Source organism: Durio zibethinus, chromosome 4, assembly GCF_047325235.1.
Source record: "Durio zibethinus cultivar Kanyao isolate XHJ-2024 chromosome 4, ASM4732523v1, whole genome shotgun sequence".
NCBI lineage: Eukaryota > Viridiplantae > Streptophyta > Magnoliopsida > Malvales > Malvaceae > Durio > Durio zibethinus.
Window position 1 is genome coordinate 4,085,400 of NC_143165.1, and position 72,089 is coordinate 4,157,488.

Below are 72,089 nucleotides of genomic sequence, written 5' to 3' on the forward strand. Positions count from 1 at the left end.
TGAATATGGTGCAAAGTATGTAATGAATTATTGAGTTTGTTTTCTTTTCAATTGTGATATTTCCAATTCTTGGACACCTTGTCTTAATCATTGAATTATATGTATATTTAGTGAAGGCTTATGTGATTATGGAATTACATTGATCTTTGAAGTTGTGATTCATATTTTAGAATTATTTTGATCATCTCTTGAGGTGAAATTTGAGACTATATTTGACTAGGGAAATGAATTAGACTATTTTTGGATCATTTAAGTCTTTCAAGCTAACCTTTTACATACTTATCCTTAAACATCCCTTTTGAGCTTTTTTTTGAAAAAAAAATACCTTTCTATTTTTGAACCTACATAATTAATCTAGCCTACAAATAAAATTTCCTTAGCTTACCCAAAGCATGTGAAATATTCTAGGAAAAATATTTTGAGCTTATATATATATATATATATATATATATATATATAGGGGAAGAAATCAATTTAAAAAAAAAAAGAAAAACAAGAGAATAAAAATAGAATAAAAAGTGACTAAACTAAGTTTGGGGGTGTTAGTTGAAAGATCTCAACAAAAGATCCTAGAATGTAATGCTTAGGGTTTGTGCAACAATTTATCCTTTATCCTACTCTAACCTTAGTTCTACATTACAAGCTTAATTAAGTTTTAATGATCTTTGGTTGTGTGATACATTAGTGGAGACAGATGTGAAAAGTAAACTTATGAAATGTGATCACACTTTGACATTCTTTGTTTAATTTCATGTTTGCATAATCTTAACTGGATTGCATGCAAGAATATGAGAAAAGACTTATCACACACACAAGGGAAATCCAATTAGAAATTAAAGGACTTACTTTTGAATGAATCTCATTGCTTAGCCATATTAGCGATTTTCTTTGAGTTATATTCCTTAGCAATTTTTTTGAGGAAAATTTGGGAGAAAACCAATTAAAGTATGCTTTATTGCAAGCATATTTATTTGTTTTGCCTAAGGATAAAAAAAAAAAAAATCTCAAGTTTGGGAGTGCGATAACTATAATTTCATATAGTTATCATGGTATTATAAGAATTAATTTTGCTTAGTTCTTAATCATTTATATCAATTGTCCTCCTAAATTGCTTAATGTTCTCATGTTGTAGGAAGATGGAAAGAAAATTGAACAAGGAAAATTTTGGAAGCAATTGTGGTAGCTTGATGGTCGAGAGAAGGTGAAATTGACAAGCAAAGAACAAGAAAAAAATAAAATTTTGCATGTGTACGTGTTTGCAAGAATTTACTCCTTTGGACTTGGGAAAAAACAAAGGTAGCGAAGAAGGATCAAATGATACCTTGTCCAGCAATTAAAGGCTGAAAAATGGCAACAAATATAGGTCATGTGGGCTGCTCTAAAGAAGATGGAAGTTGGACAAAATGCTTCCCACGTTTGAAGCTACCAGCCCACTTGTACAGTTTCAAACATTGGCTGAATGGAGAAGGAATTTAACCAGCCCATGCCTTGCATGTTTCATGCAATTTTTATACTTCAAAATAGTCCAAATGTGGACAAGTCTCTATCCTAAAATCATTGATGGAGTCAAGAAAGAATTGAAGAATTTTTGAAAAGCATACAAGTGCATGTTGTCACATTGCATGCTGCCACCTCAATTGCCAAAAGAGAAAACCAGTTGCTTCTTCATTCAAAACCAAGCCAACTACCTTCTGCATCACCCAATATTGTCGACTTTTCACATTCAAACACATGCTCTCCATGACTCTAAGCCATCTGGAATAAATGACAAATAATTGTGAGCTGGTTATGCATTAAGTTCAAAGATGCCGTCTCCATTTTCTACGAAGGATAGGACGCTGTCTTTGACTAAATGAGTGAGATCATTTTCAATTACAAAATGTGCATTAAAAGGGGAGACAGAAGAGGGTCGGATACAACTCATCCTTGAAGAAAAATTTGTGTTTTAGATAGTTTTTAGGAGAGAAACCAGAATCGCTTATGGTTTAGGCAGAAAACTGGTTTCAATTCTCTTAGTTCTTGTTTAATTTCCTCTTCATTGCATTGGTTGTTTTGAAAACTGAATTTCATATGTTTTTAAAGATTGTTTATCTTTAAGTGTCCAGCTTTGGTCTCCCTTCAAATTCTTCATCAAATTTCGGTTTTAAGAAGAGTTTAGAAATATATAGTCAGATTTGGTTTTACATGCTGCCAGGTTCGGTTTGGGGCTGTTTGCCTCTAAATTGTTAATCATTTTTGGTTATTTTTAGTTCGTGAACTATGCCTTATGGAGGGGATTTAAGATAAGGATAGTTTGATAGAGCTTTGAGAAATCACCTTTGTACGTGGCTCTTAATAACTTGAATCTTGTAGTTGTGTTAATTTTCTGATTTAGACATTTAAATTTCAAGCACTTTATATTTCATGTTAGCTAATTCCCATGTATTTTTTTTATTTAACTTAGTTATTTTCATTTTATTGCTATTTAATTTTCTGTCATTTAGTTTTAATATTGTACATTTTATTTATTCAAGTTAATTTGTTAAAAGACAAGAATCAATTTGAAAGAGCTTAGTTTGAAAAATTATCTTTCATAGTTCATGTTTGCCTACATTTTTAATTAAGTTTCTTTCATTTCATAAACCATTATGTTGTATGTATACATATTATTATCATCTCTTAGTATAATTATGAACTAAAATTTTCCTCCAGAATCATTACAGACATATAGGATTCTAAGTAGCAAAGATATTTTTACATGATCTAGACATAGACTTGTAAATAAATTAACACTCTCAGTTACTAATTTAATTAGGAAATTTGAATCAAAGAGAGGGGAATAAATCAAGTGAATTAGTTAAGTGAAATTAGAATCCTAGAGCGTTTTTATTGTGATAACTTGCCTTGTTATTTCTTCTACTTCCATTTTTTTTTCTTACAATTTTAATTAGTTGTTTGTTGTGCAGATTTATTTCTATGCGATTTAAATCCGGGCACTTAATTTTAATTGCAATTTAATTATTTGCAAAATTTATTTTATTTGCAAAATTTATTTTATTATTTTAACTTTATTATTTCCTTTGCTTGTTCTTTAAATTTCTAGTATTTAATTTATCTTGCAATTCTAACAAATTTGAATAAGATATAATTTTAGTACTTAACGAAAGATTAAAACTAATCCTCGAGGGAACCTAAGTTACTAACAAATTATGAAAATACTAAATTAACTCTAAAACTTACTAAAAATGAAAAATTGTCTAAAATAGAAAGTTATTAAAAATGGTAAATTCTAAACCCTAAATTAAAAGGCTCTAAATTAAAGCATAAAAATTATAAAAGTAAAATAAAATTAATCATGCACAATATGAGATTAAAATAAACAAAAAATAAATAAATAATGCAAATTACCTTAAATGGTAACCTAAACCCTAAATGGCAATTAAATGCATGAACAAAAATGTAAAAGGCATGAAAATAGAACCATAAAATGAACTAGATGATATTTGGACTAATCTAAATGACATGAACAAAAATGCATCAAAATGTAAACCTAAATTAACATGCCAATTAAAATTAATAATAATTAAAACTACTTAACTAAGTGCCAATCCACCCTAAATGTAGCCTAAGCCTAATTTATGCAATTCATGCAAACTAAACTGTCATTAACCTAAATGGTACTAAACAAAATGACATAAAATGCAAAACAAAAAATCATCACACAACCAGGTACATATATTATAGACTTTGACAACTAAACATGTAAATCGAACTTAAACTAACAAACAAACAAGCATACATGCAAGCATATTTGTAAGGTAAGTTGAAGGCAAAAATTAAATATCAAAATTAAAAAGTTTAGGTGCTAGAACAGAACCTGGAATAGCAAAAAAAAAAAAAAAAAAAAGGAAGAAAACAAAGAAAACTACAGCCTATAAAAATAAACAAAGAAACTTTATTAAGCAGTTAGTGAGATAACTTAAATGGATACTTATATTAGCTTAAACATTCAAGACCTTAATTACAAATGATTTAAGCATGAAAATGACCTAAAATGTAACATTTAACTACTGCAAACAGAACTGAAAATTTAACCAAACAGAAAAGGAAAACCGAAAATGACAAATGTGAATATAATGTAAGTATTTCATCAAACACCTAAGGTACTAACATGTAAACAACAAGACATGCCACGTAAGCTATATGGAACAAAAGACATCATCTAAACTTAAATATGAACCTACAAATGAAATTTTTAAGGGTTGAAAAGAACATAAACCAAACCAAGACAGTAGCTAAAAAAATTAAAATAAAATGAGCTATTCACATGAACCTATATGCTAAGATGCAAGTAAACTTAAAAGAACTTTAATGAAACTTTAAATTAAACTTCATAACCCTAAATTATACTTAAAATGCAACAGAAAACCCAGGAAATGTATCTAGAAAACTGGTCAGAAATTCATCAAAACAGTGTGCAAAGACAAACAATGAAAGTGGACTCTAACAAGGACCTTTTGGCCTAAATACTAGCATAACTTAGGGAACATGCAAGATACATTAAATCTAAAGGCATTTCTTTAAAACAGACTTAAGAAAAAACAAAAAGTGCATAAGCAAAGACTCTGAAAATTCGAACGCATCATGAAAAAAAACTGATATGGAAATAGTACATGAAAACGGAAACTTTAAATGAGCTAAAATAAAGTCAATCCATTTAGAGATGATTTCTAAAGCTCAAGGTCACCATAGACTTTCATTCTCAACTCAAATCCAAGCTCAAAAAACACAAAAATGGTGGAAAATCAAAGCAAAACCTAAGTGAACATGATAGAAAAAATAACAAGAAAATAGTGTTGGAAACAAAGTAAATAAAATCTGAATTTTCATTCACCACAAGTGCTTGAAATTTAAAGTGAGGCTTAATACAAAAAAGCTAAGTGAATAACAAGTAAAATAGCTGAAGAAAATAACGAGAAAACAAAGCTAAAATGAAATCTAAGAATAGCAGAACATGGCCAGCAATGATGCTGCCAGCAAAGAGTTCTAAGGGCTAGAAAGAAAATAAAAATTCAAGTGTACTCTTTCAGCCCTATCATGATCTATTGAAAGGTAAAAACTAGATCTTTGTTCAACCAATAATTGGCCTTTAATAATGCATCTCAGCCTCAAAATCCCAGCTCAAATTATGGACTATTCTGAAGGAGGGAAAAACTGAAACTGCTTATGTCTTTTTGTTCATGTCATTCCTCCTACATATGAGCTTCATTATGAGGTCCAATGAAAGGTTGCTAAGTGGCCATGTGTGAGATGTGTTGGCAGTTACCTAAGCTCATCAAAGATCAAAATTTTTAACAGCCCTTAAAGCTCTCAACCCATGATTACCCCAATTCTGGTAGCATTGAGAATCCAATGCAGTTCTCATTATTACAGGCTCATCAAAGATCAAATTTTTTTACAGCCCTTAAAGCTCTCAACCCGTGACTACCCCAATTCTGGAAGCATTGAGAATCCAATGCAGTTCCACACTAACTCCTCTCAAGCTTGTTCCCCACTTGTTTGCCCATGTCCCTCTCTGATTTTTTGCACCAAAAAGTCTTTTCAAGATCAAAAAGATCAGAGGATACAGCTATAGTAGAAATCTGGCAGCATGGGAAAATAATTGCCATTGACAAGTTGGCTCTCTTTTTACATGAGGTCAATGGTCTTAAATGTAGTGGTACTTGTTTCCTACTACCATCCAATGAGAGAGAAGTAAAATTCCAAGTTAGCTCTGAAGATATGGCCCCAAAATTTCCTCCAAAACCATGATAGATTTTGCATTTCCATGCATCTCAGTTGAGCTTATATTCGGCTTGGACACTTTTAGGAACAATGCTTGCATTATGGTCTTGGTGGCTTCTCAACCTCTTCAAGAATTATTTAGGGTCTGGAATTCATCTCTTGCATCCCCATGCAGCTTATTCATGCCTATCTAACTAAAAAATAATTAAAATAAGCAGCCTTGAAGTCATACAAAATGCACATTGCCCAGCCGTATAAAATCGTGACTGCCTTGGTTCTTGCTTCAGTTTCTTTGCTTCCAATTTCAGCCTGTAAAATGAGCATTCAAATACCATCCAATGTGGTTTAAGTTTAGCTTCAATTCCGCCTATTTAAAAGCTTCAAATTTTGCAAGAATCAATATGAAAAACAGCCCATAAGTGACTCCACTACTGCTTTATTTTCTTCAAGTCTCTAGCTAGCTTTTTGCATCCAATTTGGCTTCCACATTTAGCTTTTTAATTCAGCCACTTGACCTTGAATTTACCCTTCAAATGCATTTTCGATTTAATTCACTTAGGACAATTAACACATTTGGGAAGAAAGTGGATTTAATCAAGTAAAAATCAATTATAGAAATGTTATAATTTAGTAGAAAAATCTTATGATAATTTTATAAAAAAATAGAATTAACACACCTCCAAACTTTGAATTTTTGCTTGTCCTCAAGCAAAATAGAATTGTGTTAAGAGTCAAATTTAACTTCTTATGATCAATCAACAATGATTTCCTCAAAGATTGCATGATGACTATAACTTAAGGCAAATCATAAACATAGGTTAATCATAAGAATCATCTTAGAATATGCTTCTATCTAATTGAAGTCCCATTATGTGTGTAATTTTCATCACATTTCCTCACATGCATTTTAGTTATGAACATGTAATCATGAAATTAGCATATCTTAATCAAAGAGTGCATATATTGCATATGTTTGTCTTTCACACCTCTTTCCACTAATGTAGACTTTTACTAAATCAAAGATCATGAGGTCTTAATTAGCTTGTAATGTTAGGCAAGGGTAAAGGTAGGATAAAAGGAAATTTAGGTTCAATTACCCTAATCATTCATCACTAGCTTAGGATCATTTCAATTTGCAATGAAAGAAAGCTTTTCAAGAAATCACCCCCAAACTTGACTTTCCTTCTTTTTCTCTCTTTTTTTTTTTTTAATTTTTATTCATTTTTTTAATCTTTTTGTTCCATATGTAACATTGCTCCCAAATTTGATTTCAATTGATCCTTATGCGTATAAAGTTGGATAAAAGATAGGCCAATTAAGATTACAAATGCTAGGCTTATTAATGTAAGTATAAACAAAGAAAGGGTCACTTAAGGCTCAACCGAGTTGACTAAGGATGAATATATTAGGATAAGTTTGAAAAGTTCAATCAATCCAAGGATGGTCTAAGTCATTTCCCTAATTTAGTGTAGTCTTGTGACCTTGGGAAGTGATCATACAAATTCTAGAATATAAGCAAAACCTAAAAAATGAATGCAATTCCTATGATCACATAAATATTCACTAAATGACATACAAATCAATGATTAAAGCATATACCCACAAATAAATGCTCGCAATCAAATATCACAAATTCTAAAATTCATCTTTTGCTTCACACTATGTTTATTCTTTTTCTAAAGCTATAGCCAAAGTCAATCATGGTTTTTATTATAGGGTCATGAAAAATCAACCAAGAGAAGCATACAATTGACTCATAGAAAAATCATTTAAGCACATAAATTTTTTAAAATTTTTCAAAATTTTCAAAAATTTTTCAAAATTTTCAAAAAATTTGGCATAAATTTTTCCTATCCCCAAACTTGAAAATCACATTGTCCTCAATGTGCAGGTAAGGAAGGAATTAAATATAGAAAGGTATAGAATACTCCGTCAATATGGGCTGAAGATTTCCTTGAAGTTCCTATGATTGGCTTGATTATTACCTATAAACAAAGGAAATAAACTAACATGAGAAAAATAAAGAACAAAACTTAAAGAAAACATCATAATCAAGCAAATCCAAGAAAAACTTGAGTTGCCTTCCAAAAAGTGTTGAATTAAAGTCTATAGCTTGACATGCAGTTGTAGCTCATAGATGATCAAAAAGTTGAATGACTGATTTTAGTTTATCAACAACTCTTTCAAAATAGTGTTTCAGTCTCTGACCATTTACCTTAAAAAGTTCACTCACATTCTCATCCATTACACTATAAGGGAATACCTAAGTCAAGACATATGGATCAAACCACTTGGATTTCAACTTTTTTAGAAATACCTTTAAACGAGAATTGAAAAACAACACAAGTTAATAAAGTTATTAATTGGGAAAAATGCCATTTCATGGTGTAAAACCATTGACCTCATGCAAAAAGGGAGCCAACTTGTCAATGCTAGTTATTTTCCAATGTTACCAGATTTCTACCACAGCTATATCATCTAACTTTTTAAATCTTAAAAAGACTTTTTACTATGAAAAATAAAAAAGGGACATAAGCAAACAAGTTGGAAAAAAGCTTGAGTGAAGTTGGTATGGAAAAAAATAGGATAACATGTTTGTAATAATGAGTAAGTGGTATTGGATTCTCAATGCTTCTAGAATTATGGTCTGATTAAAGGCTTTAAGGGCTATAAAAATTTGTCTTTAATAAGCTTAGGTGGCTACCACCACACTTCATACATGGTCACTTAGGACCTTCTATTGGACTACACATTGAAGCTCACATGAAGGAAGAATGGCATGGACAATAAGACAAGCAATTTTGGCTTTTCCCTCTTTTGAAACAATCTATATTTGAGCTAGAATTATAAAGTTTGAGATGCATTATTGAAGGCCAATTATTGGTTGAACAAAAAACTAGTTTTTACCTTTAAATATATCATGATAAGGCTGAAATAAGAAAACCTCTCTTGCACTTGAATTTTTATTTTCTTTCTAACCCTCAAAAAGCTTTTTTGGCAGTAACATTGTTGACCATGTTTTACTCATTCTAGATTGCATTTTTGCTTTGTTTCATTTTTATTTTGTTCTGCCATTATACTTGTTATTCACTTATGTTTCTTTTGTTAAGCCTCACTTTAAATTTCAAGCACTTGTGTTACTTTTTGGTGAATGAAAATTTAGATTTTATTTACTTAGCTTTCTGTAGTGTTTCTTGGTTTTTTTTTTATCACGTTTGGTTAGGTTTTACTTTGATTTTTTTTTTTTCATTTATGTGTTGTTTAAACTTGGATTTGAGTTAAGAATAAAACCCCAAGGTAACTTTGAGCTTGAAAAATCATTTAAAAAGTCCTAAATGCTTGAATCTATTTAAGCTCATTTAAAGTTTTAGTTTTCATGTATTGTTTTCATTATGAAATTGGTAGGAAATACGATTTTTTTTTACCTTGACAAGAACATCTTCAACGATCCCTTTTAAGTTGTTTAAGATATCTATTAGCCAAATAGAGACTCACGATGGTGGGTTTGGTTTCTCCTAATCCTAACCTTTGATAGATGGATAATGGCATCAGGTTGATGCTAGCCCCTAAGTCACACAAGGCCTTTTCAAAGAATTGGTTCCCTATAGTGTAAAGAATGGTAAAATTACTAGGATCCTTAAGTTTTAGAGGTGACTTTCTTTTAATGATAGCACTACACTCATTTGAGAGTGCAACTGTCTCATAGTCCTCCAATCTTTTTTTCTTAGGTAGGAAATCTTTAATGAATTTTGAAATAACTAGGCATTTGCTCCAACGCATTAGTAAAAGGGATGTTGATATGGAGTTGTTTACACATATCCAAGAATTTAGAGAACTGTTTATCCAATTTTTGATTCAAAAATCTTTAGGGAAATGGAGTGGGTGGCCTATAGGAATGGGCTTATTTTATTTTGGCTTTGATGAACTAGCATCTTAAGCATCTACATGGTCTTCCCATTCATTCTTACTTTGCTTATTGTCCTTAACTTCTTCTTTATCAAAAGGTTTTATAGGCTTAAAATTGATAGGTTTATTGCCTAACTTTTTACCACTCCTAAAGGTGATGGCTATATAGTGTTCTTCACTGTCATTCATTGGGTTAAATTCAGTGTTACTAGGCAAGGTTCCTTAAGGGTGGTTGTTGATGGCATTGGCAAATTTCCCCTTTTGACTTTTAAGATTTTTTATCGAAGCAACTTGGTTTTTTAAAATGGTTATGAACATTTCCTCTAGAAAATGATTCTTTTCTTTTGGATGATTGAGTTGTGGTGGGGGTGGTGGTTAAGCATGGAAACCAAATAGGTGCATTGATTTTGCATTTGAGGGTTGTCCTTGATTATTGCTCCATGAGAAATTAGGATGGTATCTCTTTTAGACTTGAGAAAAATCAATGGTAGCCAAAAAGGATTAAATGACACCTTGTCTAGCAATTAAAAGCTGAAAAATGGCAACAAATAAAGGTCATGTGAGATGCTCCAAAAAAGATGGAAGTTGAACAAAATGCTTCTCATGTTTGAAATTACCAACTCATTTGCACACTTTCAAATATTGGTTGAATAGGGAGGGAATTTAACCAGCCCATGCCTTGTATGTTTTGTTATAACATATAGATTCATAAACTTATAGCTAGACACAACTTAAGGAGTCATTACCAATATTATATTAAGATTTGATTGGTCATCTAGGTGAACCTATCATCTTAAGGATATCCTAAGCTTGACTAAAGATTCTTAAGTTCTGGTCTGTGTTTCAGAACTAAGTTTGGGAGTTCAGTTATGTGTGAGAAATGTTACAGCACCCTCACATGCTCATTTAAAAGATAACATATTTTATTTTAAATTATCCCAAGGATTTTTTGTTATAATGGTTTTTTATTAAATATTAGTGTTTAAAATATTAAAAATAATTTCTAAGATTTCTCCATCAATCTGGTAGAAATTTTAAAAATACTTAATCACCTCAAGAGTATTCAAAAATTTCATTTGTTTTCATGAAGAGGTTTCATTGTCGAAAAAACTTAATCATTTACTTTTTTGTTAAATTTTTGTTTTATTGAAAATTTATCTAATTCTTTCACAATTTTGACCAAAATTAGAAATATTTTTTCACCTAGAAATTTTTTAGATAATCATTTATTTGTGATTACTAAGAATTTCATCATCAGAATTTATTTTTATCTTACAAGTTTCATTTTTAAATTTAACCCAAAATTTTAACCATTTGGGATAAATATAGAAATATCTTTCTTAGAATTTAAACTCTTGTTATTCGTTATTTGTTTCTTAGTCTTTAGAAAAAAATATGACAATTATTTTTAATGTATTCTAAATTCAACCTATATATTCATCCACAATTTGGGTTAAATTTAGAAAAAAAAAAAACTTTTACCTAGAAATCTAATAGAAGTTTAATAATTTGTAATTTTTCTTAAGATTTCATCATTGGATAATTGTCAAACATTTTCACATAAATTTTAAGTTACATTTTTAATTTTTATTCGGAAAAGAATACAATTACTTTTATTGAAATTACATCTAAATCATTCTACTATTCAGGTTAAATTCAGATAAATTTTTCACCTAGAAATTTCTTAGAAAATTTACCAATTGAAATTTTTAAGAATTTCTCATTAGATAATTGTTAATTCAATCCCAAAATTTTATTAAATTTGTTTATGTATTTGTTTATGTTTTTAAAATTGAAAATAAATATTAATTGCTGTTATTAAAACTTTATCAAAATTCTTCCTTCATTTGGGTCAAATTTAAAAAAAAAAATTCTCATATAAAAATTTCCTAAAAATTAACCATTTGTAATTTATAAAAATTCTACCATTGGATAATTATTATTTATTCTTAAAATTTTATTAAAGTTTTATTTTATATTTTTATAATTATTTTTTTCTAAAATAACTTCCTCTAATTCCTCTAAAAATTTAATCATATAAGACATTTCAGAAATAAATAAATAATAAAAATAAATAAATAAAAATGAAAAGAAAATACCAAAAAAAAAAAAGGTTGGCTCAACTCGATTGCAAACACGAGAACTGACTAGAGTAGCTTAGGAGGTGGCTTGGTTGGCTCAACTATGACTCAGAGGGGATGGGTCATGAGTGAATATGCTATTGGTTGGTTTACCCACTTCAAAACACACAGATGCTACGTATTTTAAAATGCTCTAAATGGTGTCATATGAATTAAGTATAAAATCTCATAATTTTTTTTTCTTCAAATTTTTTCTCCACCTCTTTCTTTCCTCTTTACTTTTTCCTATTTTTCTCGATATAATTTATGAAAGTTAATTTTTGGAAAATCCTTGCCAAATTTTGGGTTAAGTTATTGGGTTTTAGAAACTTGGTTTGAATCCCATCAGAATTTGGAAAAATCCAACAAAATCTTCAACGAATTCTAGGATGTGCAGAAATTTTTCAAAAAAAAAAAAAGCCAAAAAATAGCAATCAACCTCTTTTAATCTTTTAATTCTAGAATCAAACTAAACCAAACCTTTCAAATCCCAAACTAAAAACCCTTCTTCAAACTTTTTTGCCATAAACTTTATTGCCTTTTTCTCTCGAATCTTTTTTCAAAGTTGCTCTAATCACCCTGGTAATTGTTGTATACAATTTATTTATACATGAGAATTTAAGTACGACTAGTATTTCAATTTAAGATGGATTCTTAAAAAAAAATAATCTGGATTGAAACTTAATAAATGCAAACCCTTCCCAAATTCAAACAATGATTATCCTTGAAGGATAAACTCAAATCTCAATTTCCTAACTAATCACCCTTTTCTGCCAAATTATTCCCAGTCTTTATCCTTTTTTTTTTATTGTCTATTTTCTCTTTTTTTAAAATAGATAATAAGATAAATTGACATTAAGGAAAATTAAACCTGAGGATAAAAAGTGATAAACCTATAAAACAAATAATTAGAAAAGTACATTAAAGTAGATAAAGTATAAATAAATAAATAAATAAATAACAAGATAACTACATACATACAAAGTAAAAAGATAATAAAAATATAAATATAAAAGTAAAATAATAATAATAAAAAAAAACTCTAATGACTAGGCTGAGACTAATGTGGGCTTAACCGATTTGGGTTGGTGTAGGCCCAATTGGTTTGAGCCCAAACCAAATAAGATGTCTATACATTTCATGCAATTTTTATACTTCAAAACGGCCTAAATGTGGATAAATCTTTGCCCTAAAATCATAGCTAGAGTCAAGAAAGAATTGAAGAATTTTTTAAGATCATGTAAGTGCATGTTGTCATGTTACATGTTGCCACCTTAATTGCCAAAAGAGAAAACCAGTTGCTCATTCAAAACCAATCTAACTATCCTTCATATCAACCAATATTGCTTATTTTACATATTCAAACACATGTTCTTTATGACTTTAAGCCAGCTAGAATAAATGACAAATATTTGTGAGTTGGTTGTGCGTTAAGTTCAAAGATACTGCCTCTATTTTCTACAAAAGATAGTTAGTTGTCTTTGACTAATTGAATGTGATAATGTTGTCTCCTTATGTCTAGCTGTATTAGCAACCCCGAAATCACTTAGTCAAAAATAGCCAACTATCCTTTATAAAAAAATAGAAACAACATCTTCAAACTTAATGCACAACCAACTCACAAATATTTGTCGTTTATCAAGATTTGGCTTAAAGTCATAAAGAACAAGTGTTTGAGTGTGTAAAGTGGACAATATTAGCTCATATGGAGGGTGGTTGTCCTAGTAATAAATAGTGAGAGTGTAGTGCCAAGCCTTCAAATAGATAAGATTTTCTGACATAGATTTAAGGCCATTAGGGCCTATTTTCAGCTTCACCAACCAACTCATAATAGTGAAATGATTAATCACCTTGCCAGTCACTATGGGATATGGCAAGCATACATTCACAACATTGGTAGATTTTTTTTATAGTAGACTAGCTTTTAGCTTACAATGTTATTTTTGGTAAGCCACTAATGAAAAAAAATGTCAAAATGGTGACAGCCAGTTACTACTTAAAAGTTAAGTTCCCCATGCCCATGGAGAGGGGGTAAATGAAAAAAAAAACCAAACAGCAAACCTATCACCCCACCCACAAAAAAACCCAATGCACAATCCATTCCTTACCAGTATTGAGGCAGACCCCAATCCATTCCTCATCCCGTTTTGCCAGCCTTTTAGAGCACTTAACCCATTCCCTCTCAAATACTATTTTCAGCTTTGCCAACTCTTTTTCCAGTTGAAGGGTGTATGCCAAGGCTTGATCTTTTTTCCTTAAAGCTTGGTCTTTTTCCACCTGTATCTGACTAGAATGAGCAATCACCACCACTTGATCCCTCTATAGCTTTTTTCTCTCTCCTTTTACCTTTTTAAGGTAAGCACTGGTCCCTTCCAAAAGTTGCTACAAGGCTAGCTTCCTTCCTATGGTCTGCCTCAATTAAGCCTCTAACTCTTTAATATTCTTTAAGTACGAGGCATTGAGGTTTTTCAACCATTGAGGTTTTCCAACCCTTCATTCAAGGCATCCCCTTTCCTTAATCAAGACCTCTAAATCAACATTCTTCTTAGTTTCCTTCTACAAGTCCTCCAATAATAGTCTCACCTGTACGTAGAGGCCTACATTATTTGCTAAAAACTACAGCATAAACATAAGTACAATTACATGAGACATGACAGTGCCAATTCATACATACACAATCAATAGCAAACACATTAACAGCATAGCGCATACCTTTGTAACTAAACATAACTCTACCTGAAGGTTGCTTAATAAAGGGATTTGCAATACCCTATCGTTAGCGAACTTAGAAAGGTTGGTGGTGGCCCACAAATAGCAACCTTCATGGGGAAAAAAAAGAATAGTCCTCTCATTGATAGCTGTGAAGTCTGCGCTGGATAGCCTATCCAACTAATCCCTAGAATAACTCGTAACTAAGGCACCAGTCCTTACCTTGGCCTTTATTTCCTCATCTTTAAGCCTGTTCATGCCAATACTAACCTTTGTCGTTGGCATGCTAGTCGAATGGGGAAGACGCAATGTAGTAGTAGAACTTAAGGTAGTTGGGGCTGCATGGGTGGTATTAAGACTTGTGTAATGGTAACAATGGCAGCCTATGTTGTTATAGTTTCAACGCGATTGTTAGAACCTCAAGCAATAAAAAGGCAATAGTAGGTGCCCTTGTGGTGGCAAGAACAGACACCATGGTAGCAAAGATAGATATTGATGTAGGCACTATAATAGAAACTAGTGCACTAGAGCTCTTTACAACTTGTTTTTTTGCAAGAGGGGGGTTAACATGTGCAGGCCTTTTTTTCATTTGCCTCTCCTTATTCATCACCCTTTGGAGTTTGGCTACATTTCTAGAAAACAAACATACAAAATTAAGATCATTTAGCTGCACAATAGCTAGTAGCATAATCAAAATTTACCCTCATGAGGGACCTCAACGTGTGGCACACCTAACCACTCACTTTTCCCCATACCCTTTGTAAGTTCAATTCCTTCACCACTCTTATAACAAGTAGGGGCACCCTTATAACAAGTCTCAAACCTCTTTCCCTTGATAGCCCATCTTCATTGCAACAACAACAATAAGAATAACAAACAAACAACATCAATTAGCGACCAATCTATACCAGCATCAATAAGGTATGTAGCAATTCAATAATCAACTTACATTTTTTGTTAATTGAAGCCTCTGTTTCTTGACCCTTGGCTGCTCTTTTTTTCCCAACCTTTTCTTTGTCCAACACCCCTTGGATGACAACAGGCAAAGTTTGGTCATCAGTAGGGACAAGGCAGTAATTACGGATGTTCTTCCATGTGGTCAGCTTGTTGTAAGAGATCCTAGCATCCTTTAATGCATGAACTTGTTTGGTTTCATCTTTTTCAAGGTCAAGATCCTTTCTGGTGAGTAGACTGGCATACGACCACTTTACTTTAAAAAAAAACCTCATGTTAGGTATTATGGTACACGCCACCATGTATCAATCATAGTTGGAATGGTTATTTGAAGGCAACTCCACTATACAAGACCCTCTTCGTGCTTACAGGTAGTAGAGCCATTCGTCGATCTCCCTCAACATATACAAGGACAAAATGATGTTCACTGATGAAAGCCAACCATTTATCTTGTAGTAAATGTCACTAGGATCCCCCACGTGATGGGAGCAAGCTGCAACATTACAATGTTGAAAGTGGCTAGTAATAAATGAAAGAATAGGTTTGAAGGGATGTGGAGCTTATGCCTGAAATTGTGCAGGTAAAACCCTGACATTCCCTCAAATTCCCCCACTTGGCTAATGGTAAAGCCTTAAGGTGGTAAAGAAATTTCACACATTGGATCGCATAGCTTAAAAGGCCACATGATCCAACACTATTTCCACCATGGATAACGTTGTATGGCAAGAGAACCTATTTGGTGGCCATAACCTTGGAGCTAGGTTTTTGGGTTGCTCAACCATTACTCCTTTCCCCTTATCCTTTTTCTTTTTGTGGCAGCAGGGATGATCACCTCATCTAGTGGGCCTTGACTTCTCTAATCACGATGCTGCGCATGTAGCCTCCATTACCTTGCCCAATTTGGCCATCGCAGCCCCTTTTGCCCTAGCCTAGGCCCTTTCAGCACTTTTCTTCCTATCACGAGCAATAATGTTAGTGGCCGATGCCTTGGTCTTTTTTTAGTCGCTAGAGTTCTCAACAACTATTCTTCTCTCTAGTGTCATTCTCTTTTTCTCTCTCCCAAACCCAACAAAAACATAAAATAAACATAAAGAAATATCCTTACCACACAAATTTTTTTTGTAGAAACCTTTAAGAACACAGGCAGCAAAGGCAAAAGACAAAAATAGCAAAACTCTCTTAGAAGCTCATAGGAAAAGTGAAGTCTAAAAATTTTTTAAGCCCCCATTTTATACCTAGTCAAACCACACGAATGAAACAGTATCTATTAAAACTATTTCAAGTATTAAACGACATCTTCAAAACGACACATGTTTAAACTGTTTTAATTGATTCATGAACAATCTAAATTAATTCCATATAAAGCCCAACCTTTCAATGGCCTTTTAAAAAAAAAAAAAAACATTCATTCCTTCTCAAAATAAATTCATCTTCACAAGTCACTGCCATAAATTACACATGACTGCACTCGAATCCTAATGCGACATGTGTCTTGCTGGCCACACTATTCATAAATGTGGGTACATGCCATGCACTATCTCAATTGATGCACTTCACCCACGCACGTTCCATAGCAGGTCCTAGAATTTAACACAAAGTTTTTTTAAGTCGTCACTTATTGCCCTCTATGCCTCGACCAACTACATAGCTCAACAAGGCTTGATCCTTTCGCATCAGACTAACATATCATCAAGATTGCTGAGGGAACACGTCTTACCTTAAAGAGACACTTCAAAAATACCACTCACCAATAACACTTCTCTAGCTTTACAAGGACACGTCATTAAAATCGATGGAAAACCTATTGTTACCTTCCCACAAAATGATGTTTTTTCTTAGATTTTGGACAACAATTTAAGGGTGGTCACTTTATAACCCTTCTAAACCATGGGGCCATTTGTAATGCCCATCTGCCTAGAAAACCCTTGATCAACAAGATCAACCTTCTAGGTCACCTAGACGGTGCACGCCTAGGCACCACGTCATTTTTACTCAAGGATGGCTTTCCTTTTGCCATGGAAAAGGCTCGCCTAACAATCCAACAATGACCTCTGACAACCTCTGACCGGCACCTTCTAGCTAAAACACCAAAAATACCTTCAACAAAGCCATACAACTTGCATCGATAAGTTACAAGTTTTTTAATTAAAAATTAAATGATATGGCTTCATAAAATCTTGAGTATTTGAGCATGATTGATGGAACGATTGTCCTTAGCATTTTCCATATGTACTATGGTAATACGTCAGAGCTTTTTTTTTTTTTTTTTAATAATTAATATTTTTTAAAAATTATAAAAATATATAGTTTTAAAATTTTTATTTTTTATGTGGAAAAGATTCACTTATACCAATTTTTTTAAATATTTAATAAATATTTTTATGATTTCCTTTTTTAGTAGAGATCCACTTGACATGAAAAGTACGTTATGTTTTTTTTTTCTTTTTCTTTTTATATATTTATTAAATAATGTTATAGATTTGATTTTTTGTAAAATCCACCCTAAACAAAAAATAAAATATATAAATCCTACATGTGTACGGTTATTATTGATCTTCTCCACGTTGCATTTTTTTATTTTTACTTTTGTATCTTTTTCTTTTTTTAATTGAGTCCCATGTGGTTTTTTTTTTTTTTACTTTTTAATTTTTTAAATATTTCATTATTATTTTTTTGTTTATTGTTTCTTTGGGACTTTTTTTTTTTTTGGCTTACACATGGCCTTTTCTTGTCTTTTTATTTTTTATGTTTAATCAATATTTTTTATTTTTAGTGGGCTCATTTGATACTAATTTTTTTTTAAATTTTTTAAAATATTTTTTCATATTTTAATTTTTTGTATTGGATTCAATTAATACAAAAGGTGTGCCACATTTTATTTTCTTTCAATATTTTACTTTTTTTATTTTTATATTTAATAAATAATATTTAGATTTCAATTTTTGGGATTCATTTGATATGTGAGTGTATCATGTGACAAGTTATTTGATTCTTTCTTTTTTATCTTTTTTGAAATAAATACATATTTGAACCTTGTAGTATACAATTTCTATTAATTTGATATATTAAAAAAATAAAGTTATTAGTTTAGTATTTCAATTTTTATTCTATCATTTCCTTTGGTAATTAGGACTTATATCAGTCAACTTGCTAATTTTGCATCGATATTCAAAAAGTTACCGACACATGTCAAAAAGTTTAACATCATACTATCAATTACTACATCAGTATTAAAAGAATTTTTTTTAATTTAAAAATTTTAAAAAATATGAAATATTTTAAAAAACTAAAAACAATGAAATATTTTAAAAAATTAAAATGAAATAAAAATATATGAACATTTAGAAATTCATAAAATCTCAAATTTAATAAAAAAACCAAAAAAATTTTGAACATTTCAAAAAAAATGAGTTGAGTTTTTTTAAGAGAAACAAAAGTAGAACAAAAGCATATTTAAAGTATTTTATCATAACTTATTTTGCAGTGTATATGCAATTTATATTTTATTATTTATTTAATTTTATACATATATACATAATTATGTATTATCATAATAAAATTTTTTACCTTAATTTAAGAAATTAAATATTTTAAACTCAATAAGAGTGCTAATGTGGCACCCTTTACAAGTTTTTTTTTTCCTTTTGTTTTTTTTTTAATTTCTTTTGTTTTTATTTTTTTATTAGATAAATTTTTATGAGAAAAAGAGACTAATTAAAATATCTATATATCATTTTCATTTTCTTTTACTTTTCATTTTCTTGTTTTTTTAATTGATAAATATAAAAAAATAAATATGATAAAAGAAAAAAAATTTTGACCTACGCATTGGCGTGAACATGTTTCTAATTATAGATAAATTTTACAAGGTGTAACAACTTCAGTTTATGTTTTTTTCTAGGGTACATAAAAATTTTATACTAATTTACCACTCTCCTTAGAAAATTTTGAAGTAATAGAGGAATATTTTACATAATATTCTGAATTTTGATATTTTTTAATCAAATGAAAAAGTACTATGATAAAATTACACTTGTTCCAAGATGACTGGTAAAATTTGCCCATTACCTTAAAATAGTTATTTTGAACTTGATTTAAACCTATCAATTTTAAATACGATAAGATGGTAAAATATGAAAATAATAAATAATAAATCATATACATGTTTTGTATAATTTTGTGTTATATCTTAATCGTATCGACACGTTTAACACAAAAATTATATGTCATGTTTCATGTCTCATGTATGTGCCATGTTTCATGTCTCATGTATGTTACATATTTAAAACACGATTAATTAATTAATCACATTTTAATTACGTTACCATATCAACGTATAGAAGTAACACGGTTATAACATGTGTAAGTGACATCCTTTTTTAGTTATTAATTATATTTATGCTATATTTATATTCTTTTTCTCATGAAAACATATGATTAAAGTGTTAAATGCATTTAGAATTTTAATATTTTTACTATGTTATCATTTTGGTTTAACATTGATTGATTGATTAGATATTTTAGTTTCAATCGTGTTTAATTATATCAATCATGTCTAACGTATTAATTATGTTATATCATATTAATCATTCAAAATAAATTAAAACATGTTAATCATATCATATCACATATAACATTTATAATAAATATATCATGTTTATATTTAAATAATTCGTATCATTTAAGTACTTATTTCATATCCATATCAAGACTATTTGTCGTATTTGAAATCGCATCTAACACAAAACATAATACGATTATACGAATTAACAGATCTAAACTTTATCAAGAAATTTTAAATTGTTATATACTGCCACTAAATGTAGGGTTGTTTTTCTTCTATCTAAATCATCCATTAAAAAAAGGTTGAAACAAAGTAAAATAACATTACTAAACATTCTTGAACCTCAGAATTTAAATTGTATAAAAGGCTTTTCTACCTTTAAATTAAGTTTATGACACCCCCAATCTCATATTGAGAAAATATGACCATAAGATATGATATATAAGAAGATACTTAAATCCATTTTTATGAGATACCTTTTATAAGATAAAATTCAAAAACTTAAGGATCAAACCAGATAATCCCTCAAAAGTTGAGTGCATGTCTCCATAAAATAAAATAAATCACATTGCTAAACATTCTTGAACCCTTTAATACAGAATGTAGAAGGGGTGACTTTTCTGCCTTTTACAAGTAAATGATGAGCTAAATTCATGATCGATCAGCAAGAAGCTTACGAAATTCAAAGAGTTGCAAAAGCATGGAAGATGAAAAACAAGTATATCCAGCTCTCTGATAGTGATCTTCATCCCCGTGGACCAAGGTAGACAAGGAGGAATTAAAGGTAAAGATTCAAAGCCTTTTGGGAAAACAAACACAAAGAAAAATGTATATAAAAGGTTACGACCTATGGTCCCGAATAATATCTCCTCCTACATCCCATAGCAATTACAAGTGTATATATATATATAGTGATCTTCATCCCCACGGACCAAGGTAGACAAGGAGGAATTAAAGGTAAAGATTCAAAGCCTTTTGGGAAAACAAACACAAAGAAAAATGTATATAAAAGGTTACGACCTATGGTCCCCAATAATATCTCCTCCTACATCCCATAGCAATTACAAGTATATATATATATATATATATATATATATATATATTTGCCAGAATAACACAAGAATTTAAGCCAGCATGAAGCAATGAATTTAATTATTTGTAACACATTTACCCACCTATCATACAAAAGCCTAATTCAAATGCAATGAGGGAAAGGTAGTAAAAACCTAGCATGTAGATGTAATGGTGACATATAGGTTGTATACATGGAAGACAGTTTTCCAGATAAATAGGTAATGAGTAGGAGTCCATGACTTTTTTTATAGGTAAAATAAAATAAAACTATAAAGTTTATCACAAAGGACTAAGTGTGATGAAATAAAGAAATGGCCTAAACACAGCTGCAAAGAAGCCTTTAAAATATAATGAAATATAACAAACACAATCAGAAGTTGCAAGCAAAATGCAATTGAAGCCGGTCCACAGGAGGAACCAGTAAAGTTTCTTATTCTATCATACAAAGAAGGGCAACTAAAATGTATATGAACAATTGAAGCCATAAAAAAAGCAATTAAAAAAAAAACACAAATTAACCCGAAGCAATGGAAACATCAATATTCCAATAAACCAAACAATATCCCTAAATGCTAGAAAAAGCATAGCCACATGCCAATTTTCAATTAGATTCAACTTTAGCATCAATAAAACACCCAAACCCCAGAAAAAGTATGTTTTAAGGCCTGCCCTTACATTCTTTCAAAAACACCTTTCAATTTTCATGATTCTATAATTTCCTTCTGTATTCAAACCATCAAACCCCACAACCCAACAAATTTGTTCTCATTTACCATATTACAGTCTTCTCAGAAAGCATCAAATAAAGCCTGCAAATGTTTTATGTCATACAAATTAACTCTGCCATGATGTTAAATGCTTGCCATGTTTACATCCTATAAGAAATCACACAGAGATCATTGGATATTTACTAACTACAGACCCAAAAAGATTTCAATTTCTACTATCTTGTTTGAACTAACTTGGATAAAAAGTAGCTCAGATATTATATGCTCTAAGAGGTAGAGAAACATACATCAAAAACTATACAGTGGCTGCTGAATATGTCTTGAACAAATAAGACAATATTTTCTTGTAATCACCAATTTGAGTACCAGTGTTAGGATCCATTATATAGGGCACCTGCAAAGCACAACAAAACTTTCAGTTATTTATCAAGTCTTTGCAAAAAAAAAAAACTTATGCAATAGCTAAATGCTCCAAAGACACAGGGAAATACTTATTCTGTAAAGTTCTCTTATTTCATATTTTCATTCACTAGTAGGTTTCTGCTCAAATTCTGAAGCTTGCTTGTCATAGGGATTAGGGTTACAAAAGTCTAGCAAAGGTTCAAGCGCCTCACTGCTATTACTGCATAGGACCAGATGGCATGTTGCATGAACCAGCGAGGAGTTTATTTTGATTGAACTCCGACGGCAGGTGAGGTCAGATGAATTTATCAGGAGCTCACCTCTTTGGATCCAGATGCATCAAGGAGTAATTTTGTCCGTCGAGACCCTTCTCCCACATTCTGAAGGATGTAAGGAAGTTCTAGCTCACAAAGTGCCTCTCGTACAATTCGTGAATACTGTGGAACAGAGAAAGAAGATTGACAACCTTAAAGCATTCAGAGGTTAATAATGTTTCATTTCATTAGCAGAACTAACAGATGAATGTTAAATCACATCATTTCATCAGAAGAGACTGATGGACCAAAGGAATTTACCAAGGCCCGTTTGTCAAGACCGTGCTCTGGGTCAATAAAATGAAAACCATCAAATTTAAGAAGATTATGCATTCCTAACAAGCATAACCTATTTCCATTCCATTGTACACTCATAAGGCATATTTTAAACCCAAGCAAAAGAACAAAAGCAATGTAGATGGTATCAGGAACATGATATCTTACTGGATTATTCTCATATGAGAAAAGTTCCAGCTTTCTTGATGGTGGGTCTTGTCTTGCCTTGTCCCAAAGCATCATTCCTCGGCCTGCTCTAAGAATTGTTGGCATCCATCCAGTGAACAATGTGCTGCACAATGCAACATTGTTAGACAGATAACTGATTAAGAATTAGACAAAAACTAGAGTTCTTACAAGTAATAATTAAAAAAAAAAAAGAAATAGCAAATGGAACATTTTTTGTATGTGACTTAACATGTTCAATTCAAGTCAATATCTATATTTAAAGCTCTTTTAAAGAAACATTTAAGAACTAAAGCACAGACAATAAAGTTATCCATTATTTGAATCATTTGTTCTAAAAAACTATTGGCTATGTCTTTACTTTGACTCAGTTTGTTCTGAAAAAACTAATTAACTATTATGTCATTCAAATCACACATTTCCCTCTTCTTCAGAGGTCAATGAGAACCTAATGAGTGCATTTGGTAAAATTGCTAGTTTTATGTTTCTTATTTTCCATTTTCAAATTTTTTGTTTTCAGAGAAACAAAAAAAAGATGTTTGGTAATAAAACAAATAGCATAAAACTTCAAAATTAAACAACAAATTATCCTTGGTAGTTCATAAATAATAAAACAAATACAAACAAACCTCCCTCTATTTAAATAAAATAAATTTTGTGCCCAAAAGAAAAACTACAAAAACTACAAGGTAATTAACCTCACCATATGACATATATAGCTTTTCTCTTTTACCATTTCCTTTTTGTGCACCTGCCTATAATATTACTTCAACTTTCGAGTTGCCAGTACATTAAACTGGATGTTTATGTTGAATTTTCTGTAAAAATTAATAGATTAAAACATTCGACAATCTGAGTGTGATAATGTGCTATGTATAATACACGTAAGAAAGAACAAACCAAGAAGAGAAGGAGAAAAAAAAAAAAAGGTGAACACTTGGTAAAAGGACAAGGCCATGATCTGCATTGTAGATCTATAAAGAAGGTAGCTATTTGTAAGTGGCCTCAAGTTTGGAAACTTGTTTTCAAGGATGATGGCAACAACAGACTGTTGTTTTCCATAATTTCCAGAGAACTGCTGTCATTTTTATTACTAATATAAAAGAAAGTAAAATATCTCATCAAAAATGTTTCTTTTTCTATTTTTCTGCACTTTTAAACTGAACATATAAAACTCAAAATAAAACATTTTCCAAGAAAACCTGAACATCTAGTTTTTCTGTTTGTTTTTGTTCTCTACAAGGGATTTTAATGTATTATGCAATTTATCTTCCTCTCCCCTAATATAACCAAAGAGTGGGGATTAACGTACTAGTATATGTTAAGCAACCGAACAATCAAAAAATACATATGCACCTGCATATTGTTGTTGTTCTTGTTCTAGACCTAGTTATTACTATTATTGTTCTATAAGCTGAAGCTATATGTAACCTCATCCCAGTTAGCTAATTTAACCAATTTACAAACTTGCACAAACATTTTATATGCTTTCATCAATAGTGCAAATTTTCTGCTATTTTACCTTTCTAAAAGGCCCATTGAGGGGCTTCTCCCTTTACCATAGTGCTTGAATAGGTATTTGACTATATCACCTATCAGAAAAAGTAGAAGGAAAAATGCATGCTCAGCAACTTTCAATATTGATGGTCAAGAAAGCAGATGGAAGACTTCAAATCCAATTTATAAATTATGACAGGCATACATCAAATGTTTTACTGGTTCCCATATAAAATAACAGTACAGATACTCCTCATAAGAGCGGTCTCCAAGACGGATCATGTTAGATTCCATTCACTCATCAAAGTAGATATGCAAAATGGCTCCTGATGCATTCATAGGAAAAGAATTATAAATTTTTTTTTTCTATTCTCAACCACTTAATCAGCAATCAGTCAAAAGATGCAGAATTTTTAGATGTATGTTCTCTGCACGTTATCTCTCATAAATAATCAACATCATTAATGACCTAAAAAAGAACGGGATATGCATGATCAATAAGTTGACTGAATAAATTCTTTAACAAGATCATAGAAAACTTAAGTTTGTAAAAAAAAAAAAGATGTGGAATGTACCAATATGTAAATCTATATATGATATTTCAGTTCTAGTGGTGTCCATGAGTCTTTCTATTAAGATATTGCATAAAACAATATTCAAATCCTGCCACTTCTGCTTTTTAAGACATGGTCGATGATATTGCAAGGCCATATGTTCTTCAAGAACCTTCAATTATTCAACTAGCCTATTTGGAACACCCCTACATCCCCCTCCATTTCCATGCCAGTTATAGAAGAAATCAGTCCGATTCTCGACCAGGGACCTTGGCACTTAAATCAAAGGCATCTTAAAATAGAAGTACCATCAATTGATTTTACAGGCCTAAGGAGTTTTTCAGATTAGTCAAAGCTGAAGTTTAGGATATTTATTATTTAATGTTCCCCAAGATATGCTGGTTGTCAGGGATAAAGGAAAAGCCTGAGATGAAATACCACTTGATAATCATCCCTCGGGCAGAAAAGCACGTGAAAGCTGATAGTTGTGCTATAATATGAGGAAGAGACTATAGTTCTAATGCCACGTATGTAGTGCTTCTATGTTAACACAGACATAGTGATCATTATTTGGAAGGAGCAACTGGATAAGAGTAAAGGAAAGAAGGGTAGAGGTAGATTAAAAATCCAACTGGTTGAAGTAGTATAATTAGACTTGTGACATTTAGACATTTTCTAATTGATATAGCCCCAAACTGAAAAAGAACAGAGAAAAAGTATTCATGTAGCCAACAATACTAGTTTAACGTTAAAACTTAGTTGAGTTCATAAATAGGACCTGAGCCGACTAGGATATATCATTTAGAACACAGTGGGTACACCATTTTGCCTACCATAGAGCAAGAAGTAAATATAATTCTGCTGTTTCCTATGATAATCGCTAACTGGGTTATCATATTCATAAGATAAGAGGTAAGCAAACAACTGAATTATGTTGACTTAAGCTAACAAAATTGTCCAGTAAAACCTTGATAGATGGTGGGCCCACATGTGGCAAGTTTCCAGTTGGTTGACTACAAATGTGGCAGAGACTAAAATATTTATTATATAGTACTATATAATATTATATTACACATACATAAATTTTTAAAATCATTCTCATCCATAACTTATAATTACCATGCTCAATTCATTATCAAACAAGTAATTATTTACGAAGCATATTTCAATAGAACAGGAGATCATTGCAGAAGAAATTAATAGCAGTTAATGTTGCAACCATCCAGGTCAGAAGAAGCTTAACCACATACCACTTTCATACATTGATATTCCAGAATTTGGGTCAATGAGGAAGGGAAACCTGCAAGAGAACTTCATAAACTTTTAAAATTCCATAAAAGAAAAAGTAAAAACACGTAACAACATTAATTGTTCCCCTGTTTCCCCCAAGAAAGCTTCATATAGGTTGATGAAACCAAGACCAATTAAGCTCAGGTAAATAAGTTTGACACCAATACATTCACAAATTCGTCCATCATCTTCAACATATGAATTTGCTAATATTTAGGATAGATGGAGTTTCAATCTGACTTAAAAACTTCCAAGCAACCAACCAAAAATCAAAGAAAATAGCAGCTTCATACAACAAAAGTAAGAATGGATGAGAAAGAACCACATACTGCTCTTTTCCACCAAAGCTTCTAACCATTTCCCTATGTCTTAAAGAACCTTTAGGACAAGGGTAGACCTATAAAAAAAAAAAAGCCAAAAAGTTTGCATCAGGTTGCAGGGGAACTAGATAACAGAACAGCATTAAAAATAAAGCTCTTTCTTCTAAAAGTGATTAAGACACTGTCAATCTAGTCAAAATGGGCATGATATGTAGTATGTAAGTGATGTAAAGTCCTATGCACTAGTCACTTTATTTATTCTAAGATGAAGCATATAAAGGCTAGATTGAGTTATATCAGAGTCTGTTCTAATTATATAAAGAGTGCACTAAACACTGAAAAACCCAGGAAATCAACCAAAATGACCCATTCGGTTTAATTCAGTTTTTACTATTAGTAGCTTTTTTCCTAATCTGTAAGTACAGCAGCAGTCAACCTAGAGAAGTTTTTTTTTTTTTTTTTTTTTATGAAAGTAGTTAAAAGAAATATGAAAACTTAAATTCAAACTCTTTTGTTATCAGATAATGCAATCCAATAACCATAATAAATCATCAAATATAAGATAATCAGATATTTTAACTTATAACAGGACATGCTATGAAAACTGATATTTTCTAGTTAAACAATGTAAAACATACTTTTCAAAGACTTGTTATCCTACACAAACTCTGTTACACCAAATCAGCAAACTTCATGTCTATTAGGTTGACAAAGGATTTGCTTTATCTGCCAACCTAATTAAGCCTTTCAATACCAAACTTGCAATATGCTGTGGTAAAATATTTTTTTTCCTAGATCTCATGACAAATGAAGACCATGTTTGTTTTGCACCACCTGTTTTTAATTACAAAAACACCTCAGAATAAGATCAGGAAATAGAAATGTTTCATGAAAGAGAATAGCTGCTAAAAAAACTTGGTTGATTTGGATAAAGAATGAATTTTTTAAATAAATCTACCAGTTCTCACCTCTACAGAAAGATCCAGCTCTGTCAATGCTTCTCGAACCCTTCTGCAAAAGGGGCATGCCTCTGTTTACAAAATTCAAATATTAAATGAAGTGAACTTTTATTTTCAGAAAATACCAATCAAAATAAGCAATTTATTAAAACTTTGATCCTGAAAGTAATGACATTTTTTATCACAAGGTGTATGACCTTAGTTATTACAACATGCTTATTTACTTGTTTTCAGAAATTCTGAAGTCCATTATAACATCCACTTAAGTAGCCTGCTCTTAGTCTTGGTCATATCTTATCCAAAACATTGAATAAGGAAAACTAAGCTAAAATAATGTAAATCATATTGCTAAACATTCTTGAACCTCATAAGTAAAATGTAGAAGAGAGCAACTTTTCTCATTCCTGCCTTTTATAAGCATATGATGTCCAATCCCATGACTAGCAAGAAGCTTACCAAATTCAAAGAGTTGCATACGCATGGGAGGATCAGAAATGATTATATCCTGGCTCTCTAAGCTCTCTGAAAGTGATCTTGATCCCCAAGGAAATCTTGCCAAAGTGGATAAGGAAGATGTTGCTACCTACTATTAAGCCAAAAAAAAAAAAAAAGTAGAGAATTAGAGCTTTCTGCATATGCAAACATGGAAGAAATGTTTAAAAAAAAAAAAAACGTTAAGATCCTTCTACAGACCAGAGCGACAACACATGTTTGCCAGCATGAAGCAATGAATTTAATTGTTTGTGACACATATAACCACCACACTTTAAAAGATAACTTTTTTTGAGGACTTATACAGAAGAAAATTAAATAAGGAACTATGAAAAAAGACTTATTAAAGTAAAAGAGAAGACAAAGACAGTAGTTGGGGAAAAAGAATTAAATGATCCAAGAGCGATGAGAAAAAGGGTGATTCTTTAAACAGATTACCTCTAGAGCATAATTCCGTTCTTGGGAGGGATCTCCTCCCTGCAAGCCACAATACAAAAGGCATTGATAAGACAAAAACGAGAAGTTATAGAAAAAGCACCACAAATTTTGGACTGTCTATAATAAAAACTGAAATCATTTCTAAGTAGGAGAATAAAGTAAGTAAATATATATAGAGCATGGGGTGGTGAATACCCAGGAAAATAAGTACTCTGTTGCACTTGAGAAATTTAATGAGCAGGACTGAGATTGGTAATGAGAGGACTAGAAAAAGAAGGTAATAGGAAGCATATTCACAAAAGCTCTAATGACAGAATATGGTAAGAGAAGTTATGAATTGCGTGATGAATGCATATGACATTAGGCAACACACATGCATAGGCTAACAGTAACAGATATAACCAATGCAATAAATGAGGTGATTATAGCTCTTGACATGATAAAAGTGAGAAGGTCTATTATGAGGTGATTCACTATTACGCCTAGCCTTGTTACTCAAGATATGGTTAATGTCCTCAAGCATCCAAGAAAAAGGCTAAGAAAAGGCTAATGGGAGGGAAAGCTGCTTAACTGACCTTGTCTCTAGGTCCACAAAGAAAAAAAAAAAGAAGCTCTTTTTTGACATGCCCAATTAGTCTAGACTAACCCAAGGATCCTACCCTTGGTCTCAAAGTTACTCCCATCATGTGCTAGTATCTATTGGCTTAGATGACATTTAGAACCCAAGTTTTTCATACAGAGACTACATGAAAAGTACAAAGAATAAAATAGAAATCTTATAATATAGCCAAAAACAAGAACCTACACATGAAAGGCAAACAAAACGATACATGAAATAACATGACAATAGAACACAAAGTTTGCAGGTCAAAAAAGTTTCCTAACAGTTGAGTGCAGAGACATGCACCTATAACTGAACCTACTCAAAACTGAAAGTTAATATAATTTTCAGCAAACAATCCCACCATAAAGAGAGCCAACTTCCATGATACCCGCTATCACAATAAAATTAAAAAGAAAGAAAGAAAGAAAGAAACATAGAGACTTACAGAGAATAACCTGAGGAGGGGACAAAGGATAGATAAAAAACTAGTGGATGTATTGCCATCATTTTCTCCTGAAACTTCTGGGGATGGTTCTCTTGTATCCAAATCTTGTTCAGCAGGTTTTGCGAGATAGTATCGGCTTTTGCGTGAGACCAATTTCCCGTTTCTCGGGAAATTTTGGGAAAAAGATGAGAATAGCAGCGTAGAAACTGGAAGTGAAGCAGTTGGTGATGGAGGATAGCCGTTGTTTGAGCTTGTGGAATATTTACTAACGGTGTTCAAGGAAAAGGAAGAAGCGAGGTAAGATATACAATGAGTCATAATTGAGCGGTTCCCAATCCCGACGCTTTTGCGTTTCGCCTTCCGGAGATGGATTTTTATGTCCAAGAAATAACAGCCAAGGGGCGGGCGGGCCTGTTTTTCGCCCAGACTGAACCTGACCCTTTCTGTGTCTCAATTCCCTCGGTCTCAGCCCCACATTGTAATTATCCACCCCAAACCCTTTATTCAAAAAATATTTTATTTTAGTAATTTTCTCCAAAATTTTAATTTTAGTAATCAAGGGCCTCATCTTATCCCAGTCAACACTTATTGCCATATCAAAATAAAAATTATATATATAAAGGGTAAACCACTTTAAAATCAAGATGCGAAAAGAAAATATATATTAGTTCCCACCTATTCTTCATTGTCTCTTTCTTCAGTATCACTACTTCGATATCATGTAAAATTAATATTTATCATCACTTATTTCACCTCTCATACGATTTTTTATTTTTTATTTTTGCAAAAGATTAAACAAAAATTGAAAATTTCAGGAAATATTTACTTGCATTGCATAAAAACTATGACTAACTCTACGCAATTAAAATACTCAAGATAACAACTACAGTTGGCAATGGATAAAAATATGTAATAATTATGTGCTCCTTTGAGTAAAGATTTATCAATATATCTTGATTATGTCCACTACATGAACAGACTGAAATAGTACCACCAAAAGAGAGATAAGGACTCTTAACTTATAACAACCGGGTTAGGAGTACTTGATTCTACCAAATTTAAACAAGTAACAAAAAAATTTGAGATCTTATCATTTAGAGAGTATTTGATATAAGATGATCTATTTAAAAATTACGATAATTTATATTTAGTAATTATATCACTTTAGTTGATAGTAATTTAAAAATTTTACTTGATAATAATCTTAAATCATTGAGATGATCATATTACTATTTTGAGGAATTATATAATTTTTAACTTAAAAATAAAAAAAAATTTATCACTATGCGAAAGTAATTTTTAATATTATTATCTAATTAATTTATCCTCACAAAAAATATAGTTAACATTACCACAAAAAACTAGCCACTAACAATTTTTTTAAAAAAACTGATTTTAATCACTTATTTTAAAAAATTTCATATTATAAATTTATATCCATTAGAAAAAAAGATAATGAATTTATTTAATAATTTTTTTAAAATTATTTTTATCAAAATTAATTTATACTTTGTAGTTTTTTTTTTTATAAAATAACATTTAACTATTTTATAAATTGTTGATTTAATAAGTATTAAATATTTTATTTTTTTGCAAGATTATTTTGGATATTTTGTATTATATGATTTATTTTTTCATATAATACAAAACATAATGATTTAAAAGCACTAATGATTTATAATATTATACCAAAGATGGTAATCTAAGATCATTGATGATTAAATCACCTTAATAATTTTATCACCATAATAATTAAATCAATGTAAAAATCTTAGAAAATGTTAGGTAGTACTCATTTAATGAATAACTTGTGAAAGACTAAAGAAACCACTAATTAATAAACTCATTCTCAAATTTGGATTTGAATTATCAATTGATTAGGAAAGTTAATATGAGCATTATCAACAATAACCAATACACTGAAAATATCGTGACCACAAACTGTATTACTATTGCCAATATCATCATTAATTAATTATGGTCTTATTCTCTACAGGCATCAAAATCCTTCCTTTCATCCACTTGAACATGAGTAGCTACACTTTAAAACAATTTCAAGAACATAATCTCATCAGCATTCATAGTAAACCACAAACTATATGATTTGCACTACATTGCTAAAGTACATATAGTAAGTTTTGCAATGGTTTTGAATACCATTAAATGAAAATTTTAAAATTTTCAAAACAAGAGAAAGCCATTACTAATTTTTTTTAAAGAGTAATTAGTTACTTAAAAATTTTTTTTTTTTAATAAAACAATAAAATGAGTTTAAAATTTATTAAAAAGATATTTTGATTTACGAAAAATAGAATTAAATTCGAAAGTATGATTACGTGCAAAGAAAGGTTAGCTCTTTTATAATACCCATTTTAAAAATGGTGCCAACTAATCACGTGTTATCTTTAATATTAATAAAAATGATCTTAATTCTAATATTTAAAAATAATTCCTTTAATTTTATTTTTTTGTGAAAATCTTTTTTCCTTTTATTTAGGAATAAAATGAAAATCTTTAGTATGAAATATTTTTTAATTCTCCAATATCTAAGCAAAATTATAAATAATATTTTTCTATTAGGGATTTTCATGATAATCTGTGAACTCTGATTATAATATTCTTTTATAAAGAATAATTATTGAAAAGCCCTCCAATATCTTAGCAGGGTTCTAAAAATTATTTTTACTTAGAAATATTAGTTTTTATTTTAAAGCAATTCTCTAAAAATACAATTTATTAATATATATTTCTTTTAAAATGATGAAATGCAAGTAAATATAATAGGAAGAAAATGGATAATGCAAATACAAATTAATAATGCAAATGATTAATTTGATCTATCTTATACATATTTAATTTTATCTCTTTTTATTTAGGAATAAAAAGAAAATTCTTAGTTTCAAAATATTTTCTAAATTTTTCAATAGCTAGGCAAAATTATGAAAAGAATTTCTCTACACAAATAAACTCTTCTATCATTTTATGTTTAAAGGTAAGTTGCTTTTATACCACTCCAATTGCCAAATGATTTTAGATTGAATGTCTATCTTAAAATTTAACAAGGTATCAGAGCCCAAGTTAAGTTTTGTTGTTTCGTATTATTACTTTTACTTCTTTGCCTTTTAAAGTTTGTTATGAGGTAGACTTATGCCTACACATTATGGGCCTGTTAAATTATTAGGTTTTTTATATTTTTATATTCAAGTTGAACCCCTTCACCAATTGCCAATTGGTTTTATGTTGGATGTCTATCTTAAAATGTTATAATAAGAACCACAATATGGAATCATTTTCTCAGTTGCCTCCAAATCAACATTCAATAAAACTTTTGCAATATTAAGGCTTTTAACAAGATAATATAATGGGTTGTCATCTAAATTTATGAAAATAATATATGATTCTTTTAAATAAAGTGACCTAACTTTTTCTTTATAGTTCTTGAGCTTTATAGACTAATGAGCTATAAAACATAACCTCAAATATCTTTACAAGTTTGCATATGTTATGATGATCTCATTCTTCAATTGTGACATAACCATCATTATAAAGATTAAACGTTATACAACCATTCACTTTCGCTAATGTATAGTGTTGTTCAACTTAAATAACCTCTAAATCAGACTCATATTTGGAACTCTTTTAAACAACTCATTTTTTCCCTTCCCATGTTAACTTTTCAACTAGAGCCGTCATGCTTCCTTATTAGCTATAAAGTTGCCAATAAACTAAGTGTTCAATTCCTCATATTCATTAACAACAACTTTTCTAATCTTTTTTTACATTGACGGTGTCGTTTCAGGCATGCTCTCATTATTGTTACAAAGTATAGCATATTTATTTTAATTTCGACGAAGTTATCTTCGAGCATAGTTTTGCTAGGCTTCATTTTGAATTCTTAAAGGTATTAGTAGATCAAAAAATATAGCTCTTTACTCTTTTTTTCATGAGGCATAGCAATGATTTTTTTATTTTTCACCATTATTGACATTGTTTAATTTCCCTAGTTTGTTCAAGTTTGAATTATGGATGATATAACCTTCTTCATAAAACAGAAAAAAAGTTTTCGTTTGGTAGATATGATAGATTTGGATAAGAGATTTTGAATTTATAGACTAGTACTCTATAAAGAAAAATCCTTAGCTAAGCCAAACCGATTAGTTTTTTAATAGTTACCAATTGGTCATGGTAACTATTCTGTCTAATGGAAAACTAATTCAATTGTGAGACTAACCCTTAAATAGGCAATTGTTAGTCTTCTCACGGACTAGTGTTGAATAATAGGATTTATAGAAGAACATGTTTATCCCTTTATGCTTAAAGATAAGTTGCTCTGATACTACACCAATTGCCAATTAGTTTTAGATTGGATGTCCACTTTAATGTTTAACATGGTTAGAGCCTAGGTTATGTTCTATTGTCCTCTTTTGTTGCTCTTATTTATTATACTTTTCAAGTTTGTCACGAGATAGGTTTATGCCTCAATCTACACATAATGGTGCATGTTAAAGTGACATTATCTCATTTTTTGTTAAATTATTAGATTTATTGCAATCTTATATTCAAATTGGGCCTTTTCACTAATTACCAAATGATTTTATGTTGAATGTCCATTTTAAAATTTAAAATTTCTCAATAAAAATCACAATATAAAATCATTTTCTTATTTGCCTCCAAATCAACATTTAATGAGACTTTTGCAATATTAAGCTTTTCAATAAGAGAAACTAATGGGTTGTTATCTAAAATTTATGAAAATAATACATGTTTCTTTTTAATAAAGTGGCCTAACTTTTCATTATAACTTTTTGAGCTCTATAAATTGTTGAGTTATAAAAATACAAAATTACATCAACTACCTTGAACACCTTTACAATTTTACATATGTTATAATAATCTCGTTCTTCAACTTTAACATGGGCATCATTATAAAGGTTAAACATTACACAACCATCCATTTTTGTTTATGTGTAAAGTCGTCGAGCTTGAATAATCTTTGAATTATACTCATATTTAAAACTCTTTTAAATAACTCATTTTTTCCCATTCCGTTGTTAACTCATTAGTCAGAGCTACCATATTTTCTCATCAGCTATAATAAACTAAACGTTATGTTTTTCATATTCATAAATTACAATTATTCTTGTCTTTTTGACATTAATAGTGTCGTTTTGAGCCTATTCCCATTATCGTTATAAAGCAAAGCATATTTATTCTAATTTTAGCGAAGTCATTTTCGAGCATGGTTTGCTAGTTTTCATTTTGAATTCTTAAAGGTATTAGTAGATTTAGAGGCACAACTTTCTTTGCGCTTACCTTCACTAAGAGACTCTATTACTCTATTTCTTTAACTTGTCTTTATTAACATGACTTAATTTCTCTAACTTGCACAGCTTTCATATTTTACCTTTATTAACATGACTTAATTTTTCTAACTTGTTCAAGTCTAAATTATGGACGATCTAACCTCTTTTATAGGAGAGGAAAAAGATTTTCGCTTAGTAGACATCATAGATTTGGACAAGAGATTTCAAGCTTATAAACTAATACTTTAGAGATAAAAATCATAAAACCAAGCTGAATTGATGGTATTTTTACAATTTAAAACTAGTGTCAATAACTATTCTCTCTATTTAAAAGCTAATTCTACTATGAAATCAACCTTAAGTTAGGTGATTGTTAATCTTCTAATGGACTAGTGTTGAATAGTAGGTTCACAAAAAACACATATATTATCTTATGCTTAAAGATAAGTTGCTTTGATACCATACCTATTACCAGTAATTTTACGTTAGATGTCTATCTTAATATTTAATATGATATTAAAGCCTAGGTTATGTTTTATTATACTTTCTTATTATTATTGCCTATTACCCCTTTCAAATTTGTCACGAAGTAAGTTAAGTCTCCGTCTACATGTCATGATGCCTATTAAAGTGGCATTATCTCATTTTTGTTAAATTATTGGGTTTTTTATAATCTTATTCAAGTTAGGCCCTTCCACTAATTGTTAATTGATTTTATATTTGATGTTTATTTTAAAATTTAACATGTTACAATAAGAATTATGGTATGGAATCATTTTTTTTATTTGCCTTCAAATCAACATTCAATAAGATTTTTGTAATATTGAGCTTTTCAACAAGATAATCTAATGAGTTGTCATTTAGATTCTATGAAAAGAATACAAGCTACTTTTTAATAAAGTGATTGATTGTTGCTTTTTAGCCTGCAAGTGCACATATTGCATTCAAGTAATAAAGTAGTGAGTAAAGTATTATTCTCTTGAGGATTAGAATATAGGTGTTTGAAAATCAAAACTAAGTATCAAAATGAGTCTTTCAACCTTATATTTAAATAAATCAAACTTAATAGAGAGTGATTGAAGCAAAATCGAAACATTACTAATAAGTGTAAAAGGAAATGAAATGGGCCAAATAGAGAACAAATGACAAGAGTGAAGTCAAAATTCTCCAAAGACAGAACAAAGCTTAAAACAAGAGTAATGAAACTGTAAAGGCTGATTGCAATGCTAAACAAGATGGGAACTTGCTAGCAATGGTGGTCGTCGAATAAAACAAGAAAAGAAAAGGAAAATTTGCAACAAAATGTATATGGTAATGGAAAGTAAGAAAACTAAATGCTTTAGGAGAATTAGGAGTGGCTGAACATTAAGAAAATAACAAGTTGCAAAAATGTAAATGGAGAGCAAAACCGAAAGCTTAAAAAAAACTTAAAAATAAACTTAGTTGCTTGAAATGTAAAAGATGAAAGCTTTGAATAAAACTTAACATGAACTTGTATTGAAATAAAAAAGGTTGAAAAACAAAAACCCTTTGGCTAGTCTATCACCTTAGCGAAATGGACTAAAAGAAAATACAAGAAAGATAGTGAAAACCAAAACTGAAAAAAAAAAAAAAGAATATAAGAAGAAGGATGCTCTACAAGTGAGTTAGAGTGGCTCAGGTAAAAGAATGAACCTAGATACTTTTATTTTAGCTCAAACTCTTTTTAAATTAAAAAATGTGATCTTTTTTAGTTCAAATAGGATAATTGAATGAATAATGATTTTATGTGAAGTGAAACTTGTGAGGCCAAGTGTAGTTCTTGAATTGATCAACTTGTGCTGACCTTGCTTATGTGTCTATGTCATATCAAACTCATTTGACTTTTGAATATGGATATGAAAGGATTATTTTAAACCTTAAACCCATTTTAAAATTTTCTCATGGATTACTTTTTCTTTTCGTTGACTAAAAGTAAAAAGCTTGAATTATAAAAAGGTACATTCCACTCGAGTCCTTGAGTTTTAAATATAATTTAACATAAGTCCATTACTTTAAAAAATGAATAATTTGCCCTAAAATTTTTAATTTCACAAGACAATTAGGTTTTTCCATGTTAAAAATCTCATTTAAAAAATATTTTAACCTTAAAAAGTCAATATTCTCAAATGCTCACATAAAATGATATTTTAAAATAATAAATTTTTTCTCAAAATAATATCAACTTTATTAATAATGAAACATTTAGATACAACATAAAAAAAAAAAACTTACAATTATAAATATGCTAATATGTAGACATATGTCTAATAAAATAAAATACATTAAGCATGTAATATTATTTTGACATGTAACAATTTAATAAACATGAATAATATAATATGAAAAAGGTTGGTTGAAAAGAAAATGATTACAATTGTATATCTGTTAATTCAGTTTTAGTTATTATAGTACTCGTATATATTTTAAGCTTAAATCTACTTATTTGTGAAAATGTAGTAATGACAAAATTATTCATTTTAAATTAAAAATTATTTATAATAAGTAAATCCAAGTTAAAAGTTATAATTTTTGAATACAAATAATTTTTGTTATTATATATTCAATAAATATATAAAATAAAAAATAATATATATATATAAATACAATAAATTTTGAAGGGTAATTTTATAACTGCATAACAAATTGGGGTGGATTATCTATTCTTAAAATTATTGTAGTTATGTTAAATTATATTCAAAACTGAAAGATCAGAATGAAATTAACCTATAATAAAAAGCTAACTCGGCAATCTAATGAGAAACTTGGAAAAAGAAAAAAAAAAAAAAGGGGGCCGAGGACCCTAAGAGCACTACACTAATCTAGGGTACCAACAACGACAGGCAGATATATCAGTCGGAGAGAAAGTGGGGAATTTGGAATGACTTGTGGGAAAGTAAGAAATGGGGTTTTATAGGGGCTTTTGGAATTATCTTTGCTCAAATATGTCCATTAGATTTTAGGGCAAATCTGCTGTTAAGTATAATATGATCTTAAATGAGACTTAAACTAATACAAAATGCCTTTTATCTTTAGACCTCTCTCTCTCTCTAACATCTGCTTATGTGAAGAATAAGTGTGTTTCACCAATCAACCAGGAACAAAAGAGGGACAGGGATGGATTATGATTAAAAACTGATTCATACAACATGAAACTAGAAAATAATGGCCTGTCTATCTTATTCAGGTATAAGATGGACTGGCATTGTCATATGTTTAGCTAAACAGATATAAAAATAGGTAGAAGATGACCTTTTGTATTACTAGCAAGAAGGCAAAACTTATCATTTTGACATCTTAGCTGCCAGTTCTCTTACAAGCTTAGCAGAAACCATTGCAGTCATCCCATCAACAGTGTCACGTTGTGGGTTGAACTCTACCACATCTGCAGCAACGATGTTGCCTTGGAGGTTGTGTAGGATGTTCAGAACATCGCGAAAGGAAAGGCCTCCTGGTTCAATGTGAGATACCCCTGGAGCAAAGGCAGGATCAAGACAGTCCACATCCACTGATATGTACACGCCTTTTACTCCTTCCCCCAGTTTCTGTCAAAAGAATGCACTATTAGCTGTATCATCCACCAAACAAACAGCTTTTCTAGTGTTCAATTCAAAATGAATCCATTTTAACATTTGTAACAATTTATGCTATGAAGTTGATGAGTGAAAACATATTAGCCATGTGCAGGAAGAAAGATACACAAGAGCGGGAAAAAGACACGTGAGAAATTACAAAGAAAAAGGAGTTGAGAATGAGAGAGACCAGGTTTTCCAAGAAATGACGGTCTCTTGAAAATGTTTGCATTTCATATTGCTCCACTCCAAACCTTTTTCCTTGTTCCCGCCCTTCAGTTGTTATTGATCTGATTCCAACCTACAATTACAGCATTTCAGCCAATTAGGTTCCAAACAAGACATATCATCCCTTTTGTGCATTTGGTAATGAGGGACTATAAACAAAATGGATGAAACAACTAAAACAACCTGTAAGAAAACTCATCATTCCCTCACTGAGGAACTCGAGGCACTATAAAGTATAAACACAGCTTTTCAAAAAGTAGGTAAAGAACATACATGGGTGGCAAAAATTAGAGAATTGCAAAGTCACCACCTCAAATCCAAGATATACATCTTAGAATAAGAAAGGGAAAAATACATCTGGAAAACAGTTGGAGTCATATTTGGTCTAGAACTATTTGTTGGATAGGAAAATATAAAAGCCATTGATACCCGTATATTGAACAAAAAAGTTACCTGCAAAAGGCGTCTAGCATAACCACCCTCCATAATTCGTGCAAAAGAAGATGCATGTGAATACTTATTTCCTTCAAAGGCATCATAAATATCGGGATGGGCATCTAAATGAAGTACATCCACAGGTCCACCAAGCTTCTCAGAGACAGCTCTTACAACAGGAAAAGATATTGAGTGGTCACCGCCTAAAACTAAAGGGCGTAATGGATCCTGAAAAGCATGGAAATTGAAAGAGTTGAGATTCACCTATTTGAACCAGGAGGTACTAGGAAGATAATCATGTATTGATTGCAACCAGCATATAGATATAAGGCTCCCTGAACACCACTGATCTTTTATCTAGACAAAAAGCTTTGGCGAGAAAGACCTCCATAAGGAAGACCAACAAACTAGTGGAAAGCAGGAAGAAAACAATAAACTAAACTAGTTTCAACCTATTTAAACCACATAGATGATCACAAGGTTGTTTATAGAGACAAAGTTCAGCAATTCAACTATTTGCCCAACTAGTCCAAATACCAAAACAATCATCATAATTAGTCATAGTAATTCTGAAGAAAGAAGCCAAACAGACACTCACCTCCTTCATTACTAGCTTGACAGATTCACTTATGACTTTCATCAATCTATCATCATCCACACCACAATCACGGATTTCTTGGACAGGGACATCACCAACATCAGTTAGCACCCGTGGATCATTTAGTTGCTTTCCTGCATGACCAAGGAAAAGATTGAGAATATTATTAAGGAGTCATGCAGGAACTATTTATAATTTAGATTCCAAATGTCAGCCAAGTCCGTTGCAATGATGATCAGAGTAGTTAAAACTCTGCCAGAAACAGAACAGAGCAAATATTAAGGTCATAAAATCAGGAGCACAAGTGAAGGAGATAGGAGATCGGATACTTCATATCAGTACTAATAATCAAACAAACCATTCCACATGTCATGGATATAACTTCTTGTAAAAAAAGAAAGAAAAAATCTTATCAAGGGCAGCATAATAGCGCTGGTAATTTTAGACGTGACACAATGACAACACGAAAACCATATAAAATGAAGATATAAAAGTGATATGATTTAAAATTTTGACAAAAATCATAATTGATATTGACAAAAACCAAAAAATATATTTTGTAGTTGGCATATCAATATGAATTATGACATGAAAATTTTTTTATTCTACACACGAAACAAACACGATTTGGTTCACAAATTAGCAGGTCTTCATCATAGAGGGATTTTGAAGTTTTAGTTTGAAAGGAAGTTGAGGCAGCTACCTTCTTCAGTGGTTGAGTTAGTGCTGTCACACCAGATCGCCTCCCTGATTCGAGGAGGAGCAAAAGCTGGCCCTTGAAGAAACGATGAGTTATGCCCTAAGGGAACTCCAAGCAGAGATGTGGATGCGACAGCACCTCCTAAAGCACGCACAAGTTGTCCCTAGTAATTTATAAATTTCACATTAATTGATACTCAAAATGAATTAATGAGGCAATTAAAGAATCAATTACCTTGAGCTTCGCCCTCTCGCGAATAAGGGTAAGAGAAGCATCTATTACACAATTTTGGCCCTTTTCTATCAAATCGGAAGGTATATTTGCGGCTTTTAGTTTCTGCAAATAATGAATTCCTCTCCGCCCTATCCCTATGCCTGAGCCTGACATGTCTGCAAAACCCTGTAAAATCATGGAGTCTGATCGGTGATAATGATGATGATTTAATCAAACACTATTTACTTATGAACTTCATTAAATTAAATCACAGGGAAAAGGAAAAGAGAAGCAGATAAGTGGTGGCATTTGTGTTTTGTACCTCGCAGAGGGAGAACAGGAAGAGAGAGACGGACGAGAGTGAGTGGAAATGAGGAGATGCTGAGATCCAGAGGGCTCACTCCATTTTTGATGATAATAATAATAATTGGCGATTAGCCTTAGCTTTGGCTTTTTCAGTTGCAGACAGAAAGCAGAAGCAAAAAGCAGCAACTGCAGATTGGATTAAAGATAATAACAAGATTAGATCCCCATTTATTTAATCCTTTTTTAAGTAATGAAGAAAGCAATTGGAATTGGAAAGAAGCCGCATGCAGCTTTGCTTGCTTTGTATGGCCAGCTCAACGCCAAAGAAAGAGTAAAGAATCGACCAAAATAGATTGACATAAAATTATTGATGCCTGTATTTTTCGTGATTTGCCGAGTCGCATGGATGGCAGATCGAACGCCCCAACTAACAAATCCCCGGGCGGAATTTTGGAATACCAACATCACACGCTCCAATGTGTAAAGCGGCGCCCAGACACAGGCGCATCACTCACTAGTCACGCTCGCACCTCTATGCATGCACCTGTGAGCCGTGACATATGGGCTTTTTCCCTGGAAATTGTACGACAGTCAAAATCCAGAAAAGACCTAAACTAGAAAAACAAGCATAAGCAACAAATCCATCTATAAGATAGATATCAAAACCAGATTCGAATGGATGATCCAACATTTAAATCGATCAATTCTTATTTTAAATCAGACTTACAATTACCTTACTTTAAATCATATTGAACTATCGATTAATTGCTTGGGTTTTGTTGAATCAGTCAAAATTTAAATTTATCAATAAAATAGCCTTCAAAATTATAATTAACTTAATTTTATTAGTTTTAAATTGATATTTATTTTAAATTGATAAAATATTAAGATTAAATTTTATAATTTAGTACTTGCTTCTAAATTGATAAATCTATATGCACTAAATAAATAATTATGTTTTGTTTGTAAAATTAGATTAAATCACTTTAAATTCAAAAAGTGAAATTTTACAAGTAGTTTTTTGAATAAAATATTATTTAAGATAAAAGCAAACATTTTCTCTATTAAAATTAAGTTTTACACACAATTAAAAAAAAATATCGATCCCTTTTTAGGATAGAATTGATTCTTTGTTAACAAAAAAAAATGGATCGATTTTTTTTATAAAAAGATCTCGAATATAAAATTAACAAAAATGGATAGAATTATTATGAAAATGGATTAATCGATTTTATTATAGAAAGATTTCAAATTCAAAATTTATAAAAATAATTCGATTCATATAAAAATGGATTGATTTTTTTTTTAAATTAGATCGATCCATTAATAAAAAAAAATAAAGATCAATCGATTTTTATTATAAAAAGATTTTAAAATTAAAATTTATAAAAATAAATCGATTCATATGAAAATGGATTGATTATTTTTTTAAATTAGATTGATCAATTGGTAAAAAGAATAAATTAGTAATTTTTTTAGAAACTCAGTTTGGCTTGAAAGGCCAAAATGGATTGATTCTCTCCAAATGATCATGACAACTTCGAACACTCGTATTTTTTTTTTCAAAGGCATTCAATACATTAAATGAAAGCAATAGCTATTTTCTTATTTTTATTCTCCACCGTATTATGAAGGATCAAGAGTCAAGATAAAATGATTGTTATCCACTTTTTATCTTCTTTAAGCATTCAAAGAGTAAGTAATGTTTTTAAGAGCATAACTTCTTACTTTGTATTCAAATCCTCTTATTATTATTTATACATTTTATTTGTATTTTGACTTAATAAACATCCAATCTTAGAGAAATTATTTTTTTTAAGTTTGCAAAACACGTGTTTAGTTATGAGATTATGAACTTGAGAGGGGTATAACCCTTGAATAGTTCTTTAAAGAACTTAGGAAAATCATTAAGAGATTCATAAATTGATTGTATTAATAACTTTGGAAAACCAGTTTGTAATATTCAACATATAGTTAGATTTGGTAAACAAATGTTAAAATTTCTGATAAACCAATTCACTTTTTCTTAATTTATTCAATACTTTGAACTAACAATTAGTATAAAAAATAGTACTCTAATTTGTAAGTTTAGCAAACTAGGAATGATCAAAATAGCTCAAAGCAATGTTGTACTAAGTGGTGAGAACTAACAAAAGTTCTTGCAATTGAAATGTTACTGTTTGAGACTTTTGTTTAAGATGTCGAATCCATTTTATAGCTTCAAATTGATGGCTTTCGATGCTCGATCTTCAGTTTACAGACATTTGAATCATTTTAGCTGTTCCTTCCGGCTGTGTTCATTCACGTCCTCATTGTATAGGATTGCATCTTCAAGCAAACAAAACAGATGCCAAAAACGTGTGCTATCTCTTACATACAGCCAATCTGGGGAAGAAAAAGATACATGGAAGGTTAATGTTAGCTTCCTTTCAAGAACCCCATCCAACGATACAAACCAAATTCCTGCATGTGACATGCAAGCAAGCGAACAAATCCCTCCAGAATATTTCACAAAATAGAAAGTCTCACGACCCCAAATCAGTGTTACATTTCAATTTCTGCATGATGCGGCTATGATCAAATATGTTTTCGAGGGTTGCTTGCAACGTGCTTTTGCCAGTGAAAACAGTCGGAGACCCTCGGAGCAAGTTTCTCACAAGGAAGCAAAGAGCAAAACGTTTTTAAGAATCACTGTACATAAACATTGCAAATTTTATTGGTTCCTGACTTCTGGAGACGTGCTTTACGTACAGCCTGCTGGATTTGTTTCTCATGCTCTTTAAGTATGTCATCAATGTTTCCCCCAGGAGGCATCAGTGGTCCAGAGCAATGGATCCTGTTTTTCCTTGGTACATAACCCTGAAATAGCACAGTTAAAGAATAGTTGAGGACATTTTGATTATTACTTACTAGAGAAATCCATCAAGAAAATAAAAAAGATATAATTTGGTGACCTTAGTAACTTTACTAGAGATAGGGAAAATGAAAAAACAGTTGAGATGACGAAAATGTCTAATTTATGCAATAGACACTTTATAGAGCTTTGTTAACTGAGGAAAAAATGCAAAAATATGATGACAATTTATATAACCTAAAAATCTCCAATCCTTCTCACAGTCTCAGCTATTGCCACAATATGATGCATTCAGTTTAACAGATTAAAATATGCAGATTTATTCTACAAATGACGCTCAGACACTTGCAGATTGCAAAGACATGATAGTCTCTAAGTTGGCTAGAACCATTTTTATTAAAACCAATATTTGTTAGAGATTTTCAAATAAATAACTAAATATATTAGTTAGAGGTTTCCATCAGAAAATCAACGTTTGGCACACCTAATGTTACACAAACCCCGTCTAAACATGTCAGATACTTACACAGACACTATAAAAGAATTTCACTTCATTGGCACGGAACTTGTCAAATTATGAGAGCACATATTGTTGGTGAAAATCTTGCGGTTAGAAAGATGTAATATCTAATATTTTCCATGACCATTATTTTAGCCTATGAATTCATGCGTTGGGTTCCATATCTTGTTCAATGTATCTATTGATGATTTTTATGATCTGACCAAAGAATGATAGTGATGATAATGACGGCGATAATGGTGATAACAATAATTGTTAGAATAAGGAAAAGTAGGCAGAAACAGGTTATTTACCGATGCAAGATCTTTGTCAGATCCTCCATTATCTTTCTTATTGGAAGCATTAACTGCCTGAGGCTTCAATGAATTATGTGCTCTTAGTTTGCCATTATTTCTTGTAGAACCTGCCTTATTCCATGATCCTATTGCACTAGGGTGGATCATTGACGAGGAATGAGACAAGCCATTCTGCGAAGTGACCTTATGTGGATCAATTCGGAAGCCAGAGGCACCATCCTCAAGATGGTCATATTTATGACCGGTGATTGTTTTTGGCTGTCCCTGGGCAATGAATTCCATTGTCCGCACTCCCTTAAAATCTCTTGAACCTCTTCTAACAGATTCAGGTCTGCGTCCCTTCACAGCCTCTGCTCTTTTCCTGAAGTTACATGATAGAATATAGATTTAGAAAGATGGGCTCAAAAATTTTCCAATGATGAAAAAGAGAAATGTATGGAAGATCATTTCATTATTCTAGTCTTTTCATTCTTAGGCATCCATCAGCATGGGATATATGCATCATAAGATTATAAGGTTAAGCCAATTGGATTGAAATTTGCAGTATATGAAACACACAAACAGGATATAACTACATATAATGAACTAAGAAAAGAAAACTATAAAAAGTTAAGGATATATAATGGTAAGCATAACTTAGTAAGTAAATGTATTTTCCTTTTCTCAGGCTGCTTTCTAATATTACTAACGATTTTATAATCAAAAGCTATCAAATTTTCATCTCATAAACATTCTTTTGTTATACATGAGGCAAAAGTGATTGATATGAATTTCTTATATTTTTTTTCTGACAATTTTGTGGTAATCCATATTTGCTTTTATGAGCACACAGCATGCATTTGTGTATGCATAGGTTTCATAAACGGTGAGGGTTTTCAAATAGCAACAACATACCTTCTTGCTTCCTCACCACGATGTTTGGCATCTAGTTCTTTGCTTGGAGGATATTTTGGTAGTGTTGATGGATCACAAGGGAAAGGATCTGTTCTGAAGAACTGAAAAGGAGATAAAAATAGTAAAAAATGTATTTTAAAATTCCAATTGATAATTCAAGCAATCGAATCAACAGCGTAGCACAAGAAGATTAAAATTCACATCAAGCTTTTTATTCATCTTTCAAGAAGTGGAGAAAATACTAAACAGCCATGGAAAGGCAAATAGATGGTTGTCTAAATACCTCACTTCTAAGTGCTGAAGCAATGGATCCTCGATCTTCCGGTTCCATTGCAAGGAGTTTATCAACAAGAGACAAGGCAGAATGCGGAAAGTTTCTGAAAGTCTCAGAAACACAGCGCTTGTAAGGTTGTTGTGGTTTGAAACTAGTTGCATGTGGAAGTTTTGTTTTCTGCCAGTACTCCTCAGAGGGTGAACCACAGAGCTTAAAGATCTTATGCATTTGCTCCACCTGGAAATAATCAGAAAAAGAAAAGCAAATAATCACCAAAAAACATGGAAATAGGCATATGAATCTTTTAAGAGAGCTAATCCATCTAAAGAAACTACTACTAACTAGGATAAGTTCACTCTTATAACTCGGCCCTACTCAACAGCCTCTCAAACTAGCTAGTCTTTTCACTCCATTCAGCTCAATCTAAGCTATATTTTGTGATAGAACTAAAATACTTGTTTACTAACCATTAGAATCTTTCTCCTACCTCTACCTCTCTTTGTTTCTTCTCTGTACATCACATTATCCTATCTACCGGAACCTCTCTACGTTAAGTGCATTGTCAATGGGAACAACTTTTTTCAGATAAAGCAACACAAACGTCAATAGGCAGGTACAGGACCTAATGAAGAGAATGGTGTTGAACAGTGTGCATTATGCTATATACAATCAATAACCTTGTCTAACATAAAGTTGAAGGACAAAACCCAGATAGAAAAGGATGAACATATGTAATAAAGAACAACATGGAAACCAAAACAAAAGAAGAAAGAAGGAAAGAAAAGAAAGTCTTTGAGAGCTTCTTGACTGTCAGGGATTCTTTTTCTGACATCAGGAAAGCATCTTTGTCAGTGGAAATTGAACCATATTGAAGAATTATTATTAGAGGAATTCAAGCAGATTGCAGGATTCCAATATTAATTTGATGCTGGAAGATACTTTGGAACTAAAGTATTATAAAAACAATAGAAATAGTAAACAAGCATGCTGCAAAATCAAATGTTGGAAGAAATTTAGAAAGCAATAAATGGAGAGTGGTCAGTGAAAATTGAACCATATTGCAGAATTATTAAATGGTTTCAATCAATATTTATATGTATAACACGAGTACTTTAGAATGGGGTTTTTCATCAAAATGTAGGGGACAGTTCCACTTTGCTGCATATCTAGGCTTTTGAAATTTAAGAAATAAAGAAACTTAAAATATTCATATCAAGAATTAAAGAAGCAAGCTAATGTATACACACTGTTCTATTTATCTATCCATCATCGCCACAATGATTCTTTGCAGGTAATTGCAGAATAAAGCCTCTGAAACTTTGTCATGTGATAAATCAATTGTCCTGAAAGCAAAAATTGTTATTACCGTTTTTATTAGAGGTAATGGTTTTCTTCCCTGCAGCTTCATCTTCTTTTCACTTTGGAACAATTTTGTACTTCTACTTATAAACCTGATTTTTCCATAACTTTTTGTTTAGGTTTGTTTTGTTTTGATTTTCTTCTCTTTTTTTTTCTTTGTTTTTACCCTTTCAATCAGTTAGCATTCTTCTTCAGAAGAGACAAACCAAAATGAAAGTGCATTTTGCAACAATATGCAGAATATTTTTGCAGTCAAATCCCAACACATAAAAGAGAGGCTACCTCTGTTCTTCCAGGCATAATAGGCTTCCCAGCAAATAATTCAGCAAGGATGCAACCAGAACTCCACAAATCTATGGCAACTCCATATTCAGTGGCCCCAAGCAAAAGCTCAGGTGCTCTATACCAAAGAGTTACAACACGACTTGTTAGTGGCTGCTTTTGATCAGCCTGAAAAAATGTAGCTAGACCAAAATCTCCAATCTTAAGAACTCCATTGTTGTCAATTAGAAGATTTGAGCCCTTGATGTCTCTGTGCAAGACACCACGGCTATGGCAGTGTTCAAGGCCACGAAAAAGCTGTTGCATGTAACATTTAATCTACAGAAAAATCACATATGTCTCTTATAAGACCAACAGCAGATATAACGCGAGTAAGATGTATTATTAGCATTGTAAAAATATGAGAGAAGGAAAAAGCTGTAATCAGAGTGAACAGATTACTACTTCCTTATACAAAGTGTACAGATTATAAGGCATGTTTAGCACGTGTATTGAAGTCTCCATCAAATTGGCGCTGTTCTGGCATTGCTTGACTGGTAGATTTTAATCACATAATTTTGTTGCTTCCCCGAAGTGAATTTAATTTAAAGAAAAATAAAGAGAGAGGAAGGAAAGAGAAAGTAGGAAACTATTTAAGTTTCATAAGCCCAGATTCCCAAAACACTTCAGGTTAAAGATAAACCCAATGAAACATTGAATTAATTGCCATCCAACAAGATATTATACCCGATATAAGTAATAAATAGAGAAGCATGTACCTGTGGTTCAGTGAACTTGATGCCAGGAGTTGCTGCAAGCCCAGCAAGGTCATGCTCCATGTACTCAAAAACAAGATACAAGCTGCATGACATCCTTGAAGTGACTAGAGCCTCAAGCTTCATAACATTTGGATGGTCAAGCTTCCTTAAAATAATGATTTCCCTAGCCATAAAACGGACGCTTTCAGGATCAATATTAACAAACCGAACCTTCTTCATGGCAACAATTTTGCCCGTTTCTAGGTCTCGGGCCTTGTATACACTGCTATAAGTTCCTCGTCCAATCTGCATACACAACTTACTATGTTGGTGTGGGCAACAAAAAATCATGCAAAGCCCCAGCTAGTTTAACATTCAGATGATAAAATTTTGTAGCAAACAAGAGAATCCAACATATGTGCGCTAACAGCTATGCATGACACAACCTAAAACAATTTGCAGAAACAAAGATGATTTGAAACTTATAAAAGCAAAATTCTTTAAAAGATGGTGCTATTCCAATATCAACCTGCATCAAATGCTATGCTCGACCAACAATTACTGCAATTCATCCTTCGTATTCACCAGCTAATCAGCATGAATGAAGCCCTTGTAATATGTCAGTTATTGCTCTTAAAATGGAATGGACACAATTATCAAACAAAAGGACAGAGGAATTAAATTTGAATTATTATTCAAAATGCATCCACACATACATCTGCATCATCAATTGTATAGATCTGTATACACAATCATGGGAGGAATTTTAGGAGGGCAAAGCTCCACTAGATTGACGTAGGTTTTCTTCTCCATGATATTTAACTAACATGAATGCATGCACAATTAAAGATGCTCATTTGTAACTGATCAGTACCAAAAATTTGCTTGGCAATGTAATTTTTACCATTGCACCAGAGACTTTCCTAGTCCACTTCTTCAAGATATTTAGAACTTTTAAAGAGAATTGGTAATCCAATTATTCATGCCTGCTCCATTTAAAATCTTTACCTTTATTATCATCTTTCATATATTACTGAACTAGTGTTCATGAAATTGAATATCATTGCACGTGCAGATGAATGAAAATGGAAGTTATAGGAAGAAGGATTTAAAAAGCCCTCATATAACTATGATATTTATTTATGCAGCTTCAAAAGAACTTCAAATTCCATGAAGAAACTACCATCCCAATTTGAAGAGATGATTGATCCTACAATGCTCAAGATATTTGATCCAATATTACTAGATAAGAACCAAAAGAAGATAAGGAAAAGCAAAAATTGAACTGACTAGAGAGAGGCATGTAAAAGAAATCTTTGATGAGGACTAATTACTTTCTCTAACTTGTCAAAAGATTCCACCCGCCGAGGCAGCCATCCTGTAGCAGCTTCTCCTGCAACTGAAACTAACCATAATGGCCATCCGGCAGCAACTAGTTCCCCTTCAGCCCCACACGGGGAGCTAGTTATACTAATCATCTGTGGCGACACCCCTGCCCCCATATCCATTGTTGGCAATAGTTGATGGCCATTCCTGGGCCTTTCTGCAGTCAACGATTTCTTCTGATCTCCTTCATCAACTTTGGAAGCAAGACATGCGGAGCCATCATTGCCACCTCTACTAAGTAAAAAATCTTCTTTCTGTGGTGGTGCAGGAGCAACCAATTGCACTGATGCCTTGTTGTTGCTGTTATTCAAGTCTTTCTCTTTAGCATTCTCGTTAATGTTCTCATCCTGGGCTCCTTTTGAGCAAAGGCAGCCCATATTCTGCTCTCAACAATTCCTTGTTTTTGAATAGTTGTTCTGCCACAAATATGTACAAAAGACAAACCCCCCACCCCCCTCAACGATGTTTTAACCATACATTAAACAAAAGGGAAACCCTGAATAAATCCTGGGATTCCCAGGTCCACCATTGTGTTTCCAAATTCCAACCCCACAAGATTATTTCTCAACCATTTTCAGTCCCACCAAGCATTTAAAACCGTTTGTTGAGAATCAAATTTGAACTTTTTCTATATGAAACACCCAAATTATAAAGAGTGCCAACAATGAAACAATCAAAATCTGAGGAATTGGAGAATGATCAGAAGAAAAAAAAAACATAGGAACAATATTTTCTAAAAAATATCTAATGTTGGAAGACAAATGAGTAAACTGGTGGAAGAGAAAAATTAAAAAACCAAATGCCTGAGGGAAAGGAATGAAAATTCAGACAAAAAATCCCAGGAAAGAAAACAAAAAACTATCTTTTTAAAAAACAAAAAGAAAAAAGAAGTTTCTTTAGTGTTGGAATAGCAAAAACGAATGTTTTTGTTTGTCCAGGGACATAAAAGAAAGGACAGGGACGACATTATTGAAAAAAATTAAAAAAAAAAAAGAAAAAGAAGAGAAGGTGGGTTTTGTGAGGTTGGGTCCTAAAACTGCGATAAACCAAAGATTTGTTGGGGATGTGACAGACAGAGAGACAGTAGTGTGGTTTCTTGTTTCGCTCTGTTTTGCTGTTTCTGTTTTCACTCTCTTTGCTTTCTTTTTTTTTTTTTTTTTTTTTTTTCAGACAAAAATTATTAACTTGTGGGTTTGTTAATCTCGTTAGATGACTCAACGACGGAGGGAAAATTGAAAAAAGAAAAAGTGAAAAAAAAAAAAAAGAAAATCTTCAACTCAACTGTTGAGCAAAGTCCAGACGTGAAGTGCAGTATCTGGTTTGGTGACTTATGTCATCTTTTTCACTGTTTTCTGGCAAAATAAAAAAATCATATTGACTGTGCTGGAGATGCCAATTTTTTTTCCTATGAGATATTATTTAATTAATAAAATTTATTTTTGTTTAACTTTAAATTTTTTTAATAGTTTCAAGCCTTGGATAGGATTTTTAAAAGAATGAGTTAGATTCGACCTTTTACATTTCTAAACCTGTAACTGAAAACAAAGTTTTTTGAGATTTTTGCTGGACATGTATTTCCTTTTACGTGACAATTTAAAAATTATTTAATTATAATAATATTTATTATTTATATAAAAAATGTTTCTCATATTGGGATCATTCGTTGACACGGGATAAGTCAATCAATGATTCGGTTGGAGATAATTTTTTGTTTTTAATTTTATAATAATATTTATAATAATACTATAATTAATTCAAGTAATCTTTTTAAATGGCAGTTGATAATTTGTAGTTGGGAATGCTAAGAGGAGTCACTCCTCACGGTCACCTTTAACGCTTGCTCGTTTAAAGGGTCACGTCATTTACAATTTAAGTTTTGGAATCGAAAACCCCTTACAACTTTTTTGTGGCAAAAAAAATTACAATCAACTTTTAATGCTCAGATCAATAGTCCTTAAGATCAAGAAGATGATTTTGGGTTTTTTTTTTTTTTTAATTGTTAAAAGTTTCATTTTTAGCATAATAATAAAATGTAATTATAGCATTTCAGTGATATGCAAGCTTTTAAAACAGTTAGACATTTTCTAGTAAAGTTGAAAGAGTTCTGCAACTGATATATAGAGGAATGCGAACATTAGCTGATGGATAGAATATCTATACTTGGACATACCATAGATTGCATGAAAGAACTTCTAGGAAGGATCAATAAGCTGCAGGAAGAAAAAACAGAAGTGGGTAGTAATCAAGTGAGCGTAACAACAACCTGAAGGAGTAAAGCCAAATGAAGTGTTGGTGAGAAATTCCTCCAAGGTAGAGATTTCTGCTTCAGTTGTACATTAACCATTATATTGAACTTTGCATGAAGACAAAGTTTGATATAGAGAGGAGATAAATCGATACTCGAATTGATATCTGCTGTGCAACTAAACCAGGATTGCTACTATCTTCAGTAAACACATTGAAAGCATTAGACCTTGAGATTCAAGAGTGTGTTCTAAGTTGCTGCAATGATTTTTCAATGCAAGCTTCTAGTTAGGTGTGCTTCTTTATTATAATTTTTCCTCAAGTTTATGTTGATGTGTAAGCTTTAAACCCATCAACATTCTTTTCAATAAGTGTTTCTTCTAATTTATTAGGTAGCAGAGCAGGGAACATTGATAAGTTCTGATGACATAAAGCAAGCATTATTAAAAAAATGCAGACTATGGAAGAAGATGTCTGTAGAAAAGGAGGAGAACAAGATGGTCATCGAACAAACCCTAAAGAGACGAAATTTCTCCGAATTTGTTCTTCAAATATCTGTAAGGGCTGTAAAGCTGTAATAACATTTTCCTATTAATAAGCACTACTCAATACTCATTCATCAAATCCATCTCACAACCTACCATGAATTATTTATCTCCTGTTGGAGCATCTAACATTATTCTTTCTATAAAATTATTCAATTTGTGGATATGCGTAATTGAAAAAGAATTTTTTTTCAAGTTTTTAATGGAATAAAAAAAATGTATTTAGAGCAAAATGCAGAACTCGACCTTTTTTATTCTTTTTGCCAATAACCCGAACAATAGGCAACTGATTTTAAGTTTAAAAACTAATATTTCGTGGACCAATAGATGACAAAGTATTGAAAAGCGACTCTCAAAGCAGCTATCGCTAGCATTCCTCTTTTATAGGTAAACACTTATCCTGATTTGATAACGCTAATAAAAATTTTCAATACGTTAAATCTGAAAATTTGTGTGTATACCTATTTTTATTTTCTCTTGTCCTTTTTTAATTGTCAACATTTCCTACTCTGCAGCTAACTTCTACAGCCCGTCCAGCAGGGGTTCAGTTTTCCAAAGTCCTAAAAGGTTAGCCTTGGATTAAAGGTTTAGGTGCTGATGTAGTCTGTTGGATTGTTTTCTATGTATGTTACTAAATGGAACCTAAGGAATTGTTTGAAACGGTTTCCCAATCTCTCCTTTCATCAATCAGTAAGTCGTGTCTGACTCAATGGTTGGGAAGGACATGTCCATGTCTTCACAACTACAGAAATAAAGGAAAGAATATTGAAGGGAAGGGTGGATTGAGTCCGGCCAAGTGTCTTCAAGTTCATTGCCAAACTATAGAACTTTCGGTTTATTTGTCATTCACTAATGCTCGAATCTGATTTAGTTTGATAAATTCTAAAAAATTGATTAAGTTTTTACACAAGAAGGATGAACCCTTACAACAAATTCACTATGCCACTTTATTCTCTACAATTTTATTTTTTCGTTTTTGTAGACACTCAATTGGGTCCAAGCCCAGATCAATTGGGTCTGGTCCAAATGGACAAGTCCAATTCAATTTTATCTTGTATTTTTTTTTCTTCTTCTTTTGTATTTTATGTATTGTATTATTTATCATTATTATTATGTATTAATATATGTATATATTTATTTATTTACTTTTTTCTGTTAATATCCTATGTATTTTATTATTTATGTATTATTACTAATATGTATATATATTTTATTCATTTTCGTATTTTTATTTATCTAATTATATATCTGATATATATATTTTTTATTTTTATTTATCCTATGATATTTTTGATTTATCTTTTTTAATTATCTAGTATTTTTTTTATTTGATTTTTGGATGGCTAAGATTGAAAGATGAAGAATCCCACTGTGGAGGGGAACTCAATCAGAAGAGTCCAATTGGATTCAAAGATTGAATCCCCGTCCAAGGAGGAATTGGGATTGATCAGGAACTCCTGATCAACCCCTATAAAAAGCACCCCTAGAACAGATGCTGAACACACAGAAAACAGTAAGCAAAGCTACTGATTTGAGAGAAAAGGAGGGGTATAGGAAGCTAAGAAAAGTTTAGGAGTGTTCTGGGAGTGAGAAAAAAATTTTAGAGATTTTTGGCGAAAAATTTTTCTGGAAATTTCTGGGAAATTTCCAGATTCCGGCGAAAATTTCGACGAAATTTGAATTTTCCGGCAATAATTCCGACGAACATTGAAGTTTCCTGTGACCAGCCCAGTTTCCGACGAAGAATCCCAGAAACCGGCGATCTTCCGGCCAACTTCCGGTGAAATTTCCAGATTTCGGTGACATTTTTCAGAATCCGGCACCGATGTTCTTCAGTTTTTAGAGAGAAGGGAGAGGAAAAGGGAAGAAGAGAGAGAGAGGGAGGAGCGGTCTGTCGAAAAAACGAAGGGGATTGCCTTTTATACCCTCCCAAAACGACGTCGTTTTGACTTTAAGTTAATCAGAGGATCCGCGCGTTTTGCCGCAACCCGACCCGACCTGAACGTCGACCCGATTCTGACCCGCGCTTTCCTGCACTCCTCCGAGCCGAGCCGAGCCGAGCCGAGCCGTAATCTGAGCCGCTCCAGGTTTTTTTTTTTTTTTTTCTTTGAAATTTTTTTATTTGTTTATTTATTTATTATATTAGGTTTATTTAATATTCTTTTTATCTTAGTTTTTTTTTATTTTTGTTTTACTTTTCTTTATTTTTTATTATTCTATTTTCTTCAAATAAAAATCAAATTTTCCAAAAAAAAATATTTTTAGGGAAAAGTTGAAAGTATCAATTTTCCTTAGAAATAAAATTTCAAAAAAAAATATTTTTGGGGAAAAGTTGAAAGTATCAATTTTCCTTGAAAATCAAAATTTCAAAAAAGAAATATTTTTGGGAAAAAGTTGAAAGTATCAATTTTTCTTAGCAATAAATTTTCAAAAAAAGGGTTTTCGAGGAAAAGTTGAAAGTATCAATTTTCCTTGAAAATCGAAATTTCCAAAAAATATTTTTGGAGAAAAGTTGAAAGTATCAATTTTTCCTACAAAAAAAAAATCATTCTTTCCTTCCTTTCTATCTTAATTTTGATTTTGTTTTTTTTCTTTAAATAATCCGACGATGGAGCCTATGCAAGTGAAACAGTAGTTTTTCTTGCATACTCTTGAGGTGAGGGAATTTTCTCAATTTTCTGCTAAAAGTATTAGAGTCAATTGGGAATAATTTCCAATAATTAATTGTTTGGTAAAATTTTAAGGCTTTTGGATAACACAAATTTAAGCTGGTACCGTCTTTTGATGGGCGTTGTGAGGGTGCTATAACCTTCCTCACACGTAACCGAACTCCCGAACCCTGTTCTGATTTGTAGACCTGAACCTATTCTTCTAGGGACCCTTAAACTTAGGTGTTCCCTTGAAGGACAGATTTTTTAGGTGGCCAATCGCACCTAGACAAAAAAGATTGGTGGCGACTCCCTAAAGTCAATGTCTAGCGATAGATCCCCGGATCTAGACGTTATGACAGCTTGGCGACTCCGCTGGGGACTTTGAGAGTCAGACCAGCAAATAATTTGTGTTATCCAAAAGCCAAATGAAATTGAACCTTTTTGTATATGTGTTATTATTCATTCATGTTTATTCACTTTGTTGATTATGTCATTCATATGCATGTGCATAACATGAGCTCTATACCCGAGCTCCGTCCCTCTAGGAGGGAGTAAAGTACCTATTGCTTTCATAAGGTCTAATGCCTCCGCAGTGGCTAGCGAAATACTCCCACTCAAATTGAACCTTTTTCGCTTGTAGCATGTAATGGGTAAGGATTAGGGTACCTTACTAGTCTGTGATGAACAGGGATGTAAGGAGCAATTTGAGAACCTTTAGACTTTGACCTTAAAACCGCATGTAGTGAACCTTAAGAGTGCCTACACCTAGGATAGAGCCCTTTCTGCCCAATGATAGATATACCCTGCAATTAGGACACAAAAAATGGTGGTTATCTAATCATTTTGATTGTTTAACTTTGTGTATTATTTTTATCATATGTAACATTATGCATCAGCATCACTTTCATCTCATCCATGGAACTAACTATGTTGTTTGTTTGATTGTATGCATCTGTATTATTTTCATGATCATTGTTTTAACACAATCATTTGCATTCATTTCATACTAGATTTCATTCAGAAAAATATACATTTCATTTGTGTATCAAAGCATCATACATAAGGCACAGCATAACATTTCTAATCATAAGTATGGTACTCAAGGTCCCAGGATAGCTCCATCTAGCGAAAACCCTGCTCATCCATACAACACAAGGTCCAGAGCAAGGCAAATGGAGGAAGAAAGTTCTCATAGATTTGAAAAGCTAGAAAAAGCTCAAGAGAAGATTGAAAGTGAAGTAAGCAAGATTCTGGAGGCCTTTAATAACATGAATAAAGGAAAAGGAGTTGAAGGAAGTACAAGCCAGCAAGAAGTGGCTGACCCTTTGTACCCTCCAGGTTTTGCCACCTAATCACATTATGGGGTAAATTTTTCATCATCGCCTCTACGGTAGTATTTCGATCGAAATACTTATTCTTCAAATTATGCTTATAATCTTTCTTTTTCTTTTCCAATGACTTAAGCACAAATGAAGTTGGTATTTCAAGTACAAATCTTAACTGTAATAATACAATAAGCAAAGTTTGAATAAGTAAACAAAATGTAAAATAATTATATTTTTATATGTAATTAATTATACTAATACCTTAATAAAGTTTAAAGCATTGACCTTAACTTCTGCAATAACTTTATGCCATGTTTCATAATAAGTAAGCAATTTTATTCCATTATGGGCAAGCATGCCTAGAAATCTAGCCAACAGTTGAGCCTTTTCACTAATTGGTTGCCTATCAAAATTTGTAGACACTATAATACACTTATTTGGAGGTAGTGCAAAAAATTTCTACAAAGTTGTCTGGCCTCTGGTCTTCCGTTGACTATTGTTATCAATTACAAAAAATAAAAAATAAATTTGTAAAATGACAATACTTTTATCATTATAAACGAATTCTAAATATGGGGTATGATACCTGCATTCAAATTTAAAGCATAATCAATTGATGGGATACTATTTAAACGTGGACCTCCCTATTGCTAGATCTAATATCAGTTGAAAGGTTAAAAGTGACTGAGTTAGATCCGACAGTACGTTCATTTTTCTCCAAAAGATTCGGTCCATAGCCAATATCAACAAGTACCGTAGACGATTCTAAACTAATATCTCTGATATGTATTCTTTTTAATCTACTCCTTTTGCATTGTAGCTTACCTGCATCATAAAAGTGAATATATAAAAGATATTAGTTTAGAACATATATAAAGTCATTAAGAAGTTAAGAAATCATAACCTATAATATATAAAGAACATATCGATTTAATTAAATCAAAAGATAATATATGATTTACAATACAATAAATATATAATAATGAATGCGACATTAATTATGTATAATCATTTACTACATTATGTCTTAAACACTCAAATTACAAAATATAGATGATCCATCATGGTTCATAAATGTCTTTAGTAGCATTTTCGTCGACCCACTGAGCGTAGGTACTAGAGATATTTTCATCCAAGTTTTGTTCAACAAAAGGATAACATTCAGTACCATGTTCAACATCATCTCTAGTATCTAACCCCATATCAAATAAGTCTCTAGGTATATTTCGAAGAATAACAAAACAACCTAATTTTTTGGGATCTTCAGAATAAAAAACTTGTTTGACTTAAGATGAAAAAACATAAGGTTTAAAAATTAGTAATTGTTTAGTGTGAATTGATCGAGAAAAATTCACAAGTGTAAATCCAAACTGATCTTTCTTAATACCTTTTGTATTATTCACATCAGCCCAATCATACCGAAATAAGACAACTTTTCACTTGCCATAACAATCCAACTCAATGATGTCATTAATCATACCATAATAGTCAACATTTTCCTCTAAAGGGTTTGTGTTCCTAGTACTAACATAGCTAGTGGTTAATGAAGTAACAATAATTCTTGAATTTTGTGTACTTCTAAATCTCTCACGGCATTTAGTGTGAAATTTAAATCCATTGATGATGAAATCTTTATATCATTTCACAATCCTGTACGGACCTTGTGAAAGACATTTCACCTCTTTACTAACAAGCCTTCCATTCCGAACCTATAAAAGTGGAATAAATATATATGTTATTAATGTTAGTTATACTGTAAGCATTCTATGTAGATTTCTCATAATGGAAACTATGACATTACTTACTGTTGCTCCTAACCATTCATGAAAGTTTTCGGTGAATAAGTTATCAAGCTCTCGAAGGTTTGATCATCGAAAATGTGCAAGAGCTCTCAAATTATTTCTATACTCACTACAAAGTATCATGATAGAGTATTAACAATAAAAAAAAGACAATAAATTATGCTTAATGTAATGAATAATTTTCTTGCTAAAAAACTTACGTGCGAAATAATTCAATTGAGTCATGATGAAAAAGAATATATCGATGTGCTTGTGTCCAAGATTTATCATCTAACTCCACCATTTTAGCTTTGCTTATTGGTTGTCCAAAACTTTGAAAAAGATAACTGTAAGCAGAGTCAGTATGCTGCATATCAACATTTCTCGATGGTCTATTAAATCTCATTTTAACATCTTCTAAATAATGAGAACAAAATGTCATACATTCTTCTGCTAAATATCCTTCAGCAATAGAACCTTTCGAATAATGTTTGTTGCAACAATAAGACTTTAACCTCCCCAAAAACCTATCGCATAAAACATTAGTCATATATCTTTTTAACTAGAGTGGTATGATCATCAATAAAAACCTAATCAATCTATTAGCAAATAATACTTTTTGATAGGATACATCCATCGATAATAAACTAGCCCACTGACTTTTGCTTTATATGAAAGGTGGATAACCAAATGCATCATAATAGTAAAGTTTGTCATAAATGAGGAAAAATCTTCTTTAAATGGCATAAAGTAATCGCGGCTTGATCTTAAAGTTTGTCAAGCTCTTCCACATTCATACAATTCCCATATAGAGATTTAAATATGTTACTCAATTCAGTTACCACAGAAGTGATTTGCTTTGACATTAATGAATGTAAAGTAATTGAAAGAAGTCTTACATCAAAATGTGATAATCATGTGACTTCAATGAAGAGAATTTTCGCTCCTTTAGATTCATACATCCCGATATATTTGACGCATAGCCATTTGAAACTTTGACATTTTTCAAAACCTTGCAAAACACATCTTTTTTAGCTTTAGAAATCCTAAAACAAGCAGCAGGCAAACAATATTTGCCATTAAAAAGCAACTTTGGATGAAGGTTAAGACAAATCTCTATATCAACTAGGTCAAGTTGACTTTTTAAGTCATCATTTGATCTTCTATTCACATTAAGAATTGTCCCGATAAAATTTTTGCAAACAATCTTCTTTATGTGCATCAAATCAAGGTTATAACATAATAAATTATATTTCCAATAAGGTAACTTAAAAAAGATACTTCTTTTTTTTCATAACTCAAACTCATTGGGGTTATCTTCTTTATGATCCTCTTCATTACTTTGAACATCAAGATCACCAACTTGAGTATCAATATCACCAACTTCCATAATATAAGGCCAGACACCTTAAAAAATGTCCCTTACTCTTTTTCTTGATGGAGTCATTTTTTCATAAGTGAAATTGATATCTTTTAACTTTGACAAGATATTACACCCACTAATTGGTAAAGGTAATCTCCTCAACTCTTTAGTTTTGTCAAAGAGATATTTTTAGAATCTAAATCGATGATTATCATCTAACCATTAACAATAACCCATATAACAGAACTTCTTACCATTAGGTAACCACTTCGAACATTTCTGTGCAGCACAACATGGAAAAGCATAATGACTTTTCGTACTTCAACCAGATAAATTCGCATAAGCAAAAAAATCATTGATAGTCCATAAAAAAGAGCACGCATATTGAAGTTTTTTTTTATGCATCATAGGTCTTAACTCATTCCCATAATTGCTTTAACTTTTTAGTAAGAGGTTGTAAGTAGATGTTTATATCATTATTCAGACCTTTTTCCTCGAGAATTATCATAGACAATATAAATAACTTTTACTTAATAGCAATCTATGGTGGTAAATTATAAGGAATCAATACAACTAGCCAAGTGCTATAAGAAGTACTTATTATTTTGAACAAGTTGAATCTATCAGATACTAGTCCAAGCATAACATTTTGAGGATCAGATGCAAAGTTTGAAAACCTAGAATGAAATGATTTTCATGCTAAAAAATCTATAAGATGCCTCAATAATCCATCATCTGTCTGCTTCTTATGATGCCATCTTATTGAATTTACAGTTTTTGAAGACATAAAGAGTTGTTGAAGTCTTGGTATTAATAAAAAATAACGTAAAAATTTAACAAGCTTTTTTTTTATACAGATCATATCGCCATCCTCATTCAATCTTTCATCAGGGTTTTTATCCATGTAACAAGAAATACCACACAAATGACAAGATTTTTTATTTTTTTTATCACCCCAATACAACATGCAATCATTGGGACAATTATGAATTTTTTCATATCCAAAACCTAAATCTTTGATCATTTTCTTTGATTCCTTATAAGATTTAGAGATTTTTGTAAAAGAAAACATTTCTTTTATAAACTCTAATAATAAAGTCAAAGAGTTTCTCGTCCATCCATATAAACATTTCAAGTGAAATAAATGAACACATTAAGATAACCTTGAATGCTTCAATCCCTTGTAAAGTTCTTCATTCATATCCTCAAGCAACCTATAAAACTTTGATGCTTCTCTTCTAGGTTGTTGGTCACCTACACCTATCCCAAGTTTACCAAATTCATTCATTTCAACATTGGATTGACTAAATCCATCATTTTAGAGAAAAAAATTACGAAAATGTTGGTTATGAATGTTAAAAGCATTTCGCAACATGCCTTCAATGTTATCTGTAACAAAAGAATCATGTTGGTGTTGCGAAGCCCTTGAAGTTAAAAGAACTCTAGTGGAAGACCTTGATGGTATAGACTCTCTATGAAAATACTAATTACATATCCTGAGAGAAATTCAATACAAATTAAATGTTCAAAAACAACCTCACGCATTTGCCAATTGATATTAGAACACTTTACACATGGGCATAATATCATATTATCTTTACTTATATTTTCAAATGCAAAATTAAGAAAATTTTTCACTCTATCTCTATACTCTTGACTTAATCTTGACTTTTACATCCAATTCTTATCCATTTAGTACTTGCTACATTATCAAACTAAATGTATATAAATAATTTATATGAAAATGAACATGTAAAATACTTAAGTTTACTATGTTTTAAACGAAAGATAATAACAAGACCAGTACTTATAGAATACCAAAACTTTTTGTTGTAAAGTATTTTATTAGCTACCTGATATTATGAATGTTAAAACTCTGCTGCTAAAGTAGATAGTATCTAAGAGTATTTGTAATTGGGGTTGAAATAAGGTAAAACAAGTACAGAGAAAACCCAAAAAAAGAAGAAAATGAAAAGGAAAGGGAAGTGGATGATGGGTTACAAATAGGTATTTAAAGAAGGTGGGTTTTGGAGAAAATTTTTAAACCAAAAAGAAAATTACGAATTATAAAAGGTGAAGGAATAGTCGAATGAAGTAAAAGCTAAAGTAAATAACTAATGAATAGTCATAACAGGGTTCTAAAAAGCAATGCTTGAATACTAAAAGCTAAAAGAAAGGGAAAGTAAATTGTAGTTGGTCTGGAAAGAGAAATAGTAAAATAATAAAGATGAAGCATGAAGTTGGTGATTGGATGTGCTAAGTTTGGGGACAATTTTATTGGACTGAATTATTGAAGGCGTTTACTAAAAAAAATACCTTCAATAATTTTTTCTTAAATATTTTTTAAATATATTATAGGCATCTTCAATAGAGTCATAGTAGAATTGTTTGGGATTATTAAAGGTGTTTATGCTTCAAAAACACCGTCACTAATTTCATCTAATTTTATGGTGTATTTATTAAAGGTATTTTTTTGATAATACGCATTCAATTATCCTTTCATTTTTATTTGTGAATATAAGTGAATGCAATTTTTTACTAAAAATACTTTCAATAATTTCTTTTTAAAAACTTGGTTGGGATTATTAAAGGCATCTTCTGTAGAAAATGCCTTTAATATTACACTACTAAAATTTTAAGGGGTTATTGAAGGTGTTTATTCCATAAAAATGCCTTGATTAATTCATTTTAATTTTTGAAGGAATTTATTGAAGGTGTTTTTTGCATTAACTCCTTCAATAATTTTAAAAAGAATTATTGAAGTCGCCTTCTAGTGAAAAATGTCTTCAATGTTTCACTACTCAAATTTTAAGATGGTTAGTGAAGATATTTATTCCAAAAAAATACCTTTAATAATTAAAAATTTTTTTTTTTGGGATTATTAAATGCATCTTTTAATGAAAAATGCCTTCAATATTTCACTACTCAAATTTTAAGACGGTTAGTGAAGACGTTTATTCTAGAAAAATATCTTCACTAATTTCTTTTAATTTATGTACATAATTATTAAAGGCATTTTTTAGAACAAATACCTTCAATAATTTTTTTAAAAAATTTTTGAGATTATTAAAGATGTTTTCTAGTGAAAATGCCTTCAATATACCAGTACTCAAATTTTAAGATGATTAGTAAAGGCATTTATTCAACGGTTAGTAAAGGCATTTATTCCAGAAAAATATCTTTAATAAATTTCTTTTAAAAATTTTTGAGATTATTAAAGGCATCTTCTAATGAAAAATGCCTTCAATATTTCACTACTCAAATTTTAAGATGCTCAGTGAAGGCGTTTATTATAGAAAAATACATTCACTAATTTTTTTTAATTTATGTACATAATTTTTGAAGGTGTTTTTTTAGAATAAACATCTTTAATAATTTTCTTTTAAAAAATTTTGAGATTATTAAAGACATTTTCTAGTAAAAAATGTCTTCATTATTCGACTACTTAAATTTTATGATGATTAGTGAAGGCGTTTATTTTAGAAAAATACCTTCAATAGTTTTTTTTAGTTTTTATACATAATTATTGAATGTATTTTTTGAGAACAAATGCTTTTAATACTTTCTTTTTAAAAATTTTTGGGATTCTAAAGACGTCTTTTAGTATAAAACGCCTTCAATAATTTTAAAGAGATTTTTGAAGGCCTTTTTTTCTTAAAAAACGTCTTCAATAATTTGCTATAATTTTTTAAAAGAATTTATTGAAGGCATTTTTTACATAATACACCTTCAATAATTTCCTTCATTCTTATCACAGGAATATGAGTGAATATGATTTTCTACTAAAAATGCTTTCAATAATTTTTATTCAAATTATTAAAGGCATTTTTTGAGGAAAAACGCCTTTAATAATTTTCTTTGAAAATTATTTTTTGGATTACTAAAGATGTCTTGAGTAAAAAATACCTTCAATAATCTCCAAGTAAAATTTTAAGGGGATTATTAAAGCACTTTTTCTAGAAAAATGCCTTCACTTATAATTTTTATATTCATTCTCCTGTCTTGAACATTGAAATCATAAACTGTTGGTATAGAGAACGACTAAAAGCTACATTGATCAACCAAACCAAACCCATAAACACATTTCTATTAGACTTTTGGTTTCTTTATCCTTATCGTCATCATCGACCTTCAACAAATCAATGGTGCACACTTCTCTATTTACTAGTATGTCTTTATTTTTTTGTTTATTATATTATTTATATTATTCGATAGAGGTATTTTTTTTAGTTCCTTATTATTTACATATGCATATATATATTTTTATTAATTTCACCATAAGCATAGTCGTCAAAGCACCTTTCATTGCATGTGTTAGCTCAAAGATTTGGAATAAACCAATAGGGAAGGTGAATTGGTTTTAATGAAGTTTTACAAAACAATATTCAATAAGCACAAATTTTGCTAAACAATTAAACACAATAATTGAAAGTAAATAAGAGATAGAGATAGAAAAAATAACACCGCGATTTATAGAGGTTCGGTCCTTCCTTAGGCACCTACGTCCTCTCTCTTAGCCTCTCTTGCCAAGGAGTTTAATCCACTATAAGTGTTGAAGATTATAACCAAGCTTCTCTAAGCTTTACAAACTCAACACAATATACTTTTAAGGGTTATCTTCTCTCTTAAGCTTACAAACTCACAAAACAAAAAAATAAAGTGTTTTGCAAACTCTAAGAACCTCACAAAGGTTGGGTATTTGCTAAGTTGAAGTACACAAAGGTATAGACAAGAGAATGATGAATGAACAACAAAATTAGTTTGGATACAATAAATACAAAGATATAGACTTTGAAGCTCTAAAAACTCTTGATTATTTGAGAGAATGAAAATATTGCTTCTTGACTCTTGCTCTCTTGATTCCTCTATCTTCTTGGTGTGTTGTAGTGCCCTCTTTATAGAGAAATTGATGAACTAACCATTGGGGAAGCTTGGAGTGAAGAAATGCCCATTTAAAGCATGAAAAAGTAGTCGTTGGAGCATTCTGGGCAAGAACCGATCGATCCCTTCCATGAGGGGATCGATTGGTTCATGTTTTGAACCATTTTTCACTTGAAAATTGCCTAACCGATCGATCTCCTATGTGGGGGGATCGATCTCTTTTCTGGAATTCAGTCTTGGGGCATTCTGGTTGAAAACCAATCGATCCCTTCTAGAGGGGATCGATCTTGTCCATGTTAAGCGGTAGTTTCCTGTTTTGTACTCTATTCACTAATTTGATCATAACTTGAGTTATACAAATCCAAATTTCAAACCATTTGAAGATTTAGAAACTAGACTTATGCATATAAAGTTCATCACCTAATTCACTGTATACGAATTATAGTGAATTTTCAAAGTTACCTCTTGTGCAGTTTTTTTGACAACTGCAGAATGTCTAGTAAAAATTCAAAATCTTTTCTTAAAAAATTTGGATTTTGATTTTGTTTAATCCATTAGAAAGTAGACTCAAAGAGCTTTCCAACCATATAAAATTTAAATATTAAAACTTTGTGAATTAATACAGAAAAATAAAAGAAATTCAATATTGGAAAACTGTGTTATTGTAAAACAGCTTTCTTAAGTTAATCTATTTCTCAAAACCAATATTGTAAAAATTGTATTAAGTCCAAAATGAATAAGTTCACTTTAAAAACAACAATTGGACTTTCATTTAAGCTCAAATAAATAATCTTTAAAAGTAGATTTGGTTTGAGAAATATGACACCAAGAAAGGCTTGTTTAAACTTTGAAAATCATATTATTTATTTAGTACCAAAATATAAAACTTAAGAATATGTACTAAATAAATCTTTTTCAAAATCTTGATCAAGTTTATTTAGCTTTAATGTTTTGCCATTTCAAAATAATGATCAATTCAAGACTAACAATCTCCTTCTTTTTGATATGACAAAACTTAAAGATAAATTTACTTGATGAAGAACTTTCTTTGAAACATTTAAGATTTTGAAAAACATTTCGGAAACCTCCCTTTTAATTAATGCATGACAAAACTCCCTCTCAATTTGTGCATCCTAATCCAATGGAAAAACTCCCCCTCATTTTATGCATCCTAATCCAATACAACTTAACAAACATATGCTAGTCAAATATATGAATTAAGCACAATCAAATATATGCATGTCAAGCACACGCAAATTTGTCTATATGATATTTCTCTCTTTTTTTGTCATAGCAAAAAGGCATGAGCATATTAATAAGACAATAAACACAAAGAGGCATCATTAACAAATATATTCATAAACATTTCTCCTCTATTTTGTTTATGCTCTATATACCAAATGTTTAAGCTCCTACTTCAATTGCAATAAGAAGAAATATCTTTAAATTCTCTCCCCCTTTTTGTCGTTTTAAAAGAAAGAGAGATCAATTCAAGGTATGGGACAAAATGCTTGATACCAATAATATCAAGAGTATTTTGAATGCATGTAATCAAGTGTAATATGCACAATGAAGTTCACATACATGTATTCAAGAATAAAAGCATAAATGTATCCAAATTTAGCATTTTAGCACAAGTCATCAAATTTACTACATGAAATTTATAAGCAAAGGATAATGAATGATTTGCAATCTACTCATAAATCATGTTATCATAAGATGTGCTTAGAACCTAAAACATCAATAGCAATTAAGCACAAATTCAAGCACATGCATACAAGCTTATACCAATTGTTATGGATACCAATTGTTAAAGATATGCTATGATAAAGCATACCAGTTGTTATCACAAAACAAATCAAGCAAAATTGTATTCGAAAATTTCTCCTCCTTTTCAAAATAAGGATTAATCAATTTAAGGCACACACAATTTTGCATGAAAGGTATAAGCTATATCAAGGATAGGCACATAAATAAGCATATATGAAAGTTAAAAAATCTTTAGCAATTTTGATACCAATTGTTACCAATTGTTAGCAATTTTATTCAACTTTCATAGAACAAACATACTTTAAGCATATGAAAGATTCATTCAATACATGCATAAATGATAATAGTAATCTTTATAAGCTATCCTATCCAAACAAGAACCAAAAGCTCATATGTATATAATAAATCATAAGTACTAATGAGCAATGAGTTCAATTATCATCATGTCATAACAAAAATTATATAAGCATGATTTTTCAAACATGATGAGCACATATGCTATAGCAAAGAAATAATGAAAGCATAATTGTTCAATTATAATCCAAATTATTTCAATGCATAACAATGTACTTAATCTAAGCATATGCAAGTAATCAAACATATATTTATTTAAAAAAAAAATCACACAAGCATATGCAGGAACATTTCAAAACATGTATAGCAATATAGCAAAAAAAAATTGCAAACCTTTAGGCATAATATGGTACATGCACCTCAATGGACTCAATCAATGAACACATTCAAAGAAATCAATCTATTTAACTCATATCTATGTCCAGAGATTCAAACGAATATTCATGCAATTAAAACTATTAATCAAAGTATTCAAGAACTAGGTATGAATATTAATGAAGGTGAATTAATCAATCCAAGCTTTAAAAAAAAATTATGACAAATTTTATCAAGTAGCTTGGTGATTAATTTGTGCAATGTGTTCATATCTTCAACCACAAAATCATATATTTGCACATATTAAAGCAAGCATGTATATGTATTCAAACTCATACATCATATCATAAAGTTGATACATTTACCTCCATCCATGTCAAGCTTTGTTGTTGTGCTCATTTGGCTTTGAATTTTCCAATCCACTTCATTTGAGCAAAACTAGGCTTGATTGATGAGGATGACATGCTTTGCTTGCTATACTTGAAATTTCAAAAATGTAGGCTCATTCATGCTCATTTCAAGTTCTCCTAGCATAAACTTAGAAAAATTTCTTGACAAAAGATTTCAATTAGAAGCATCAAGAAAATCAATTGATAAAAATTATATCAATTGTTAGAAAATAATTCCATATTCTAAGTCATTATAGGCAAAAGAAAATTTATTCACTAAGCATAAGTTGCCAATTACAAGGGAGATATGTACTTGAGCTAGAGGCCATATATCAATTTAAACATCAAATAGCACAAGAATGGCACTAAAGCAAAAGTTCTCATGTAATGTGAAAAAATCAAACCTTTTAGATCATTCATGAACACAAGATAGACATATTCAATATGTATATATATTCAATAAATCACCAAAGAATATGCCAAAATAAATTTTAGGCCATATGAAAACTAGAAACTCAATGAAGACATATTTATCATCAAAACCATATTTAAGAAAATTTTAGCACAAAAGCATAAATATGTCTACACAAATAATAGGCCATAATCATCAATGACTTAAGCTAAAAATAAGCATCATAAGAAATTCATTTACTTAAGTCATGTTGCTAGCATGTCAAGTAAAGATAAATAATATTTAATACATAAGCACACACTTGACAAGAATAATAGATGAACCAATAACACATATCATTTAAAATAATAGTTCATCAATTTAAAAACACAAATCAAAAGATAAAATATTTAAGCACAAAAGCAAGCGTATTTGAAAATATTTTAAAAATTAAGAGATAAAAAATTTAAGTATTTTCAAATCATAAGCATTAAGGTCAAGTTGAACCAATTATCATATGGGCACATACCTTGACTAAAAACATAGATGAACAAAGAATCAATTTATCTTATTTAAGCACATAAAGTTCATCAATTCATCAATCAAGAGTTATAACAATTTAGAACATAACAATCAACTTTTAAAAAATATTTCACGAGATCCAAGCATTATAACAAATTGAGCAATTTTTAAACATCATGGTCATTCATGCTAAAATCATTCCTAACAAGTATATTTATGCAAAATAAATGCATGTTTAATTCAAGCTCATATTTTCTCAAGTGAAATTGATGTATTCAAGATATATCAATAAAGCATATACCAATATCCATTAAGTATTCTATGTCTAACAAGAATAGGCAACCCAATTTTGCATAATCAATCAAGCATCCAAATTTCATTAAGAATAGGTAACCAAATTCAAATCTTCTTCAAATAAAAGTTTAGAGGTTACCCATCTCCATTGTGTGTCTAGAGTAATCAATTTTCAATCTCACATTGTAGCTCCTTGCTCTAGCATACCTACAAAAGACAATCTCATTTGATTTTTGGTACCCAAATTACTTTGGGTCCTTAAGAGTTAGTCACCAAGTCTTTTGTTCCTTTTGGAACCTATACTTGCCTAATTCTAAATGGGATTTTTCTTCTAATAGGACAAGTATGTATAGTATGACCATGAAAAGTACAAAAATTACATTTAATCATTTTAGTACTTAATGAACTCTTTAAAAGCTTTTGTTTTTCATTCATCAATTCATCAAAGTTTTTTTTCAATTCAAAAATTTCTTTTTCTAAAAATTCATTTTTACTTTGAGAGGTTTTTAAATCTATTTTCAACTTTTCATTTTCTTTTTCTAAAATATTTTTTGCATTCATCAAAAGATCATTTTCAACTTTCAATTTTGAAATCATTTTCTTATGTTTCAAATGCGTATTTTCAAACTCAATTACTAAATCATTGTAAGCATCTTGTAACTCATCAAAAGTATAAGAATTTGAATCACAAAAGTTAGAGGTTACTTTTGATTCTTCAATGGCCATGAGACATGATGGATGTTGGTTTGGAATTTTCTTTCTTGTAGCTTATCCAACTTTCTCCATATCTCATTTGAAGTTGAGCATTTTGAGACAAAGTTGAAGGTGTAATCATTTAAAACTCCATAGAGAATGCACTTGGCCTTTGCATCATCTATTATTTGTCTCATGTAGTTTGCATCATTTGAAGGAGTTTCAAGCCCTTTTTCAATCACATTTCAAGCTCTAAAATCTTGAGCCATAATGAACACTTTCATCATCTTTCTTCATTCATAAAATTTAAATTTATCCACCATAGGAGCTTTGAGGACTTTCTCACCATCTTGGAACTAAAATTAAGCCATAAGATCTTTTCTTAAGGTGGTTAAACCTACAAAAAGATACCAAAGCTCTGATACCAATTGTTAGCTCAAAGATTTAGAATAAACCAAGAGGGGAATGAATTGGTTTTAATGAAGTTTTCAAAAACAATATTCAATAAGCACAAATTTTGCTAAACAATTAAACATAATAATTGAAAGTAAATAAGAGATAGAGATAAAGAAAATAACACCCGATTTATAGAGGTTTTATCTTTTTTTAGGCACCTACGTCCTCTCCCTTAGCCTTTCTTGCCAAGGAGTTCAATCTACTATAAGTCTTAAAGATTACAACTAAGTTTCTCTAAGCTTTACAAACTCAACACAATATATTTTTCAGGGTTATCCTCCCCCTTAAGCTTACAAACTCACAAAACAAAAAAATGAAGTGTTTCGCAAACTCTAAGAACCTCACAAAGGTTAGATATTTGCTAAGTTAAAGTACAAAAAGGTATGGAAAAGAGAATGATGAATGAACAACAAAAATAATTTGGATACAATAAATACAAAGACATAGACTTTAAAGCTCTAAAAACTCTTGATTATTTGAGAGAATGAAAATATTGCTTCTTGACTCTTGCTCTCTTGATTCCTTTATCTTCTTAGCGTGTTGTAGTGCCTCCTTTATAGAAAAATTAATGAACTAACAGTTGGGGAAGCTTGGAGTGAAGAAATGCCCATTGAAAGCATGAAAAAATAGCCATTGGAGCATTCTGGGCAAGAACCGATCGATCCCTTCCATGAGGGGATCAATCGGTTCATGTTTTGAATCATTTTCACTTGAAAATTGCCTAACCGATTGACCCCTATGTGGGGGGATCGATCCATTTTATGAAAATTCAATCATGGGGCATTCTGGTTGAAAACCAATTGATCCCTTCTAAAAGGGATCGATCCCTTTTCTTGTTTTATACTCTACTCACTAATTTAATCATAACTTAAGTTATATAAATCTAAATTATAAAATATTTAAATATTTTGAAACTAGACTTAAAGGGCTTTCTATCCATATAAATTTCATTACCTAATTCACTGTGTACGAATTATAGTGAATTTTTAAAATTATCCCTTGTGCAGTTTTTTTTGACAACTACAGCGTGTCTAGTAAAAATTTAAAATATTTTTTTAAAAAAACAAAATTTTGATTTTGTTTAATCCATTAGAAAGTAAACTCAAAGAGCTTTCCAACCATATAAAATTCAAATATTAAAACTTTGTGAATTAATACAAAAAAATAAAACAAATTCAATGTTAGAAAACTGTGTTATTGTTAAACAGCTTTCTTAAGTTAATGTATTTCTCAAAACCAATATTGTCAAAATTGTATTAAGTCCAAAATGAATAAGTTCACTTTAAAAACAACAATTGGACTTTCATTTAAGCTTAAATAAATAATCTTTAAAGGTAGATTTGGTTTGAGAAATATGACACCAAGAAAGGTTTGTTTAAACTTTGAAAATCATATTTTTTATTTAGTACCAAAATATAAAACTTAAGAACATGTACTAAATAAATCTTTTTCAAAATCTTGATCAAGTTTATTTAGCTTTAATGTTTTTTCATTTCAAAATAATGATCAATTCAAGACTAATGGCATGTATGCTATTTCTGTGTAGTTTTCTTTAAATATTATGGTTTGCTAAATGGTATTATGTGATATTGTTTTGTTGAATGGTATTGTATGATATTGGTATGCTGAATCATATGTTGAATGGTTTGCTGAATGGTGTTTCTGAATGGTTTACTGAAGGGTGTTTCTGAACATATTGTTGATTGGTTTGCTAAATGGTGTTTTCGTACGTAGTATGGTATTGGTTGTATTTAATTACGTACAATGTTAAATTTAGATGATTATTTTATGTAATTCGTATAATTATGATCAAAATCGTAGGTATTATAGACTCCGAACAACATAATTCTCCTTCTATTGAATATCACAAGACACACCTGTAGGCTAAAAAAGAAAGGGAAGGGGCCAAATAAACAAATTAAAATGAGTGACACAAAAATTCATGTTGACTTCAAAGTGGGCAACCTGTATCTGAAAGAGCTACCAAGTTGGCTACTCATATTGGAGCCATCGTCCATAGTATGATTTCAATTATGTACACCAATTGATGATGAGTTCCTGATGATCTAAAGGATGATATATGAAAGTCGGTTGTGGTATGTGTATTCAACTATTTCGTAAAATTTGTTAAATGATAATTTAATTGAAATTCAATGTGTTCATATTAATTGTGTTAAATTATTTAGGAATGGTTCGATGTCCCAATTGACTATAAAAAGATTATGTTACAATCTGTTAGGAAAATATTCAAAGACTTTAAAAGCAGATTGACAACACAATATATTTTATCGCTGGCTAATCAAGGTGATGTATTGGTTGTTCACCCGCGTCATATGCAGATGTAATAAGTGCTGAAGATTGGATAAATTTTGTTCGATATCGACTTTCAGAAGATTTCACAGTACACAAACCCATTACCAAAAAAGTTGTTTATAAGTTTTTATGCAATATATCCTTTGATCTTTATATGTGATTGACATAATTTCTTTCTTTTGTAGAAAATAAATAAAAAAAACAACGAAATATTCAGGCCCAACAACAATAT

General features: G+C 30.8%; 3 protein-coding genes across 8 annotated transcripts; all 3 read right to left on the reverse strand.

Annotated features, from left to right (window-relative positions):
- Positions 1-21,897: 21,897 nt before the first annotated feature.
- LOC111287349 (Thioredoxin family protein) lies at positions 21,898-30,069 on the reverse strand. 3 transcript variants are annotated; one of them, XR_016341373.1, is made up of 10 exons: positions 29,596-30,069; positions 28,547-28,585; positions 28,073-28,199; positions 27,626-27,687; positions 26,667-26,734; positions 26,298-26,347; positions 24,519-24,588; positions 22,979-23,102; positions 22,310-22,657; positions 21,898-22,212 (listed from the first exon to the last, which is right to left on the reverse strand). XR_016341373.1 is itself a non-coding variant. In XM_089759147.1 (10 exons), exons 1-10 carry the CDS (start codon positions 29,911-29,913, stop codon positions 22,114-22,116), a joined length of 1,074 nt encoding a protein of 357 aa, XP_089615273.1. In that variant the 5' UTR covers positions 29,914-30,065; the 3' UTR covers positions 21,898-22,113. The 3 variants fall into 3 exon arrangements, 2 of the variants coding, with proteins under 2 accessions (XP_089615273.1, XP_022733583.2); XM_089759147.1 differs by having other exon boundaries at positions 22,541-22,657; positions 29,596-30,065; XM_022877848.2 differs by lacking the exon at positions 28,547-28,585 and having other exon boundaries at positions 22,541-22,657; positions 29,596-30,068.
- A 7,944-nt stretch (positions 30,070-38,013) lies between these two features.
- LOC111287447 (arginase 1, mitochondrial-like) lies at positions 38,014-41,474 on the reverse strand. Of its 4 annotated transcripts, none has more exons than XM_089759150.1 (8): positions 41,343-41,474; positions 40,985-41,154; positions 40,684-40,838; positions 40,453-40,612; positions 39,750-39,883; positions 39,170-39,379; positions 38,679-38,789; positions 38,014-38,461 (listed from the first exon to the last, which is right to left on the reverse strand). In XM_089759150.1, the coding sequence occupies exons 3-8, from the start codon at positions 40,834-40,836 to the stop codon at positions 38,201-38,203; spliced, it is 1,029 nt and encodes a 342-aa protein (XP_089615276.1). In that variant the 5' UTR covers positions 40,837-40,838; positions 40,985-41,154; positions 41,343-41,474; the 3' UTR covers positions 38,014-38,200. The 4 variants fall into 4 exon arrangements, with proteins under 4 accessions (XP_089615276.1, XP_089615275.1, XP_022733756.2 ...); XM_089759149.1 differs by having other exon boundaries at positions 40,684-40,848; positions 41,343-41,456; XM_022878021.2 differs by having other exon boundaries at positions 40,684-40,848; positions 40,985-41,400.
- Positions 41,475-42,971: 1,497 nt separating this feature from the next.
- LOC111287445 (putative serine/threonine-protein kinase At1g09600) lies at positions 42,972-50,871 on the reverse strand. The gene is made up of 7 exons (XM_022878020.2): positions 49,519-50,871; positions 48,206-48,490; positions 47,448-47,765; positions 45,816-46,043; positions 45,533-45,633; positions 44,636-44,999; positions 42,972-43,827 (listed from the first exon to the last, which is right to left on the reverse strand). Exons 1-7 carry the CDS (start codon positions 49,945-49,947, stop codon positions 43,657-43,659), a joined length of 1,896 nt encoding a protein of 631 aa, XP_022733755.2. The 5' UTR covers positions 49,948-50,871; the 3' UTR covers positions 42,972-43,656.
- Positions 50,872-72,089: the final 21,218 nt, after the last annotated feature.

Coding starts and splice junctions, on each gene's coding strand:
- LOC111287349 (XM_089759147.1), bottom strand. CDS start 29,913: ATGACTCATTGTATATCTTACCTCGCTTCTTCCTTTTCCTTGAACACC. Junction 26,735..27,625: donor AGCTGGATCTTTCTGTAGAG/GTGAGAACTGGT, acceptor TTTTTTTTATAG/GTCTACCCTTGTCCTAAAGG. Junction 23,103..24,518: donor TCAATGGGCCTTTTAGAAAG/GTAAAATAGCAG, acceptor TGCATTGTGCAG/CACATTGTTCACTGGATGGA.
- LOC111287447 (XM_089759148.1), bottom strand. CDS start 40,860: ATGATTTTACAGGGTTTTGCAGACATGTCAGGCTCAGGCATAGGGATA. Junction 39,380..39,749: donor TCAAGCTAGTAATGAAGGAG/GTGAGTGTCTGT, acceptor CATGCTTTTCAG/GATCCATTACGCCCTTTAGT. Junction 38,790..39,169: donor ATGCTAGACGCCTTTTGCAG/GTAACTTTTTTG, acceptor CTGTAATTGTAG/GTTGGAATCAGATCAATAAC.
- LOC111287445 (XM_022878020.2), bottom strand. CDS start 49,947: ATGGGCTGCCTTTGCTCAAAAGGAGCCCAGGATGAGAACATTAACGAG. Junction 48,491..49,518: donor CTTTTGACAAGTTAGAGAAA/GTAATTAGTCCT, acceptor TTGTGTATGCAG/ATTGGACGAGGAACTTATAG. Junction 43,828..44,635: donor CTGACAAAGATCTTGCATCG/GTAAATAACCTG, acceptor GTGCTATTTCAG/GGTTATGTACCAAGGAAAAA.